Source organism: Chionomys nivalis, chromosome 11 (genome assembly GCF_950005125.1).
Source record: "Chionomys nivalis chromosome 11, mChiNiv1.1, whole genome shotgun sequence".
In the NCBI taxonomy this organism is placed as follows: Eukaryota; Metazoa; Chordata; class Mammalia; order Rodentia; family Cricetidae; genus Chionomys; species Chionomys nivalis.
Genome location: NC_080096.1, coordinates 76,923,274 through 76,995,362, shown reverse-complemented (window position 1 = coordinate 76,995,362; position 72,089 = coordinate 76,923,274).

The window sequence follows — 72,089 nt, the reverse complement described above, 5'->3', positions numbered from 1 at the left end:
AAGGTAAATATGGATCTTTATATTTTGCTGTGTGTTCTGACAATTCAGAGGAAAATCTTTAGCATAAAATTGAAAAGAATAATTTACTCTAAACTATTTTCCTAAAACTCATTTATATTAAGGTTAAACTTCTTCTATTTAAAGGTGTAGTAAAATTAATTTCCTTATAATGTATTGAGCTATCTCATTCTGATTCATTGGTACATTCAAATTTTGGTGCAGCACCCTAAGGTACTTACAAATTAAACCTATGAATTTTCTTGTATGGTCTCTTTTACCCAAGAACAAGAAAGTAAAAGCATTGTTTAATATCTTTTAGTTTTTGAGAAATGAATTTGAGTTTTTTACCTATGTTGTTTCACATAAAATCTAAAATGACATTATTGTGCAGGTGTAAATGTCCCCTTTTTGTTTTGCAAATTAGAAAACTGAGTCTCACAAATGTTAATTGATACCTTGAAGGTCACACATGCTGTAAGTGACAAAGCTAAACAAAGCTAAAATTCTAAACCTAGTTTTGCGTTATTCCATTTAGTCATGATTCATGTGGCAAACTAAATGAACAAATGAGAAGGGACTGTGAATTCAGAATGTTAGAGAACAATGGTATGCAATAAACAGGTAATGATGAATGTCACACTGGGGCATAGTTTGTAGAACTAATTCCACACTGCCACAAACAATTGGGTCTGAAAAGTGTTCACACTAAAACTTAAAAGACAGGGAGCTATGCATCACTTTGTCTTGAATAAAGAATGGGAGTCGTCAGAGATATTTAAAGGAAGTTGCAATGCTAGGGAGTAATGATGGTTATATAATTAAGTTTGACATCTTTAAAGATCATATCAGGTACTGCTAACTAGATGAACTTTAAAGGGGGGGAATTAAGTTAGAAACCACCTAAAAGGAAAGATAGAAAATTAAAATCCATAGATTCCAAAGGAAATTTGCTTAAGAATAATTTATGAGTATTACCCAAGTATGGTAAGACTGATAAAAGAAGCAAATTTGATAGATTCAGGTAGAGAAGTGAATTTGGGTCGAGGATGACCCCTTGAAACTATAAGATCATGCAGCTCCATTTGTGAATGAACCGTTTGTTTAGGGAACTGTGAAACCATAAACAGTAAAAGGATAATAAAACAAGGTTGTTTTATAGTTATGTCTGTCTTATCAAATACAGTGTAATATGCTTATACAGTGTAATATGCTTGTGACCTACAGTCACATACTACTGAAAATAGTTATAGACACCAAAAATGTTCTCCCATTATGACCAAAATACTTCTGCTTCCTGAACACACACTTCACAATATTCTTTATATAATTTCAGACCATGTCATCCAGCAGAAGATAGAGAAAAAAACAACAGAAATTATACCAGCTATTCCTGGTTGAGCCTATAAAATCCTTCTAAGGATGAACCATCATAACCTTTCATTTGCCTGTAAATAAGTAAGACATCTTTGCAAACTATGAGTGACTAGACATGGAAATTCAATGGAAGTTCAGGGATCACTAAGCTGACCCTCTTCTTAGGGAGACTGATGTTTTTAACTCATTTCATCATGATGCTCATTTATATAATATTGATTAACCAAATATTTGGATTTTAGTGTTATATTGACCACTATATTCTAAGTAATGTAAGGATAATCTATTCAATCTAATTAATTAATGTAAAATGATGAAGCAATCATTCAAGAAGTTAAGATTATGGTTAAGGATTGAGGTGGTGCTTTTAAATCATTTATGTGTGAAACTTAAAAATTAGAGCTAACAGAAGAATGGAGGCATAGAAGCATTCTGCAATGAGTGAGGAGTAAACATACTACTTATTTAAGTATAAAATTTCAGATTTCAATGTAGAACACAGGTGTGTGGCAATGAAGTTTCTGGTTTCCAGGATTAGAAGAATTCAATAAAAATCACAAGTTACTGCATATGTGGGTCTCTGTCTCTGTCTCCTTTCATCGCCTGAGAAGGTTAATATCCAGGAGGATGCCTATATGTTTTTCTTTGGGTTCACCTTCTTATTTAGCTTCTCTAGGATCACGAATTATCGGCTCAATGTCCTTTATTTATGGCTAGATACCAAATATGAGTGAGTACATCCCATGTTCCTCTTTTTGGGTCTGGCTTACCTCACACAGGATAGTGTTTTCTATTTCCATCCATTTGCATGCAAAATTCAAGAAGTCATCGTTTTTTACTGCAGAATAGTACACTAATATGTATATATTCCATACTTTCTTTATCCTTTCTTCCACTGAAGGACATCTAGGTTGTTTTCAGGTTCTAGCCATTACAAACAATGCTGCTATGAACATAGTTGAGCATATACTTTTGTTGTATGATAGGGCATCTCTTGGGTATATTCCCAAGAGTGGTATTGCTGGGTCCAGGGGTCACACACTGAGACAATGGGGATGTTCTCTCAGGCACACACCAAGGCCAGCTGGCCTGGGTTTGAAAAAACATGGGATAAAACCAGACTCGCTGAACATAGCGGACAATGAGGACTACTGAGAACTCAAGAACAATGGCAATGGGTTTTGATCCTACTGCAGTACTGGCTTTGTGGGAGCCTAGGCAGTTTGGATGCTCACCTTACTAGACCTGGATGGAGGTGGGTGGTCCTTGGACTTCCCACAGGGCAGGGAACCCTGATTGCTCTTAGGGCTGACGAGGGAGGGGGACTTGATTTGGGGAGGGGAAGGGAAATGGGAGGCGGTGGTGGGGAGGAGGCAGAAATGTTTAATAAATAAATAAATTTAAATTAAAAAAACAAGTTACTGCATAATAATTATATAAATATATTAAAGCATAAATATAAATAAGGGTGTTTTTATTCCTACAAATCTGTTCAATGTTTAGAAGTTTCTAATGAAATTTTTTGTTACTCATTATTTATTTATATATTCATCATGTAAAGAAAAGGTTATCAGTATGTTTTTAAATTGGCAGGAGCAGAAATAACAAAACAATAAAAAAATTGAAATAGCAGAAAATACATACAAAATTAAGGTATATGTTGTCTAGGTCTTGTTTCTAAGTCTTTGATTAATTTACTTGATATTATCTAACTCATTTAAATATCTGTGCTTCAATTCTTTTATTTGCAAAATGGGAATTATGAGTGTTGTTCTCTAGTCGGTATTGAAAGTAAAACACATGAGCTACTTCAAAACACTATAAGCAAACATCATGCCTTTTCATTATTGAATACATATTTATCAGAGATGGTAGGCTGCTTCTGTCTTGAAAGAGCCAAGCACTGGTAAGACTCTGTCAAAAACTTAGATTACTTAGATTACTTGAAAGACTTTGATATGGAAATTTGAGTAACAACAACATGACAGATACATTTCCTGCAAATGTGACTTAAAACATACTGAGCTGTTTCTTACTTTGCACAGACATCAGAGTATTGGTTTATTTTTCTCATTCTTGTGACCAAACACCTAACAAGACACAGTTTAAGAGAGCAAGGAATTATCCTGGCTCAGGAACTAAGGGCATATACTCTGTCTTAATGGTAAATGTATGCCATGGCTAGAAAACCTTGTGACTGTGTTTTCAGGGGAGGGAGGTTGATTCTTCACAGCTAAACATCACAAGAAGCAGAGAAAACTGGCTGCTAGTGCCTCATTATCATTTTAAATCATGACATGATGTTGCCCACATTTGGAGCAGGTCTTCTCTATTCAGTTTTCTGATGTGTCCTGATGGATACATTTTGAGTTATGCCTTTTTACTGACACAGATGTATCTGAATCAAATATGATGACAATTAAAAATAATCATCATTCCTTATAAGCAAGCATGGGATTTTTTTCTAAATATGTGGTGGTATTTCACTAAACCCTTATCAATTAATTTGTGGTATACATCACAAAGAGGTATTGCCCTACTGTGACAAACTCTCTGAAATCTTTTCAAGAGGGTAAAAGACATTGTGAGATGTGTTATTCACCATTCCAAGAGCAGAGATTCTGCATTAAAAGCAATAACAAACTCTGAATTTTTCAGTTCAGAAAGGACACTAACAGACATGCTTAAGAAACAAATGGCAGCATCTCCAAACTGAATGCTTTAACTATAAAACTCATCAAAGTTTATATTTTTTCTCTTCCATGGATGTACTCCAATATTTTTGGACACAGCTGAAATTAAGACTAAGGTAAAGCAAAAATACACATAGAAACTATAAATTAATGTTACTTTTTTATGTGGGAAAAGCTGTAGTAGCAAATGACAAAACCATGGTGTGAGAAGTCTATTCAGAAAACTTACAACTCCTACAAACAAGTCTAATTGCTAAAGTCATTATTAACAAAGAGGCATTAAAACAGACAACACATTGATATTATACATAGTTCATGGTCAAGGTCAATTGTGCCATCATTCTACTTATTCTGCATGCAATTACTTATGACAAACCTAACAGTAACATGAACTTGCCTTCACAAGAGAAGAGGAGAATACAGATGGATGAGAACAGAGCAGTGGTTAAAATAATAAATTTAATCACTCTTTACCTATTGATGAGTGTTTAATTGGTTTTCATGAATGAGATGCATAAATATGGCAGGAAGTTGACTGCTGTGGGAAAATGGTTTGTACCCTGTCAATTATATTTTAATAAAATGTGGATTGACTGAGGCTTCCCACTCAGAGAGGAGAGTGTCTGCCCGCCAGCTGGAAGGTCCCCGGAAGGGAGTGCACAGGACTTCCTGCTACTGCTGCAGGGGCTTTTTTGTTCCACATGACCCTGACCTCCCCCCAATTTTGGCCTTTTGTCTACAAGGTCCTTGGACTACCAGGATTCCCTATAACCATGCTGAGGATATTAATCCAGACTGTCTGCCCTATTGTCTGCAAGCTCCTTGGCCCAGGAACAGTTCCTGCTCCTGCACTGAGGTGATCCACCCAGAATCCGTCACAGCATAGATAGGACCAAGATGCCAAGACTCTCCTGGCTGCATTTGAAGGAAGAATGGGCAGGCGCCAATGCAAGAATTCCTCCAACAACCTGAAAAGCAACATGACAATACCAGATTCCAGAGATCATGCAACAAGAAGGCTTGAACACCCTGTTCCAGAAGAAGTAGAAGAAATCGACTTTAAACATAACATTATGAAAATAATAGAGGACCTTAAACAGGATGTGAAAAACTGCTTTAAAGAAATAGAGAAGTCAAACAAAAAGGTAGAAGAAATGAGTAAATCTCTCAAACATACCCAAGAAAACCAAGATAAAGCAATAAAACAGGTAATGAAAACAGTTCAAGACTTGAAAAATGAAATGGAAGCCGGGCGATGGTGGCGCACGCCTTTAATCCCAGCACTTGGGAGGCAGAGGCAGGTGGATCTCTCTAAATTCAAGACCAGCCTGGTCTATAGAGCTAGTTCCAGGACAGGCTCCAAAGCCACAGAAAAACCCTGTCTTGAAAAACCAAAAAAAAAAAAAAAATGAAATGTAGCTAATAAAGAAAACACAAACCAAGAGAAGGCTGGATATGGAAAATCTAGGTGAATGAACAGGAACTACAGAGACAAGTATAACCAACAGAATACATGAGATAGAAGAAAGAATCTCAGACACTGAATATACTATATAGGAAATAAACTCATTGATTAAAAAAATAACAAATCCAACAAATTCTTAACACAAAATATCCAGGAAATTGGGGACTCCATGTAAAGAACAAAACTAAGAATAATATGGGGTAGAAAAAGGAGAATTACAGCTCAAATGGCTCAGAAAATATACTAAACAAAATTAAAGAAGAAAACTTTCCCAACCTAAGGAAGGATATTCCTATGAAGGTACAAGAAGCATAAAGAACATCAAATAGATTAGATAAAAAAAAAGCATCCCCTCATCATATAATAATTAAAACACAAAACATACAGAATAAAGAATGAATATTAAGAGCTGCAAGGGAAAGAGGTCAAGTAAGATATAAAGGGAAACTGATCAGAATCATACCTGGAAACCATTAAAAGCCAGAAGGTCTTGGATAGATGTGCTGCAAACACTAAGAGACCATGGATGCAAGCCCAGACTAATATACCCAGCAAAGCTTGCATTCACCATCAATGGAGAAAGCAAGATATTCCAGGACAAAAACAGATTTAAACAATACATAGCCACAAAACCAGCCTTACAGAAAATACTAGAAGGAATACCACAAACCAAGGAAGCCAACAACACCCATAATAACACAAGTATCTAACAATCCTCCACCAGCACAACTCAAAAAATGGAAACACACAAACACTACCACCAGAAAAAATAACAGGAATTAGCAACCACTGGTCATTAATATCACTTAATATCAATGGACTCAATTCACCTATGAAAAGGCAAAGTTAAGAGAATGGATATAAAAACAGGATCCAACATTCTGTTGTTTGCAAGAAACACACCTCAACCTCAAAGACAGACATCTACTCAGAGTAAAGTGTTGGGAAAAGGTTTTCCAATCAAATGGATCAAAGAAACAAGCAGGTGTGGCTATACTAATATCTAACAAAGTTGATTTCAAACTAAAATCAATCAGAAGATATGGAGAAGGACTCTATACTCATAACAGGAACAATTCATCAGGAGGAAGTCTCAATCCTGAATATCTATGACCCTAATATAAAAGCACCCGCATATTTAAAAGGAACGTTACTAGAACTCAAAACATACTTCAAACTCCATACTCTAATAGTAGGAGATTTCAACACTCCTCTCTCACCAATGGACAAGTCAACCAGACAGAAACTTAACGGAGAAATAAGAGAACTAGCAGATGTAATGAACCAAATGGACTTAACAGACATCTATAGAACATTCCACCGAAATAGGAAAGAATATACCTTCTTCTCTATAGCTGATGGAGCCTTCTCGAAAATTGACCACATACTCGGTAACAAAACAAACTTCCACAGTTACAAAAAAATATTAGTAACCACCTGTGTTTTACTGGATCACCATGGATTAAAGTTAGAATTCAACAACAATGCTACTCCCAGAAAGCCTACAAACTCATGGAAACTGGACAGTCAACTACTGAACCACACCTGGATCAAGGAAGAAATAAAGAAAGAAATTAAAGTCTTTCTTGAATTCAATGAAAACAAAGACTCAACATACTCAAACCTATGGGACACTATGAAAGCAGTGCTAAGAGGAAAGTTCATAGCACTAAGTGCCCACTTAAAAAAAATGGAGAAAGCACACATTGGAGACTTAACAGCCCACCTGAAAGCTCTAGAAAAAAAAAAGAAGCATACTCACCTAGGAGGAGTAAAAGACTGGAAATAATCAAACTGAGGGCTGATATCAACAAAATAGAAACACAGAAAACAAACCAAAGAATCAATGAAACAAAAAGCTGGTTCTTGGAGAACATCAACAAGACTGACAAACCCCTATCTAAACCAATCAAATGGAAGAGAGAGAACACGCAAATTAATAAGATCCGAAATGAAAAGGGGACATAACTACAGACACTGAGGACATTCAGAGAATCATTAGATCTTACTACAAAAGCCTGTTTACCACGAATTTGGAAAATGCAAAAGAAATGAACACTTTTTTAGATAAGTACCATATACCAACATTAAAGAAAGACCAGGTGAAAATTTAAATAGACCTGTAAGTTGTGAGGAAATAGAAGCTGTCATCAAAAACATCTCTACCAAAAAAAGAAGCCCAGGACCAGATGGTTTCAATGCAGAATTCTACCAGAATTTCCAGGAAGATCTAATACCTATATTCCTTAATGTATTTCACAAAATAGAAGCAGAAGAGTTATAGCCAAACTCCTTTTACAAAGCTACAGTTACCCTGATACCAAAACCACACAAAGACCCAGCCATGAAAGAGAATTACAGACCAATCTCACTCATGAACATTGACACGAAAATTCTCAAATACTGGCAAACCGAATCCAAGAACACATACAAAAAAATTATACATTATGATCAAGTAGGCTTCACACCAGAGATGCAGGGCTCTTTCAATATATGAAAATCTTTCAATGTAATCCATCATATAAATAAACTGAAAGAAAAAAAAAACTTATGATCATTTCATTAGATGCTGAAAGAGCATTTGACAAAATTCAACACCCCTTTATGATAAAGGTCTTGGAGAGATTAGGGACAGAAGGTACATACCTAAATATAATAAAAGCAATATACAGCTAGCCAACAGCTAACAACGCATTAAATGGAGAGAAAATCAAATCCATTCCACTAAAATCAGGAATAAGACAAGGCTGTACACTCTCTCCATACCTATTCAATATAGTACTTGAAGTTCTAGCAATAGGAATAAGACAGCATAAGGAGATCAAGGGGATTCAAATTGGAAAGGAAGAAGTCAAACTTTCATTATTTGGAGATGATATGATAGTATACATAAGTGACCCCAAACCAAAAAACTCCTACAGCTAATAAACACCTTTAGTAATGTCGCAGGATACAAGTTCAACTCCAAAAAATCAGTTGCCCTCTTTTACACAAAGAACAAAGAAGCAGAGAGGGAAATCAGAGAAACATCACCTTTCACAATAGCCACAAATAGCATAAAGTATCTTTGGGTAACTAACCAAGGAAGTGAAAGATATATTTGATAAGAACTTTAAGTCTTTGAAGAAAAAAATTGAAGAGGTTAACAGAAAATGGAAGGATCTCCCATGCTCTTGGATTGTGAGGATCAACATAGTAAAAATGCAATTCTACCAAAAGCAATCCATAGATTCAATGCAATCACCATCAAAATCCCAACAAAATTCTTCACAGACCTTGAGAGGACAATAATCAACTTTATATGGAAAAACAAAAATCCCAGGATATCCAAAACAATGCTGTACAATAAAAGTCCTTCCAGAGGCATTACCATTCAAACTCTATTACAGAACTACAGTAATGAAAACAGCTTGGTATTGGTATAAAAACAGAGATGTTGACCAATGGAATTGAATCGAAGAACCGGATACTAACCTATAAACCTATGAACACCTAATTTTTGACAAAAGAGTTAAAATTATACAGTGGAAGAAAGAAAACCTCTTTAACAAATGGTGCAGGCGTAACTGGATGTCAACCTGTAGAAGAATGAAAATAGATCCGTATCTATTACCATGCACAAAACTCAAGTCCAAATGGGTTAAAGAGCTCAATATAAATCTGACCATACTGAACCTGATAGAAGAGAAAGTAGGACGTAGTCTGCAAAACATGGGCGCAGGAGACTACTTCCTACGTAGAGCACCAGATGCAGACACAATAAGAGCAACAATGAATGAATAGGACTTCCTAAAACTGAGAAGCTCTGTAATGTAAAAGATGCTGTCATTAAGACAAAAAGGCAACCTACTGAATGGGAGAAGGCCTTCACTAACCCCACATCAGACAAAGGACTGATCTCTAAAATATATAAAGAACACAAGAAACTAGACATTAAAACTCTAATTAACCCAATTTAAAAATGGGGTACTGAACTGAACAGAGAATTCTCAACAGAAGAAGTGAAAATGGCCAAAAGACCCTTGAGATCATGATCAACCTCCTTAGTAATTAGGGAAATGCCAATCAAAACAACTTTGAGATACCATCTTCTACCTGTCAGAATGGCTAAAATCAAAAACACCAATGATAGCCTATGCTGGAGAAGATATGGAGTAAGGGTAACACTCAGCCATTGTTTGTAGGAATGCAAACTTGTGCAACCACTTTGGAAATCATTGTGGCAGTTTCTCAGGAAACTGGGAGTCAAGCTACCTCAGTATGTATGTTCTAGGGCAAGGCCAGTTGTGGAACCCTCTCCACTATTGTTTAAGGTTTTATCTGGGGTCATCCTTGTGGTTTCCTTGGAATTTCTCTAGTGTTAGGTTTTTTGATATTTCTATAATGGCTCTCTCAATTGAGATATCTTTTTACTTGTTCTCCATCTCTGTCCTTCCCCCATCTTGACCATCCTTTTCTTTCTGGTTCTTCTACCCTCTGCCCCCTTCTCTTCTCCTCTCTTCTTCCCATTCAGGCTTATCTTCTCCTCCCATCTCTATTTATGATAGTCAGATTAATGACTACCTTAAATATCATCATAGAACCTAGATCCAGCAACTGATGGAAGCAGATGCAGAGAAGCACAACAAAGCAATGGGCTGAGCTCCCAAAGTCCAGTTGAAGAGAGGGAGGAGTGAGAACATGAGCAAAGAAGTCAAGACCATGATGGGGATACTTACTGGAACAGCTTAACTGAGCTCATGGAAGCCTTTCAACAACAGTCTGACAGCAAGGGAACCCACATAGGATCAAACTAGGCCCTCTGAATGTGTGTGACAATTGTATGGCTGGAGCAGACTGTGGGACAGCTGACAGTGAGACCAGGATTTATCTTTACTGTTACAGCTGGCTTTTTGGAACCCATTCTCTCTGGAGGGATACCTTGATCAGCCTAGATATTGTGGGGAGGGCTTTGGTCCTGCCTCAAAGCAATGTGCTAGACTTTGTTGACTTCCCATGGGAAGTCTTACCTTCTCTGAGAAGTTGATGGGGAGTTGAATGTGGGGCTGGGAGGGAGTAAGGTAGAGAAAGCAGGAGGAGAAGAGGGAGTGGAAAATTCATTGGCATGTAAAAGGAGAAAAGATAGTTTCATTTTTTTCAGAAAAATTAAAGTAAAAAAGTATCAGAAAACAAGTATGTGTGCTGGAGAGTTTTACATTACCTTGACTGACAAGCTAAAGTATTCTGAAAGGAGGGAACATCTATTAAGAAAATGCCTCCATAAGTTTGTGTTTTAGGGAAGTCTATAGGGCATTTTCTTAATTAATGACTGATGAGGGAGGGCCCAGTGCATTGTGGGCAGTGCCATCTTTGGGTTGGTCATGCTGGGTTATATAAACAGAAAGCTGAGTAAGCCATGGGGAGCAAGCCATTAAAGAGTACCTCTCCATGGCCTCTGTATCAGCTCCTGTCTTCAGGTTCCTGCACCATTTGAGTTCCTGTCTTTGTTTCCTTCTATGAGGCCTACAGTGTAGAAGTGTAAGACAAACTCTTTACTCTCAAACTTGCTTTGGGTCATGGTGTTCCATTGCAATAATAGAAACCCTAACTAAGAGAGTATATCTATTTATTTAGGAAGCTTCTACAATGCCAGGTTTTCATGTGGCTTTTCAAATGGCCTTTGGTGTTTGTGATGTCTTTCTACTCTTTTCTTCCTTCTCTCTAATCTATGATCCCACTTAAGTCTGCTTGTTCGATTATTTCCAATTTCTTTTTCACATAACCTGTGTTTTTGCCTTAAGTTCACATTTGGAAAAATAGTAGAAGACATGTTAACACTTAAAAAAATGAATAGCCTACTGATATACAAGAACACACAGAAGAAGGAATTCAGGAAATCTATCTCATTTGCAAGGGTCCCCTAAATCATCATCAAACAAATCTAGCAGGTTTAGATTTTAAGAATTTAGTTGAGAATCATATGAATGATAAACCGGTTAGATGTTCAGTCTTTCAGAACTCTAATTCTTTCTATATAGAAAATATTTCATTATTTAACCATTGGGCCCTGTGGCATTTCCTCTTCCATGTGAGCATATAAGCATATATACATACAAAGCAAGTATATGTGCATATATGTTTATCAATAATAATCAAAGAAATGTTATGTATTTGAGATGAAAGAATGTGGAACACTTGGTAAAGATTGGCAGGAGGAAAGGAAAATAGGGGATGACATAACTATATTTCAATACAAAAATAATTTTAAAAATATGGTATTGTCATAGCATGTTAATTTGCAATGCTATCAGTAGACAACTTTCTCAGAAAGATATGTTTCCTTTGTTAAAGTAATAGAATTTATATTGTTCATCAATTTTTTAAAGATATCTTTGTTTAAAATCATGCTATCTTAGTTTACCTTACTATTTACTATTCCCTCCTTCATTTCTGGCACATGGGATTCATCTTTGGTTGTTGTTCTACACTTGAATTACAGTCTGTACCCTACTTAATATTTATAAAAATAGTTTAGCCTTGATTATTCTTTAAAAATCATCTGTGGATCTCTATGATTTATTCTATCATTCTCCTACTGATATATAGGCAGAGTATCATTGATTCACTGTGTTGATAAGCAAAGCATCTTTGGTACAGGAACAGACATTGTAAAGTATTCAAAAATAAACATCAAACTAGCCACAAACATTCTATCTACAAGGGTTCACTGACTGCAAGATATACTATGGCAATCATTGCACAAAGCTTATGGTAATAATCAGCTAAGAACTGATTATACTTAAGACCCATTCCAAGAGATGGAACTGAGTCAACACTGGCTGGGTGATAAAGAACCTGAGGATTGAGAGCAAGGGATCTAGGATTAAACCAAGTAATAGTGGTCTAAAATGTAAAAAAAAAAATTAGCAATGTAATGGTACTAATAATATTCCTCTGTTCTAATAGGCCAGTGCCTTTTCAGCTATCATCACAGAAACTTTCTTCTACAGAAGATGGAAAGAAATATAGAGGCCCAGAGCAATGCATTATATAGAGAGTGAGAGACCATAGAACTTTATGCCTAAATGCAGTGTTTTATAAAGTCTTTGTCTTCAAGTTCTGGAAACCCTGTGGAAGAGGAGGCAGAAAGAGTGTAAAAGCTAGAGGAGACAGATGACTCCAAGAAAAGAAAGCCCTCTAAATTAGCATGAGGAAAGGTCCTATGAACTTACAGAGTCGAAAGCAACCTGCACTAGCCTTGCACCAGGTCTTTGGATATACATGTTAGCCTCTAGTTTAGTATTTTTATGGGACTCCAGAGTGTGTGAAAGAGTAGGTTTTTGAATCTTGTGCCATCTCTTGGGCCCTTTTCTTTCTGTTGGTTTTTTCTTGTCTAACTTCAATGTAATAGTTTTTGTTTCAACTTAATTTTTAATTTGTTGTATTTTTAAAAATGAATAGGTGAATGGATAAATGAAAACCTAGCCACATGGGTAAATGTTAACAACTGAACTTTTGTTCATATCTGCTTGAAGACAGAAAATCAGTTTTCTGCAATGGAGTGACTCTGAATATATCATTGACTCCAGGACACAACTATTGTTCATGAGTAGTTGACTACACATATAATGGACTCCACAGTCCTTTTGTGTGTGCTTTTATTGGGGTACACTATTTTGTTTTTGTTTTTTCTTTTTTGGGGTGGTGATTGTTTTCTTGGTTTTGAGGAATTTTATTCTTATACTTAGTTTTTGTTTGCTTTTTGAGAAAGAACTGAAATTTGGGTAAACACAGAGGGATACAGGATGGATAAGGACTTGAGGTAAAGAAAGAATATGAACAAAATATATTTACATTTAAAAGTTCTTTTTAATACTAAAATATAATTTTAAAAGCATTTACATTTATTTCTGAAAATAACAGTTATCACCATTTTAACCTCCTTTTAATTGGGTTTCCTTAAACAGAACAAGTTATTTATGCCTGAAAAAATTCCAGAAAATCCTGAAATTAACCAAAAAGTATATTGAATGTGAATTTAGGAATGTCTTTTTTTTTTTTTTTTTTTTTTTTGGTTTTTCGAGACAGGGTTTCTCTGTGGTTTTGGACCCTGTCCTGGACCTAGCTCTTGTAGACCAGGCTGGTCTCGAACTCACAGAGATCCGCCTGCCTCTGCCTCCCGAGTGCTGGGATTAAAGGCATGCACCACCACTGCCCGGCCTTAGGAATGTCTTAATGGATGAGCTAGAATATTGCTGAGGTATCATCTACCATCCTGTTTTGTCTATGTTAGCAATTCAGGGTTCATAATTTAGTCAACATCCTAATGAACTCTCAGTGAAGGATGGAGAAAGTCACTTAGCTGTTCATTTTCCACACTATAAAAATGAATGGAATGCTCTTTCAGGAGGATACTACACAGATTAATTAACTGATATATGCACAGTGATAAAGATTGTAAAATACAAGGTCCACATAATAATAAAGACAGAGAAAGGGCCTATAGAAATTTACCCAGAACTTTGTACTGGTAAAAAGGGTGAAATTGCCAAAAAGAATAAACAGAAATAAGTAAGTAAAAGGAATACAGAGTGTGTATATGCAAATGCTTTAGACACACACATGCATATGCACACATCAACTTAAGTAATCTGTAGAGACCTCTGTCACTCAGTGGTCCCGAAGCTAGTTGATTAGACTGGATACCTTGAGGGGATTATAAGTCCTAATGAAGAAACAGTTGTACAGCTATTGAACATGTCTTAGTTTAGGGTATTTTCAAGAACTCTATGATATTGTGTTCTTTAAAATCAACTTTTAAGATTTACAGAAAAACAGCAAAATTAATTCACAGAATTTTCATATGCCTGCCCCTTTTCTTCAATATTGGCATTTTACACTGGTATTTACACTTGTTATAATTAATGAAACAATGTTTGTACTTTGCTAATTAATATTCATATGTTATTTAGATTCATATGTTTTTGCTTAATGTTGTTTTTGTCCAATGGTACTTTTTCATATATTTTATTATTTGGTCACCATAATTCTTTAGTTTAATTTTGACAGAAACACTTCAGAAAATTTTTCTTCTATTTGATGATCAACTGAATTTTTTCTCTATAAAATTCATATTCAAAAGGCCTACTGTTCCACATAATAGTATGGGACCTTTCTGGGGAGGTGGTAACAGTTTTGATAAAGCCTTGGAGGTGAAACTTTAGTGGTAGGATTGATACCCTTAGGAGAAGCTATACCTAATCTCTCTATTTTTCTATCTCCCTTCTTTCCTCCCTCTCCCTCTTTTCTCCTTCCTGTACAGAGAAGAAGACAGAGCTGATCATCTGTAAGTCTTAGAGGGCCCTCACTAGACCTTAAGCATGTGGATGCTATGGTGCTGGACTCCTAGACTACACCATGAGAAAATAACGCAGACATAGAGTTTAAGCTCTTTTGGTATTATACCCAAATTGATAAGATAATATTCTTGATAGTTTACACAGCATTTATTTAGTATTTTCTAGAATTTTCTCAGTGAGAGTTCTTCCTCATGATTTTGGTATTGGGGGACCTTCTGTCTATGTGTTGATTTTATTAGTTAATTAATAAAGAAAACTGGCTTGGCCAGTTGGGAATAGGAAGGCCGAGTCAGGGAGATGCCACGGAGCCACCACTGGAGATGGATGTGATGAGAATTTGCTGGTAGGCCACCACCTCATGGTGATACACAGATTAATAGAAATGGGTTAAATTAAGATGTAAGAGTTAGCCAATAAGATGCTAGAGCTAATAGGCCAAGCAGTGATTTAATTAATACAGTTTCATTGTGATTATTTCAAGGCTAAGCCATGAAGAACAGGTGGGCCCTCCTTCCAACAAATTGGCACCCATGTGGACAACTAAATCCATGTAAAACATGAGAGGTCTTGAAAGGTAACTTTAGACAAAAAAATACAGAATTTAACACAGCTTCTTGTGGTTTGCTGGTGGCATGCTGCAAGTCCTGTAAGAGAGATTTTCCTGACTCAGCAGCAAAAAAAGCCATGCTGTTTTGAAATGTAGGCTTTTTGGGCCATTCTGCCAGTGTGATCTCTGGGAGACCAAATATTTGGATTGGTTTTGTGAGCAGACTGCTGCATCTTGCTTAATGACAACTTGGACCAGCTGTGTGCCTGGAAGTGAGGCAGTGTGGGTGGCTCTCAGAATCGGCAAGCAGCTCCACCATGTTTGAATGGGCATGGCAAACAGAAAGTACCATATATACCCTAATAATTCCATAGCTTAGATTCTTAAGTGCTTAGCATTTTAAGAAGCACTTCTGGTCAGAATATAATTGCAGATATACAATAAAGACAAATCCAGCTTATAATAAAACTATATATGAGTCACAATGTTGGATAAATTTACATAGGCTTGGAAGAGAAAAAGAGTATAGAGAGTCATAAAATAAAGTTAATGTTTAAAAAAAGGGAAAAGTCTTTAAAGAGACAGTACAGATAGTCATAGATTAAAAGGAGTAAAAATATATTCCACATAAAAATGAAAAATTAAAAAAGAGTCTGTATTATGTATACTATTGAATTATCTTTGAATTTTTTGATTGTGAATGAGCTAAGTACAGAGAGACATCTCTTTGTATGTGCTGCTACACTACACCAGGATGTATGTTATAAAGATATCATAACTTCCAAATTTGGGTCTAAGGATATTTTGCTTTGAAAAAGTGGTTCTTCTCTTGTTTCCACAGATGATGAGAACCTGTGAATTGCTTGCAGACTGGTGTGGTTTGATGGAAGAAAACCCCCTGAAAGGTTGCCTTGAACACCCCTCAAAAAAATCTCTTCACCCAACTGCTGACTGAGATGAAATTACCACACAGGATACACCATAAAATACCTGACTAACAGTGCCCTTAATCAGCATGAAGTAGTATAGACAAAACTACACCCATATTTGCAAGTATTGTTTGTAAATATTTGTTTACATTTAAAGGGGGATAGGAAATAGATATGAATAATTTGCATTGGTATGGATTTTAGTTTATTGATACACATTTTAGTAAAATTTTGTTATATGTATATTTCTGCTCTTGATTAAAGTATTGTGATTGCATAGCTCATTTAAAATGTAATGTATAATTAAGAAATATAGGTCAATAGATAATTATCTTTAATAGTCAAGTTTGTAATAATTTTAATTAGATTTTTTAGATGTACAGAGATGTATTTTAGTTAGATAGGTATCTTTCAAATCTCTCAGAAACCTTTAGAATATGGAATTTAAAATGTTTTAAGAACTTAGAACTTTTCATGAAAATGAGACACATATGCTCCTGGCACCATTAGTCTACTTCAAGAGGAAGATAGGCATCAAAGAAGCTCCTTATGGAGTTGGATAGACATTAGGGCAAAAAACTGCTCCTTCCTGGACTGCTGAACTGAACATGTATGCCCCAAAGAGAAATGACTGTTGATCTTCCTTAAAAGTGAGACAGTCCTTTGGGGTTCCTGCTTCATGAAAGAGTCTGTCAGTAATTCCTCAGGATACAAAAGCAAATGACTTGCAAACTGCCTATATAGATAGAACTGTTTGAAATTTCCTGCCTCATTGAAAATCATCTGAGTACTATGGGCCAATAAGCTGAAGATGGATGCCCCAATGGTAAAAAAGAACTTTGGGTAACTGTCCAGGAACTGAGATGTCTCTGTCAATTCTAGAGTTTTTGAAGTTGCTTATGATATACTTCCTGTTTACTTAGTTAATATTATATTCTTCTGGAGTCTTTGATGGCTTTGAAAAATTTATGTACTGTTTCTTACTTATAATAAAAGAAAAAGTAAATATATCGTAACTGTAATTCTTGTTTGATACCTGTTTTGTTATATGTAATTTTACTATATTAAAGTTAAACCTTCAGTTTTGTTTAAACAGAAAAGGGGAAATGGTGTGGGTGGTCCTTCTATCTATGTCTTGGTTTTATTGGTTAATGAATAAAGAAAAGTGGCTTTGCCTATAGCATGGAAGGAGGAAAGTAGAGTCAGGGAGATGCCATGGAGCCACAGCTGGAGATAAATGTGCTGAAACTTTGCTGGTAGGCCACGACCTCGTGGTGATAAACAGATTAGAAATGAGTTAAATTAAGTTGTAAGAGTTAGCCAGTAAGAAGGTAGAGCTAATGGACCAAGTAGTGATTTAATTAATAAAGTCTCTGTGTGACTATTTTGGGATAAGTCAGCCAGGCAGTCTGGATGACCAAGCTGGCCCTCCTCTCAACATGATCTAGTTGGGGTTATGTTTTTATGTGGGAAAGGTAAACATTAGAATGCAGCTTTTGCTGCAGAAAACCAATATATGCAGCATTAACATGGTGTAAGCTTTCAAAATTGTATTTTTATTTTAATTTTTATATATGTATGTGTGTGCATGATCTGTATAGGCATGTGTCACATGTGTGTTGGTATTCACTGACACTAGGAGAATTCATTTAGTCTCCAGTGACTGGAGTTATTGGCCTATATGAGCTACCTCATATGCGTGCTAGAACCAAATTAAGGCCTTCTGGAAGAGAAGGAAGCTCTTTTAACCATTGATACCCTGCTCCAGTGTGGATTAATGTCTTTAGTATTTACTTTGATCAGTTGCCTTGTGTGGTATCCTTTGTTGCTGTCTTTCACCATAAATTTTAATTTCCCAATTAGAAGTACTTACTATGTGTAGTTCATATTTAAGGATTTAAGGTTTAGCATGGGAAGTTTTCTCCAAATCACATGCAAATCTTCATGAGCAATAGGTCCAATTTCATCATTAATTTATCCAATTACTAGTTTTGTTATTATTGTCCCAAGAATATTTATTTTACAATTTTAGTTAAATATGATATTTAGTTTATAAAAATAATTTTCAGCTTTAACCCCTGGGACCTTAAATAGTTTGATCTTCTGTCTCTTTTAAATGTGCTTCAAACTTTCCTAATTAGCTATTTTTCTTTTAGCATCTTAAATACTTCTTTAAATTTTTCAAGAATATGATCTATGAGTAGTCATCTTGCACATATACTTCTTCAGTTTTAGCTTTAAATGTTTCCTTGTAAGTCTGAGAATTTTTTTCTTTTTATAATTGGTGAATGGCAGAATCCTACTCTACTCACTATGTTTAATATGGATTTATGTATACTATAGGCCTGTGGGCTGAAGATGGATACCCTAATGGTTCAGAAGAACTTTGGGTGATTGTCCAGGCAGTGAGATGGCTCTGTCAATTTTAGAATTTTGGAAGTTGCTTCTAATGCACTTCCAGTTTATTTAGGTAATTACATCCATTTGAGGTCTTTGATGGAGTTGAAGAATTTGTAGTTATAGTTTTCCTTAGTTATGATGAAAAGATAAAGTAGATATAAATATTGTAACTGTAATTCATTCTTGATAATTGTTTTGTTATATGCAATTTTACTATGCTAAAGCCTTCATTTTTGTTTAAACAAAAAAGGGGAAATGGTGTAGAAGGTATTTCTGTTGATGTGTTGCTTTCATTGGTTAATGAATTAAGAAACTGCCTTGGCCTTTTGATAGGGCAGAACTTAGGTAGGCAGAAAAAACAGAATTGAATGTTGGGAGAAAGAAAGCAGAGAGCGAGAGACACCATGAAGCCACCAGAGTCAGACATGCCCAGTCTTTCCTGGTAAGCCACTGCCATGTGGTGATATATAGATTAATAGAAATGGGCTAAATCAAGGTGTAACAGTTAGCTAATAAGATGTTAGAGATAATAGGCCAGGCAATAATTTAACTAATACAGTTTCTATGTGTTTATTTCAAGGCTAAGCAAGCCAGGCAGCCAGGGCAAACAAGTGGCCCTCTCCCCTAAAACACACAGGAAATTTGAAAAACTGTTTTGCCTATATTGGCAGTTTGTCAGTCACTTTTTTCTGTGTCTTGCACAATGTCTGGCAGACGTTTTCATGAAGCAATAAGTCTGATGGACTGTCTCACCTTCCTTTAGCAGTCAATTTTCTGTGGGTCCTGAATGTTCAATTTATACACTATACCATCAAGAAATTTAGAAAAGAAGAGTTTTTTTTTTTTTTTTTTTTGCCAGATTGGAGGTCTTGTCACATTGAAGGCATATTCCATAATGAGCTTTTTCTATGTTTATCAACCTCTCTCAAGTATTTGGTTCTGTAAGAAAAAAAAAACACATCTCACTGTTGAGAAAAGCCTAAGTTCTTAAAACATTTTAAATGCCATATTCTGTAGGTCTTTAAAGTGTTGAAGATTATCAGTCAAACTGAAGTATATCTCTATATGTTATAAAACCTATGTAACATGACTACAATTTTGACTTTTATAAATGACCATCTATTAATCTGTAATTTTAAATTATACCTTATGTTTTGAAATGAGCTATATAAACATAATATTTTAAGAAAGAGTAGAAACATACCTAAACACAGTGTAATGAATCAACCTTAAATTTGTATCAATAGAGCAAAATTTATACTAGTGCCAAGTATTCATCTCTGTATCATACCCCCAACCTTTCAGAAAGAGATTTAGTATGGCCATTAACCACTTATAATAAAATCCCTTTAAGTGAAAACAGACATTTATAAACAATCATCTTGGGTATTTGGGCATTGTTTTCTCTAAACTACTCCTTCTGTTTGTTGGGTAAAGTATTATCAGTGTTCATGGAGACTTTTCAGGGGGTATTGTTCTATCAAACTGCATTAACATGGAAGGAATCCACAGGTTCCCATACTTGTAGAAACAAAAGCAAAATCTCTTATCCAAAGTCTTTATCCTTAGACTAAAATTTTGAAGTCACGATACCTTTATATATATGTTGGCTTAGCTTAGAAGCTCATAGAAACAAATGTTTCTAGCAGTCAAAAATTTTAAAGAAAATACAATAATACACATAATCTAGACTCTCTGTATATATTTCATCTTTATGTGGCTTGTTTTTTTACTTTATTTCTTTTTAATATTTACTTACTATCTTTACTTCTGTAATCTATGACTGTCTGTCCTTTTATCTATACTCATTTTCCTCTCTTTCCCAAGCCCATGTACATCTTTTTAAATATGCTTTGACCCATTCAGAGGCTTATTTTTTTCTGAATCTGTCTTTATTGCATATTTGTAATTATTTTCTAATGAGGAGTAAGTTTTGTTTATTAAATGCTAAGTAGGTATGGCTAGGACCAACTCGATGGCCCTGCCTGTTGGCTCTGCCCCATCCAACATGGCAGAGGTTGTTCACCCCTTCTGTGAGCCATGCTTACTGCTCAGGCTCCAAGGACACAGTGGGTCTATGTCATCTTTAAGTGACTAGTGGCACACTGCTCACAAACCCCATTTAAGTGCAGGACCTCCCAAAATAGTCAGAGCCATTTGGGTTTCCAGCATGAAACAGGAAGCTGTCTCTTGAAGAAGCCATGTAGCTTTGGTGCTAATGCTGAATTATGAAGTCTTCTTTTAAAGAAGCTGCACTTCTATTCACCACAAGCAAACAGGGCTTATCTGAAAGAAAAAAAAAAGTAGAACTACCAATACGTTCCAATTGACTCCCATTTTTGTAAGTTAGAAGCACTTTTTTAAAGCTATCTTAGGCTTTATACTGCTAAATTTTGGGCATCATTATGTAAATGGCGACAGCTTTTCTGTTTCCTGGCCACCCAGATCCGAATAATTACACTGACACTATATTAATCTCAACAGTGTTTGGCCAATGGCTTAGGAATATTCCTACATATATATATATATATATATATATATATATGTGATAGAACATCAGAACACACATGCATAAAGCATAAATCACATACACACAAATGACACACACAGAAAATACAGCTTTTTTTTTTACATAAATGTATACACATAGAGATGCCTGTGAATAACTAGGCTTTTAGTTTTACCACATAGGGATTTTTCAATTGATTAAAAAAAGACAAGTTGCAGAGTACTCACCTTTAAATGAAACATCTATATTACCCTGTCTAAGACCCAAAGAATGTCAGAGAAGAGGGTTAGAATACTCTGCTAAACTCATAGAATGCTGTGTAGCCCAATAATCACCAGAGAGGCTTCAGTTGGCAGCTTGTAGAAACAGATGTAGACACCCACAGTCAAACATTAGGCCAACCTTGTGGAATTCTGCTGAAGAGAGGGAGAAAGACTGTAGGAGCCAGAGGAGTCAAAGACATCATAAGAAAACCAACAGAATCACCTAACTTGGCCGCATAGGACTTCACAGATAAAGAACTGACAACCAGGGAGCCTGCTTGGGATTTATCTAGGCACTCTGCTTACGTTAAATTTGTACAGATTGGTCTCCTTGTTTGACTGCTAACCATGGGGGCAGGAACTATCTGTGACTCCTTTACTGGCTTTTGGGACCCTATTCCTCATACTGAGTTGCCTTGCCCAGCCTTAATACAAGGCAATGTGCTTAGTCTTACTACAACTTGGTGTGCCATGTTTTGTTTATATCTATGGAAGGCCTGCCCTTTATGCATAGGAATGGAGGAGGAGTGCATGGGGTGGGGGAAGAAAGAGGGTAGTTCTGGGGTAGAGGACTTGGAAGAGAGTAGGAAGGGCAAACTTTAGTTGGGATATAAAACAACCAAAAGAAAAATACAAAAAAAATAATTAATGGTAAAGGTTATAGGAACATGACCTCTGTAGAAGACGAAGCTTTACTTATCTCCACAAGATCTGCACAAGACTGGACCCATCAACACTTAGTGATATATGTATAAATGCTTTGGGAGGACACATTATTCCCCAAGGATTTCATAATTCATGGGTACTAAGACAGGTTATGTTCTCTAGTTGCATAGCCATTAATAACTTGCCCTTGTGCTAGTAAACAAACATCCAACCCATATTAGTGCAAGGAAACCTAATTAGACCCAGTGGCTCACTCACATAAAGAAAACATTAATGTATGAGGACGTTATTTTGGGAGAATAAGACGGGTTTTAATAAGATGGGGAGGCAGATGACAGAAAATAATGAACTATGAAAATGATTAACTTCATTAAACAGATGTATGAAACAAAAAGATCATAAAAATGAAAAGCACAACAAAGTGAAGAAATCTGTGTTACTACCTCAGGATGGTGATTCTGATTTTCTCTGTGTTCCTAAATCATTGTTTATTTACCAAATACAGAAATCTCCATGATTATCTTAAGCTGGGTTTTATGGCATTTATGTGTTTTCACATTATTTCCTTCATTAAAAGTGTCTTAACATCATTAGTTATGATAATTTGATTTTTTACAGTATAAACACATAATTGGTTCTAAAATACTTCAACAGCAAATGAAAGTAAGTGAGCAAGGGGCCAAAGCTCTCATGCAAAATGGAAATGAAAGATTGCCTGTAAGGGCAAAATTAGATATTATAGACACTAAGTATTTAATGGTGAAAATTTTCAGATTCATAAATGAAACTGACTGAAATTTTACTTATGAGAAAAACTGAAACATTGATTTTTCAAGCAGGATGTGCATACAGCTCTCTTCTGAGCAAAATCAGAAGCAAGCAGGTCATCTTCTCCTGACAGTAGTGCTTTTTACTTGTTTAAGCCTGGGTAATTCATGGAAATTTCCTCTTAAAATTATGGCCCAGGAAGGACTATTTCTGTTGTCTCTATCCATGTAGTGCCACACAACCCTCACGATTCTGCTAAGTAGAGTCAGGAAATCCATTGGCTTGATGTGGTTCCCTAGTCCCTTGCCTTCTTCCCTGTCTTTCTCTCCATCCTCTCTTCTCCTATTTCCTCCTTATCTCATGCATAAGCCACACTCACCTACTGCTGAAACACCTTCTTAAGTAAGCTGAGTTCCTCATCTTCTTACGTCTTGGAAAAACATTCTTTCTTCTGTATGGAGTTTCTTTCTTTCCTTTTTGATTTGCAATACTGTATGGTCAATATCTTCAATGTATTTCTAGTTAGCTCTCACATCTTGAATTAACACATTTTTATTATTTTATATTTTACCACGAGGCTTGTGGCCTACTGTCAAGGTTCCTGCTGACAACTCATGTCTTTCTACTCTGGCAGCTACAGGGTGTCTCACTGACTCTACCTACTTTTTCCCAGCATTCAGTTTAGTTTTCCAGCCTAGCTCTATTCTGCCCTATACAGGTTAATGAAGCTTCTTTATTCATTAATCAATAAAAGCAACACATATACAGAAGGACTTCCCACACCATTTCCCCTTTGCTGTTAAAATAAAAAAGGAAGATTTTAACTTTAACATAGTAAAATTACACATATCAAAACAGGTATCAACAAGAATTACAGTTATAATATTTATATTTACTTTATCTTTTATCATAAGTAAGGAAAACTGTATAATAACTATCTTTTCTTCAAGTCCATCAAAGACCCCAGAAGGATATAGAATTACTAAAGTTAACAGGAAGTACATTATAATCAACTTTCAAAACTGTAGAAATTTGAGAAACATCTTGTTGCTTGGACAGTCACCACAGTTCTTTTTTAACATTGAAGCACCCATCTTCAGCTTATAGGCTCATAGTATCTGGCAGACTTTTCTATGAAGCAGGAAATTTCAAAGACAGTCCCACCTATATTGGCAGTTTGTCAATCACTTTCATCTGTGTACTGCAGAATGTCTGGCAGACTCTTTCATGAAACAGAAACCCAGAGGAACTGTTTCATCTTCTTTAGGTAAGTTTAGCAGTCATTTTTCTGTGGGTCCTACATGTCCAGTTCATACAGCATAACATCAAGCAGTCCATGCAGACAAGAGCATTTTCTTGCCCAAATGGCTAGCAAACTCCACAAGGAGCCTCACTGATGTCCACCTGTAATTGGTGCTGCCAGGAGCAGATGTGCCTCATTGTCATGAAGAGTCCTACTGTCCAATGTTCTTTTTGTTTTTAAAGTCTCGCTTTGAATGCTCCTAAACAACTTTTAATAGTACTGTGTATTTTAAAAAATTATATCCCATTATTATCTAAAATAGTGTTTAGTTTTAAAATGTTTTGAAAAAGATATGAACTAGTCTTTTTATATAATGAAATTGCTATTGCCAATAAAGTTTTAGCAACATAATATAATCATGGAAACTCATACAAGCACACACACATACACACATACATGAACACACAAGTGTATGCATTTATTTGAATAATAATATTTTTCAAAGGTTTCTGAAGATTGGTCATATTATTACTGTAGCTCTCATCTTATATCTTTGATTTTTAGCTTGTGCCTTAGACAGATATTTTAGAAATAACTTTGGATAACTTCACTTTGTAGAGCAACTATGGAATGACTGATATTAACAAAGGATAATACACTGTAATTTTATTCTTCCAGGCCAATTCAACCAAAATAAAACCACAAATTTGTTTCAATTTTTTTACCTCAAATATGCATGAATTACTACCCTACACATCACCTCAATCTACAGAAGGAAGCTATATGTATGATTGGATGAACTCATAACAATGACCCTTTGAGAAACATCATATCAAGCTTTGCTGTCTTACTTCTACAGAGCTGGCAACTCAATTATTGGTCATCTTATGTTAAGTCAACTTTTTCGCCTCCAGTAGGAAATTTTGAAGATTGAATTGTTCTGTTTTCCATATGAAGCTCCATTTCATTAGGTAATACTAATGATTACCTAAAATTTCTGCTCATTTTCCTTCTGTTTTTAATGCTTGCAGATGTAGGTTGATGATGTCATGAGTGATGTATTCAGTTCAATTTTTGCCTGTAATGCAGAACTGAATAAAAACCTGTTAATTCCTTACCAATGATGTCCATACACAAGGCCATATTGTGTCTTTATTCAGCAAGCATTCAAGGATGGTGTTCCAAGATAATTTCAAAGTTATGACATAAGGATATGAGTGTGCTTCACAAAATGAATCCCATTATCCCTTCAACTGATTTGTAAATTTTTAAATTATGGAAGCAGAATTGCTAGGAGATATAAAATAATGCTTCAGTAGCAATTTTGGACCTTGGTTTCATTCCCAACATGGCCATTTGGTCTCTAAACAAGCTATTCTCTTTCCTGGTACAATAATGCTGAGTTCTGTGCCCAGTTAACTAGGACATTGTGCAGCTTATTACATATAGGTATTGTGTTTTGGAAATGTCTTTAAAATGAACAAGGTTGAGGCACAACAAGATTAAGCTCTATTGTGTGACTATTCTGAACCTGATCAAATGCTGAGCACATTGCATCCAAAATGTAATAGGAAATTTTACAATATATGCTCATGCTAATAAAGTTCCTCTTGCTTTTATGATCCTTGTTCAGTCCTGGTGTATTTCAGTTGTGTTGTCTAATGTGTGTAAAAGCTGTATATGATTGGGCAAAAGATGGATGGAAAAGAAATTTATTTTCCCATCAGAGGAAATTAATCCCATTAGATTGAATGATGGAGGCTGTGGTTGTGGGTTGAGAGAAAGAGAGGTGCAGCCTTAACTGAATAAAGATATTGGAAGTTAATATTCCAGACATTTACCAAGTTCTATAAAAGTACTCATAATTATAACTGATATTATTAAACATTATATATACTATGTAACTTCCTATAGCTGATAAAATGCTAAAAGCACCAAAATAATCCCAAAAAGTACTTTTTACTCATTTAAACACATTCATTTGTTCATTTGTGTATTCACCTTTTCTGCATTAAATAAATATTTATATATAAAATGAATATGAATATGTCAAAATGGTTATGGTCGGGCACTGTACCAGTAATTGCAATTAGAGTAATTAATGCAAAGCATAAAGATCCTCTCCCCATTGAGCCTCCATTACAGTATCAGTTTCTCATACTGTTCATGTTTGTGTTAAAGCAGTGTCAGCTGATATGAGCTGAGTCTGGGGAAAATGATATGAGGGATAGACAGCAAGAGTAGGAAACATTTAGCTTTTAGTTTGGAAAAGGGAACATTTGATAGAGGACAATTGTAGCAGAGACCTGAGCAAAGAATGAATTGAACAGTAAAGAGTCTCAGAACAAAAATATTATGGAAGTGAGGGAAGCTTAGAGAAAGTCTGGGGAGTGAATTGGGTAGCAGGAATGGAGTGGAAGGAAAGTGCGAGCTAAGAGGGCTGTGAATTCTGTTCTTGTCTTTCTTCTTTGTGCACGTGGTGTATACTCGCTAGTTTGTATGTTCATGTGTGCATTGGTATGTGCATGGCCAAAGGTGCTAGATATATATGCATGTGAAGGTGCATGATTGGGAGTCATTCCTTGATTGCTCTTCACTGGTTTATTGGGACGCAGTATCTCGGTGAATCTTAAGCTCATGGGCTAGACAGATATTCAGTGTTTCACCTGTCTTTCTAGATTGTGGGAACACACAGAAAAGCCAAGCATTTTACACGGGTGCTGTTGATACAACTTCAGGTCTTTACTTATTTACTGACCTATACATTTTTCTTTGCTCCCCTCCCCTTCAACCCTCTCCCATGATCCCCACCTTCCCAATTTACTCAAAAGATCTTACTTTTTCTACTTTCTATGTAAATGAGATCTATATATGTCTCTCTTAGGGTCCTCCTTCTTTCCTAGCTTCTCTGGGATTGTAAATTGTAAGCTGGTTTTCTTTACTATATGTCTAAAAGTCATTTGTCAGTGAGCTATATATTTATCTTTATTGGTCTGGGGTATCTCACACAATATGATGCTTTCTAGATCCATCCATTTGCTTGAAAATTTTAAGATGTCATTATTTTTTCTGCTGTGTAGTATTCTTTTGTCTAAATGTACCACATTTTCCTTAGCCATTCTTTGGTAAAGGGACATTTAGGTTGTTTCCAAGTTCTGGCTATGAGAAACAATGCTGCTACGAACATAGTTGAGCACACGTCCTTGTATGATTGCGAATCCTTTGGGTAAATACTCAAAAGTGGTATTGATGGATCTTGTGGAAGATTCTTCTCTAATTTTCTGAGAAATCATCATACTGATATCCAAAGGGGCTGTACCAGTTTTCACACCCACCAGCAATACAGGAGTTTTCCCTTTACCCCACAACCTCTCCAGCATAAGTTGTCATCAGTGCTTTTAATCTTGGTCATTCTTACAGGTATAAGATGGAATCTCAGGATTGTTTTGATTTGCATTTCTCTTTTGGCATTTCCTTAGGGGTCTTTCAGCTATTTTAGATTCCTCTGTTGAAAGTTCTCTGTTTAGGTCTGCACCCATTTTTTTATTGGAACATTTATTTTCTTCATGACTAATTTCTTGATTTGTTTATATATTTTGGAGATTAGCCTTCTGTGTGATGTGGGGTTACTGCAGATTTTTCCCATTCATTAGGCTGCAGTTTTGTTTTATTGACAGTGTCCTTTGTTTTACAAAAACATTTCAGTTTCAAGAGGTCCCATTTCTTAACTGTTTTTCTCAGTGTCTGTGCTACCTGGGTTATATTTAGGAAGTGGTCTCCTGTGCCAATGAGTTCAAGTGTACTTCCAACATTTTTTTCTATAAGGTTCAGTGTATTTGGCTTAATGTTGAGGTCTTTGATCTGTTTGGACTTGAGTTTTGTGCATGGTGATAGATATGGATCTATTTTCATTCATCTACATGTGAATATCCAGTTAGGCCAATGCCAGTACCATTTGCTGAATGTGCTTTTTTTCCTATTTTATATATTTTTTGGCTTCTTTGTCAAAAATCAGGTGTTAGTAGGTGTGTGGGTTTTCGACTCAATTCCATTCATTCTCTTGTTGGTTTTTATGCCAATATCAGGCAGTTTTCTGTATTGTAACTCTGTAGCAAAGTTTGAATTAAGGGATAGTGATGCCTCAAGAAGTTCCTTTATTGTACAGTATTATATTTGCTATCCTGTTTTTTTTCTTTTGCTTTTTCATATGAAGTTGAATATTGTACTTTTGAGGTCTATGAAGAATTTTGCTGGGCATTTCATTGAATCTGTAGATTACTTATGGTAAGATTGCCATTTTTACTATGATAATTTTACCTACCCAGTCAGGAGCATGGGAGATCTTTCCATCTTCTGGTGTCCTCTTCAATTTCTTTCTTCAAAGATTTAAAGTTCTTGTCATACGTGTCTTCCACTTGTTTGGTTAGAGTTACTCCAAGATATTATATGCTATTTGTAGCTATTGTGAAGGATTCTGCTTCTCTGATTTCTTTCCCAGCCCCTTTATCATCTGTGTACAGTAGGGCTACTGATTTATTTTGAGTTAATATTGTATCCTGCTATATTATTGAAAGTGTTCATGAATTGTAGAAGTTTCTTGGTAGAATTTTTGGGGTTGCTTATGTAAACTATCATATCATCAGCAAATAGTGAGAGTTTGACTTCTTTTCCCATTTGTAGCCCCTTGATTTACTTTTATTGTCTTATTGCCCTAGCTAAATCTCAAGAATTATATTGAACAGATATGGAGAGAGTGAACAGCCTTGTCTTGTTCCTGATTTCAGTGGGATTACTGTGGGTTTCTTTCTATTTAATTTGATATTGGCTTGTTGTATATTGCCTTTATTATGTTTAGGTATGTTCCTTGTCTCCCTGTTCTCTCCAAGAAGTTTATCATGGATGGATGCTGTATTTTGTCAAAGAACCACGTACTAGGTAACAAAACAAACCTGAACAGATACAAAAATTGGGTCTTTTGCTAATTTGGCAAGCACTTTATGGATGGATTCACCTCAACAATGTTGTGTTATGATTCTCTATTGTTTCTGACATAAATGACCAGAGTCTGAAACATAGAGGTTATTTTTAAAAAATAGATAATTTTAAAAAGAAAAGTACCTTTTTTTATTTAGTGACCATGTCATTATTATTTGTCACCCTTCTCTTTCACAATTGAAAAAGAAAGAAGATCAAGAGATAAAAGGGTTTCCAAGGGACCATCAGGCTTTTGGATCCTCTGTTCAGTGACATTTTTAGTCCTGATAATTGAAGACTAGATTTTTCAGAGGAAATATTTGATATATGTGATGTATCCTGTAATGTATCTGCTGCTCATTTCTTTCCATGAATGTATCTCTTGACTCCAATTTTACCTCCAAAGGCTTAAATGTTACTGGTGACCCTGATGAATTCTCATCTTTCCAGCCATGACCTCACTTGTGCATCAAATGGACAGGATAAACAAACAAAAAATTATCACTTGGAACATTTGATTATCTCAGCAGCAATTGCTATGAGAACAGAACACAGGATAGGGCAGCTGCTTGCTTTGTTGCTTTCATTCCAAGCTCTGATTGTTGTGGAATGAGGTGGCCTTTCCACCTGGCACTGGATAATAATGACAGGTGGTGCCAGGTGGCATGGACAGTGGGGAAGAAGACAAAACATCTGTGACCCACCCTGTCCAGCTCTGTTGACTCATTGCATGGCTTCCAGGTGTCCTATTGTGGAAACAATAAAAATAGAAGAAAGAAGGTTTCCGGGGATCCTGTTTGGGATTTGGCTGCAGAACTTAGATGTTGGAGATATTAAGCAGGATATTTTGCCTCTCTTTGATCCAGACCCATCAGTGGTGAAATACTTAGTGCTTGGCTCTAGTGAGACTTAATGAAAGTGAATGCAGAAATAAATTGGATTCAAGAGATAACACTGTTTGATGGTAATTTAATTGAATGGAAAACAGTAGTTTTAATTCCCACTTTATTAGATTTCTCTGTTATTTTAAGAATGAATACATTTTCGACTAACAATGTATTAGGTTCACTGCATGAGAAGCATACAAATAAACAATTCCAAATATCAGGTCATATTTTTGGTGTTAAGCATTGAACAACTTTTGGATTAATATTAGAAGAAGGGAATAGACATTTTTGACAAAGACCCTAGATTAGTCTAATTTTTATTTATTTATTTATTTATTTATTTATTTATTTATTTATTTTTATTGAAAAAAAAAGATTTCCGCCTCCTCTCGGCCTCCCATTTCCCTCCCCCTCCTACCACCCCTCTCCCCCTCCCCCACTCCTCTTCTCCTCCCTCTCCAGTCACAGGAGCAGTCAGGGTTCCCTGCCCTGTGGAAAGTCCAAGGTCCTCCCCCCTCCATCCAGATCTAGGAAGTTGAACATCCAAACTGTCTCGGCTCCCACAAAGCCAGAACCTGAAGTAGGATCAAAACCCCGTGCCATTGTCCTTGGCCTCTCGTCAGCTCTCATTGTCTGCCATGTTCAGAGTCCGGTTTTATCCCATGCTTTTTCAGTCACAGTCCAGCTGGCCTTGGTGAGCTCCCAATAGATCGGCCCCACTGTCTCAGTGGGTGGGTGCACCCCTCGTGGACCTGACTTCGTTGTACATGTTCTCCCTCCTTCTGCTCCTCATTAGGACCTTGGGAGCTCAGTCCGGTGCTCCAGTGTGGGTCTCGGTCTCTATCTCCATCCATCGCTAGATGAAGGTTCTATGGTGATATGCAAGATATTCATCAGTATGGCTATAGGATAGGTTCATTTCAGGTTCCCTATCCTCAGGTGCCCAAGGAACTAACTCGGGACATTACCCTGGGCATCTGGTAGCCACTCCAAGTTCAAGTCTCTTGCCAACCCTTAGGTGGTTCCCTTAACTAAGATATGAGTTTCCCTGCTCCCCTATCCAACCTTCCTATATCCCCAATAATCCCTTTTCCCCAAGTTCCCCTCATCCTCTCCTTCACACTTTTCTCTCTCCATCTCCCCTTACCCCCATCCCACCCTACCCCCAAGATTTCAATTTTTTTGCCCGGCAATCTTGTTTATTTCCCATAGCCAGGAGGATAACTATATGTTTTTCCTTGGGTTTGTCCTCTTGTTTAGCTTCTTTAGGACCACAAATTATAGACTCAGTAGCCCCCTATCCATGGCTAGAAACCAATTATAAGTGAGTACATCCCATGATCTCCTTTTTGGGTCTGGGATACCTCACTCAGGATAGTATTTTCTATTTCCATCCATTTGCATGCAAAATTCGAGAAGTCACTGTTTTTTACTGCAGAGTAGTACTCTAATGTGTATATATTCCACACTTTCTTCATCCATTCTTCCATTGAAGGACACCTAGGATGCTTCCAGGTTCTGGCTATTACAAATAATGCTGCTATGAACATAGGTGAACAAATGCTTTTGTCATATGATAAGGGATCTCTTGGGTATATTCCCAAGAGTGGTATTGCTGGGTCCAGGGGTAGGTTGATCCCAATCTTTCTGAGAAACTGCCACACTGATTTCCAAAGTGGTTGCACAAGTTTGCAGTCCCACCATCAATGGATGATAGTACCCCTTTCTCCACAACCTCTCCAGCAAAGGCTATCCTTGGTGTTTTTGATTTTAGCCATTCTGAAAGGTGTAAGATGATATCTCAAAGTTGTTTTGATTTGCATTTCTCTGATCTCTAAGGAGGTTGAGCATGATCTTAAGTATCTTTTGGCCATTTGAATTTCTTCTGTTGAGAATTCTCTGTTTAGTTCAGTGCCCCATTTTTTAATTGGGTTAATTATCATTTTAACGTCTAGTTTCTTGAGTTCTTTATATATTTTGGAGATCAGACCTTTGTCTGTTGCGGGGTTGGTGAAGATCTTCTCCCAGTCAGTAGGCTGCCTTTTTGTCTTAGTGACAGTGTCCTTTGCTTTACAGAAGCTTCTCAGTTTCAGGAGGTCCCATTTATTCAATGTTGCCCTTAATGTCTGTGCAATTGGGGTTATACATAGGAAGCGATCTCCTGTGCCCATATGTTGTAGGGTACTTCCCATTTTCTCTTCTATCAGGTTGAGTGTGTTCAGATTGATATTGAGGTCTTTGATCCATTTGGACTTGAGTTTTGTGCATGGTGATAGATATGGGTCTATTCTCATTCTTCTACAGGTTGACATCCAGTTGTGCCAGCACCATTTGTTGAAGAAGCTTTCTTTCTTCCATTGTACACTTTTAGCTCCTTTATCAAAAATGAGGTGTTCATAGGTTTGTGGGTTAAAATCCGGGTCTTCTATATGATTCCATTGGTCGACTTCTCTGTTTTTATGCCAGTACCACGCTGTTTTCATTCCTGTAGCTCTGTAATAGAGTTTGAAGTCAGGGATGGTAATGCCTCCAGAAGTTACTTTATTGTATAAGATTGCTTTGGCTAACCTGGGTTTTTTGTTTTTCCATATAAAGTTGATTATTGTCCTCTCAAGATCTGTGAAGAATTTTGATGGGACCTTGATGGGGATTGCATTGAATCTGTAGATTGCCTTTGGTAGAATTGCCATTTTTACTATGTTGATCCTCCCAATCCAAGAGCAAAGGAGATCCTTGCATTTTCTGGTATCCTCTTCAATTTCTTTCTTCAAAGACTTAAAGTTCTTGTCAAATAGATCTTTCACTTCCTTGGTTAGAGTTACCCCAAGATATTTTATGCTGTTTGTGGCTATCGTGAAAGGTGATGATTCTCTTATTTTCCTCTCTGCTTCCATATCCTTTGTGTATAAGAGGTCGACTGATTTTTTTGGAGTTGATCTTGTATCCTGCCACATTACTAAAGGTATTTATCAGCTGTAGAAGTTCTTTGGTGGAGTTTTTGGGGTCGCTTAAGTACACTATCATATCATCTGCAAATAACGCAAGTTTAACTTCTTCCTTTCCAATTCGAATCCCCTTGATCCCCTTATGTTGTCTTATTGCTATTGCTAAGACTTCAAGAACTATATTGAAGAGGTATGGGGAGAGTGGACAGCCTTGGCGTGTTCCTGATTTTAGTGGGATGGCTTTAAGTTTCTCTCTGTTTAATTTGATGTTAGCTGTCGGCTTGCTGTAAATAGCTTTAATTATATTTAGGTGTGACCCTTGTATCCCTAATCTCTCCAAGACTTTTATCATAAAGGGATGTTGAATTTTGTCAAATGCTTTTTCAGCATCTAATGAAACTATCATATGGTTTTTTCTTTCAGTTTATTTATATGATGGATTACATTGATAGATTTGCGTATGTTAAACCAGCCCTGCATCTCTGGGATGAAGCCTACTTGATCATAATGGATAATTTTTCTAATGTGTTCTTGGATTCGGTTTGCCAGTATTTTGTTGAGGATTTTTGCGTCGATGTTCATGAGTGAGATTGGCCTGTAATTCTCTTTCGTGATTGAGTCTTTGTGTGGTTTTGGTATCAGAGTTACTGTAGCTTCATAGAAGGAATTTGGCAATGACTCTTCTGTTTCTATATTGTGAAATACATTTAGGAGTATAGGTATTAGGTCTTCTTGGAAGTTCTGGTAGAATTCCGCATTGAAACAATCTGGTCCTGGACTTTTTTTTGAGGGGAGGTTTTTGATAACAGCTTCTAATTCTTCGCGACTCACAGGTCTATTTAGGTTGTTTACCTGGTCCTGGTTTAACTTTGGTATATGGTATTTATCTAAAAAAGTGTCCATTTCTTTAACATTTTCCAGTTTTGTGGCATACAGGCTTTTGTAGTAAGATCTAATGATTCTCTGAATTTCCTCTGTGTCTGTGGTTATGTCCCCCTTTTCATTACTGATTTTATTAATTTACAAATTCTCTCTCTGCCTTTTGATTAGTTTGGATAGGGGTTTATCAATCTTGTTGATTTTCTCCAGGAACCAGCTTTTTGTTTCATTGATTTTTTCAATTGTTTTCTGTGTTTCTATTTTGTTGATTTCAGCCCTTAGTTTGATTATTTCCAGTCTTCTACTCCTTCTAGGTGAGTCTGTTTCTTTTTTTTTCTAGAGCTTTCAGGTGGGCTGTTAAGTCTCCAATGTGTGCTTTCTCTGTTTTCTTTAAGTGGGCATTTAGTGCTATGAACTTTCCTCTCAGGACTGCTTTCATAGTTTCCCATAGGTTTGAGTATGTTGTTTCTTTATTTTCATTGAATTCAAGGAAGACTTTAATTTCTATCTTTATTTCTTCCTTAATCTAGGTATGGTTCAGTACTTGACTGTTCAGTTTCCATGAGTTTGTAGGCTTTCTGGGGGTAGCATTGTTGTTGAATTCTAGCTTTAATCCATGGTGATCTGAAAAGATACAGGCGGTTACAGATATTTTTTTGTAACTGTGGATGTTTGCTTTGTTACCGAGTATGTGGTCAATTTTCGAGAAGGTTCCATGAGCTACAGAGAAGAAGGTATATTCTTTCCTATTTTGGTGGAATATTCTATAGATGTCTGTTAAGTCCATTTGATTCATTACCTCCATTAATTCTCTTATTTCTCTGTTAGGTTTCTGTCTAACTAACCTGTCCATTGGTGAGAGAGGAGTGTTAAAGTCTCCTACTATTAATGTGTGCGGTTTGATTGCTACCTTGAGTTTTAGCAATGTTTCTTTTATGTACGTGGGTGCTTTTATATTAGGGGCATAGATATTCAGGATTGAGACTTCATCCTGATGAATTGTTCCTGTTATGAGTAGAAAATGTCCCTCTCCATCTCTTCTGATTGATTTAAGTTTGAAGTCAACTTTGTTAGAAATTAGTATGGCCACACCTGCTTGTTTCTTAGGTCCATTTACTTGATAAGCCTTATCCCAACCCTTTACTCTGAGTAGGTGTCTGTCTTTGTGGTTGAGGTGTGTTTCTTGTAAACAGCAGAATGTTGGATCCTGTTTTCGTATCCAATCTCTTAGTCTGTGCCTTTTTATAGGTGAGTTGAGTCCATTGACATTAAGTAATATTAATGACCAGTGGTTGTTAACTCCGGTCATTTTTTTAGTAGTAAATTTTGTGTGTTTCCCTTTTTCGAGTTGCGCTGGTGAAGGGTCTCTAGTTGTCTGAGATATTGTGGTCATTGTTGGACTCCTTGGTTAGTGATTTTCCTTCTATTAGTTTCTGTAAGGTTGGATTTGTGGCTACGTATTGTTTAAATTTGTTTTTATCCTGGAAAATTTTGTTTTCTCCATTTATAGTGAACGAAAGTTTGGCTGGGTATAGTAGTCTGGGTTTGCATCCACAGTCTCTTAGTTTCTGCAGTACATCTATCCAGGACCTTCTGGCTTTCATGGTTTCCATAGAGAAGTCAGGTGTAAGTCTGATAGGTTTACCTTTATAAGTAACTTGGCCTTTTTCCTTTGCAGCTCTTAATATTCTTTCTTTGTTCTGTATGCTTTGTGTTTTGATTATTATATGATGAGGGGATGTTTTTTTTTGATCCAGCCTATTCGGTGTTCTGTATGCTTCTTGAACCTTCGTAGGTATATCTTTCTTTAGGTTGGGAAAGTTTTCTTCTATAATTTTATTAAATATATTTTCTGGACCGTTGAGCTGCACTTCTTCCCCTTCTTCTACTCCTATTATTCTTAGGTTTGGTCTTTTTATTGTGTCCCATATTTCCTGAATGTTTTGTGATGAGAGTTTGTTGGCCTTGCTGTTTTCTTTGATCAGCGTGTTTATTTTCTCTATGGTATCTTCAGAATCTGAGATTCTTTCTTCTATCTCTTGTATTCTGTTGGTTATGCTTGTTTCTGTAAACTCTATTCGTTTACCTAGATTTTCCATGTCCATCCAGCCTTCTGTTTGTGTTTTCTTCTTTGCCTCCATTTCAGTTTTCAAGACTTGAACTGTTTCCATTATCTGTTTGATTGTTTTTCCTTGGTTTCCTAGGGTATCATTCACTGATTTACTCAATTCTTCAAACTTTCTGTTATATTTCTCATCCATTTCTATAAGGGCATTTTTTACACACTGTTTAAGGGCGTCAATCACTTTCATAAAGTCAATTTTTTCTACTTCTTCATGATTAAGGTGTTCATGTCCTCCTGTTGTGAGGTGGCTGGGTTCTGGTGGTTTCATATTATTTTTCAGATTTTTGGGTGAATTCTTGCATTGGTGCCTGCCCATCTCTTCCTCCGAATGCTCTCCTATGGATCTTCTTTTACAGGATCAGGTCTCCTTGCCTACTGTTGTACCTTCCCAGTGATGGTACTCCCCAGTGATGTCTCTCATGGTGACAATATCAGATCTCCGTGCCCAATGATGGCTCTCCTGGTGCCAAGATTAGCTCTCCGTGCCCAATGATGGCTCTCCTTGTGCCAAGATCAGCTCTCTGTGCTGATTGGGTAGTTCGTAAACAAAGCGCCTACCTTGCTTGGTGCAGACAGGCCAGTGAAACAAGGGAACTCCCCCCAGCCTGTTTGCCCTGAGGATTCACCCCCAGTGCCCAGACAGGCCAGTGAAACAAAGGAACCCCCGCCCGCCTCTTTGCCCTGAGGATTCGCCCCCAGCGCCCAGACAGGCTGAGCTAGGTGGTGTTATGTGCCCAAAAAAAGAAGGGGGCAGAAGGAAGAAGGGTTCTGGATGCAAGCTGGGTGGGATAGGAACAGAGAGGCAGTCTGCAGGGAGTAGAGTCTCTGCTGGGAGCCCAGGATGGATGGGGGGGTGTGAGGAACTTCTGAGTTCCTTGTCTGGGGCTGCTGCCGCGGGTCACAAACTCACCCCAATGATGGCTCTCCTGGTAGTGCACTCAGATCTCCGTGCTGGTTGGGTAGTTCATAAACAAAGCGCCTACCTTGGTTGGTGCAGGCAGGCCAGTGAAACAAAGGAACTCCCGCCCGCCTGTTTGCCCTGAGGATTCGGCCCCAGCACCCAGACAGGCTGAGCTAGGTGGTGTTATGTGCCCAAAGAAGGAAGGGGGCAGAAGGAAGAAGGGTTCTGGATGCAAGCTGGGTGGGACAAGAAGAGAGAGGCAGTATGCAGGGAGTAGAGTCTCTGCAGGGAGCCCAGGAGGGATATTAGTCTAAATTTTTAAGTGAGAATCTTAAATATTGTTAACGGTAGCAGTCTCTGCAAAATATGTAAGAGAAAATGAGAAGTGAGCATGGTGAAGGAGAAAAATTAGATTTTTCTTCAGTTTTTGAAGAACCCATGTTGAAAATTTGTCACATAAAGGGTCATGGTAACAGTGCCCTGTGCTCTTAACAACAGACAAAACATGAGGAGATGAAAAAGTGCCTTTATAAAGCTGCATGGGTCACCTGGGGTGACATTTCACAGACTGTCAAAGGTAACAAACTGATGCTAGTCGAAAAGGAACTTCATGAAAAACAGGATACTCATGGTGTCTTCACATGCAGGTGCTTTATGTATGCACAGTTTAGACTATGAAGAGATGGGATTTCATGTGCAATGTGAATACTGGATTTTAAAGAGAAACATTGTTCGATGGGCATAACCACATGTTATAGCACTTCAAAAATTGAAACTTCATTATATTTGATGAATAAATACTTTAAAGGGATTTCCTACAATTGTTGTATTCCTTTGAATTTTCACTATCTATTAAATTTTGTTTTCCCTTAGAAATTTATTCATTAGTTATAGCTGGAAATCAAATAATGGCAGGATAAGAGGACACTCTATTACAAAAATATATTGGGTGCCCAACAATATCTGAAATTGTTGTATATTAAAAATCACCAAAACACAAAGGTTGTTTATATTATAGAGGACAAAACTGAGATTTTAGAGATGCACTATCCTATAGAAGATTGATATTTATAATTGGACTTGTCTGATTGATGGTGCCAAAATTGTGCTAATGAAAATAATCTATGATATGGTAAACAGACAAACTAATCTAGCTCTTCCAGCAAAATGCAATTTGATCTTGTATGTTATTATCTTCTCCAGTTTTTTCACATCCTCAAATACATAAATACATTTGGTAAAAATGTGATTCATGCCTAAAACATAATTGATGGCCTTTTTGAATTTTCTAAAAAAGAATAGACCCTTCTAGATCACAAGGTAAGAATATTAATTTTTAACTTTTTTTTTCAAGACAAGGTTTCTCTGTAGCTTTGGTGCCCATCCTGGAACTAGCTCTTGTAGACCAGGCCAGCCTTGAATTCACAGAGATCCGCCTGCCTCTGCCTCCCAAGAGCTGGGATTAAAGGCGTGTGTCACTAATTTTTAACATCTTTAGGGAGTTTGTTCCTACATTAGATTTGAATAATCCTGATCTAATATGGGCTTCAGGGTTTCTAATATTAAGCCTCAGTGAGTGTTTGGCCACAGCTCTTTTTTTTTTTCAGACAGTGTGCTTTCATTCATTGTGTGCAAGATCAGCATTTAAGATGTGGGGCAGATATGGAAGGAGTTTGGGAAGGTAATCACAATCAGAGTGTATTGTATTATAAAATCTATTTTGTATTTAAAAAAGGGGTGGAGGAGAAACAGTTCAGATCTGTTCTGCTTCATGTGACCTAGGCCAGCCTCCTTGGGTGGTTCCTTTTCTTTTTCTTTTTCTTTTCTGTGTCAAGAGTCAATTCCTTATGTCCTAAAGATAAGCATTTCTACCCTGCTTTCCTGACTCCTAGGTTATAATGTAGAGTTTGAAGTGAGCTATTCTCATATTTCAGAAAGATGCAAACCTTCTGAGTCACGGGCCTCACTAAGAGTTATAGAAGCCATCCTGTCCTCCCTCCTAACCCTGAACTCAATTACTGTGTGGCACCAAAACATTTGCTTTAATGTCCCTGCTCTCTGGCCATCACTCAGGGATGCTCTGATTAGCTGCATCCTACGGGATGACAAATGTTATGAATGGGCCATTTCTATTTTTGTGCTGCTGCTGCTGTGTGATTAGATTTCAGAAGGAGGGAGAGATTGTGGTGAAGGCTGAGTAACCTAACCAAAATTCTTTTGGCAAATAAAATAAAATTTTTAAATTGTCCATGCTTGAGGACATCTGTTCTGGGTCTGGACCACTCCTGCTTTTCAAATTTTGTTTTAAACATCTGTCTGCAGCTAGCAAGCTGTGACAAATATATTATTTCCTTGTCATTGCTCAGTCTTCTATAAGTGCACCTGTCCTCCTTGTCATCTCTGAACATTGGAAGGTAGAGGAAACTTGGGATGAATTCTTTCTCACAGAAGTCTCTACGATTTCTCAGATTAAGCCAGACTCTATTATCTGTGATGAGTGTGGAGGCACTAGAACCAAAACTGGACAGCAATCACAAGGAAGGACACTATTGAGGAAGAGAGACAGTAATGAAAACAGAGATAGGGGCTAGAGAAGCAAGAGAAGAGATTAAGAGGACATAAAGGACAGCAAATAAGGACAGTTACTTAATATGCAAAAGTCTAGGAAAGGTGTGAAGGAATAATGAAGGAAGAAAAGGAGTTGAAGTTTGTATGAAAATGCTTAAAATTTAGTAAAATAGTCAGAACTGAAAGAGATTAAAAGGCCTGGATATGGAATTGATACAGTAAGAAGTTGAAGAGGCAGAGAAAAAAACAAAGAAAAGAGAGGAGGTGAGAGAGACAAAGATACCTACACACACACACACACACAGAGAGAGAGAGAGAGAGAGAGAGAGAGAGAGAGAGAGAGAGAGAGAGAGAGAAAGAGAAACTTAGTTTACTTTGATTTTCAAAGAGTACAATGGTCATATAGTTTGTATGTAATTCAGCATGGAAACCTTTAAATGTGAAAAGGGAAAATTAATAAGAACAAAGCAATGACCAAATAGGAATTGAGTAGCAAAATAGATAAATGTGCTTCCTGATAAATACAGCCTTTAAATTTGTAATAAGGTTAATGTATACTTCCCACTTCCTTCTTGCTTTCTTTCAGTTGCCACTCAATGTGGATGTGGTGCAAGATGAAGGGACTGCAGGGCTGGGGAAATGCAAGGTGTAAGATGTATGTGGGAGCAAGGAAGGGTGAGCTTGAGGCTGAGGAAATAAAACCTATATGTCTACTGAAGTTATTTGACAGAAAACCTTTTTAAACTCTCTACTATAGCTAGTTATTTCCCCAAACATTTCATTATGTCTTAGCACAACATTGTGCAATAAGTATTATTATAAGAATTGTGCCTGGATGGAAAACCAAATATATGAATGCCTGAAAATGCACTTTCAGAATAAGCTAATGTGGCAGGAAGAATCCAGTCTCTCAGTTAGTTCTTTTTATTATCATCTCTTTGATTTTTTTAGATTGTATTATAATTGCCTCATTTACACCTCCAACCCACCCTTTTAAAAGTTTCATTGCCACATCTGTATGCAAGAGAATTTTGTGTTAAGTAATGAACAATTATTTTTTGGTCAAAAGCTTGAAAAAAAGAGACAAACCATTTACTTCTTTCTCCCTGTAGTCTGTCTCTTTAACAAATCATGCATTGCAGCATTCATGGTGATTGAATTTAGCAGATATATATGAGTTCTATTGATTCATTCAACAACTTGTCATTGTGCATGATTCCTTGTCCTGAGATTTGAATGATAGGGCACAGCTATGTTCTTTTATGTGTAGATTAAAAAGAAAAAAGAGATAAAACTCTTCCTGAGATGAAGGATACAACCAGAAACCTGATCAATAGATGTTCTGAAATTCTTAACATAGTTCATTGAGCTATATGTGCAAGCAATTGTAAGAGAGCAAAATAAGAGAGCTTAACTTAGTCTCAGTGTGTAGACTAAGTTAAGAATGGTGGAACTTAAATTCACCAATCTTGTTGTCAACTTGGACTGTGATTTATATGTATGGTCAAGCTAAATTTTCATCTTTTATTCTGCTTTTCTGGTGATATTTATAAATATATCTATAGCATCTATATCTGTATAATCCATACCTATCTATCTATTCATCTATCTGTCTTTCTTCTCTTATGTGCTGTCACTGATAAACTTTAATGACTCTATTCTGGTATTTCCTTAGAAAATAGAAATGTCATTCTACTGATCATTGTCTAATATAATAGTTTCTTGATTAGTTCCTGCTTATGAATTTATCAATGTGATTCAGAAATTTCCTCAAATATTCTGTCTATATCATTTCTAAGCTGCTAACAATGCATACTAGTCTTTTAAAATACCAAGAATACCTCCAAAGTCATAGACTACCTAAACAAAAATCTCAGTAGTAGACAAGAGATCATCCTCAAAGCTGTTAGTCAGGATCTAATTAACACTCAAAAAAATTTAGACTCTTGCTGTTGCCCTAACTTGACTCCCAGAATTTGAAAGTAAGTCCCTATTGCTGGTCACAGCATACACTTTGGACACACCACTCAGGAACCAAGCTGGGTCTTACATGGTAGTCTCTTCTATGTCTATTATCACTCATATTAATAAGAGGTGCTATAAAAGCATTTAAGGCGGAAAAGAAGTCAATAGTACTACCTATTTGTAACCTACAAAACACAACAGTGACCAGCATGAAGATGAAACAGTGGCATTTATATTTTGGAAGTAGCCAAACCATTCTAACTGGATTTAAGAGTTGTTAAATAAGAAGGAATTCATGCATGGTGGTAAGATCATGGACAAATACCTTTAGCAAGTGAGGTTATGGGTAAAAAAGAAACACATATTTTTGCCATTTTTCTAAAGTAGTGTAATTCCTATCTGTATTATAAATACACATATGATCATGCGATCAAACTGGATTCTGTGAATGTGGCTAACAATGGGGGCTGACTGAGAAGCTATTGATAAAGGTACTGGGACTTGTTTCTACTGCATGTACTGGCTTTTTGGGACTTTAGTCTATTTGATGTAAAACTTCTTAGGCCTGGATGTAGTGGGGAGGGTCTTGGACTTCCCACAGGGAAGGGTTCCCTGCCCTCTCTTAAGGAGGGAAGGGGGAGGAGGAGGGGGAGGAGGGGAGCAGGAGGGGAATGGGAGGAGGGGAGGAAGTGTAAATTTTTGAATAGAAGAAAATAAAAAATAAATAAATACACATATAAAAACAAGTATTTATAATAGTCCTTATCCTTCATCAAAGAAGCTTCATTTTACAGCAAACAGAGACTATTACAGGAACCCACAACTGGTAAAAATGCAAATAACTTTTGACCATGGGATAACCTCCCCGACAGACACATCAAAAGTAATATCCCAATGTCTAAGACTCAGGAAAAATCATATAAGAGGTGAAATAAATGGAAGAATCAGAAGGGTAGGATATATACTTTGAGAATGTGTTTTTGATATATGACAGAAAAACTGCACACGTGAATTCTCTGTCTTATGCCTGCCTAAACATTAAAGAAATAATGAGAATAGTTGACAGGAGAACTTGGGCAGGGAGGCTCTTATAGATGTCTATCCTTAGAAAAAGAGTTATAGGTAAGTACTGCTGGCAAAAAAAGACTGGGTGTTCCATCATGATGACTTTGTAATTGGTTATCCGATATTAAGTAGTTAGTCCCCTAAACACATACATTTGAGCAATACTAGATGGCTCATCAGGTTCTCTCTCTCTCTCTCTCTCTCTCTCTCTCTCTCTCTCTCTGTGTGTGTGTGTGTATGAATTACATTTGTAAATATGCATCTCCCAGAAGATGAAATGTAAAAAACTTGAGAAAGAGAGCAGAGGTACACATGAATAAGTTTGGAGAGATAGGAGGGAGTTGAAAAATGATGCAAATAAAATAAATGTAATTAAAAGTAAATGTAGTAAAAAATTTTAAACTGCTGAGAAAATTTAAGAAAGAAAGCAATAAATATACTGAGATGACCAAGTCTAGTCTTTGTCCTAATGAGCCCCTGAGATTTATAACTTTACTTCTCAATTCAGTAGATATCAGCTATTCACAGTTATTAAGCACTAATAACACATGTCATATGACACAGAGACTCCAATCTTTAATGCTCTTTAATTTTAACTTTTTTATATTGGAAATGAAATAAATAAGACCAGTTGCTAGCTTACTGGACAATGTAATTTGAGACACTTAAAGAAACTTAGAAATTATGAAGAAGAATACTACTTCAGTACATATAATCAGTCCCACAGAATATTACAGAGAAAAAAGTCACTTCTCTTGTTAAATCATCTTGGCAGTGGATAAAATGGTCTAGAACTAACAGGCTAATTAAAATATTAGTTGATAATTATGTCTCCAATTATGGTCTATATGAAAAATTAGCCCTATCCTTGATAACATCTATGAAAATAATATTTATGAAAATAATAATAAACGAATATAACAATGCAATATATTTTTAATGAGATTGTGGGTCATCTAGGCATTTCTGTTGGTTTGGGTGAAGAAAAACTCACTTTCTGAGTGATTCTCATGTTTGCACCAATAATCATCTGCTAGGGAAAGGCTTCAAACAAATGGCTGACACAACGCTGCCATCCACATTCCATACTCCTGCATGCTAAGGATGGAAATTTTCATAAAGATTAACAAAAAAGGATGTAAAAAAGAATTAGGTAGATTGGGATGTTTTCCAACATTGTAACAAGTCCTATAGACCAGAGCAAGGAACAAAGGAACATGACCAGATTTAATATATGTTTATCCATTTATTTATTTTTTTCAGTGTGTGTGCATATATGTTTGTGTATGTGTGTGTAACAATTGTGCATGAAGGTTAGTGGAAGGAGCTGGAATTACAGGTAGTGGGGAACACCAAGTCTGTGGTTACTGTCACCTGAACTTTAAGCCGTATAACTTTACAGCAAGAGCTTTCACCTTTGAGTGATTTATCCATATCCCAAGAAATAGTGGCCCACCACCATATAGTTTAACTTGAGGTCCACACCATGAGAGGCAACCCATGCTATACATGCTATACATTCACTGCCTGGATATCGAGGAACTAGTTACTGTATAGCCCAGAGACCTAGGGTGGATGCCAACCATGATTGAAAAAATATATAAATGAAGTAATTACTAATGATATTCTACTATTCTCATAGATGAGTGCCTTGTCCAGTATACTGTCATCAGAGAGGCTTCCTCTTGCATCTGATGGGAGCAGGGACAGAGATTCTCAGTCAGAAATTATGAGGAGAGACTATAAATTGGAAGTCTACATTGGGACCTTCCCCTCAGAGGTCATCAAGAAAACCTTGGGAGGAAGGAGAAGAAAGAATGTAGGAGTCATAAATTCTAGAGGACACCAGGAGAACACTGGCCATTAAATCAACTAAGCAGGGTTTATGTGGGAACACAGAGACAGAAATGGTCAGTACAGGGCTTGCATGATCTACATCAGGTCCTTTGCACATATGTATGACAGGTAGGTTGCTGTTTTTGTGGGGCTTCTAACAGTGCAAGCAGGTGTATCTCTGACATTTTTGTCTGCTCTTGGGATTACTTTCCCCCTATTCGGTTGTTTTATTCTGCTTGGATATGAGAGTTTTTGCATTGTTTTACTGTATCTTGTTTTGTCCTGATTGGCTGTCATCTCTAGAAGGCCTATTCTTTTCTGAGGAGGAAATGAAGGAGGAGTAGATATGGGGGAAGAGGGAAGGTGGGGGAATGTCTGGGAGAAATGGAGAAAGGGGAAAACTGTGGTTTTATCTTTCATATTAAAGAAGAGTCTATTTTCAATAAAAAATAAAAGAAGTGGAACCACAATCTTAAATAGCAATGGATAAAACTATGACCTTATTGAATCCAGTATGAAATAATACCTCATAACATTTAATTCTTATTCATATAAAAATAACATGTAGGTCAGGTGATTATTTGAAGGCAAAGGCATAAGTCACAAACACCAGTTTGGAATTATGATTAATAAAATGGTTATTTATTTAAAAGGGAAAAAAACTTACAGATCACCGTCACAGACAACAGCCTTCTGCACAATCAGGAAGGGAGTCTATTCGCTGCCAGAAGCAGAGCAGGAAGTAAGAGAGCCCAAGGAGGGAAGTTGCTGCTTTTTTAAAGGGAGAGAGACCACGACCCAATGGACAGGTATCTCAGCGGCTATTGGCTGGAGGAGAGGAAGGACCTCCCGCAACACCTCCCCCTTTTGTTTAAGTAAGAGAGTTCTAAACCTACTATGTAATTATATGCAATAAGTACAAATATCCTATTCTAATTAGCTTAGGTCTTGTATAATAAATAGCTTGGCCAAGTCATGAGTGGAAAGTAACTACATTTATATAGTCTTCAACCCCATCGAAGATCTGAGAAGGGAAATAATGTTACCTAAGTAATTAGGAAGTGCAATCAAACAACTTCCAAAACATGCAACAAATCACAGAGACAACTAGCTACCAGGGCAATCACCCAAGGTCACGTTTGCAGCATTGAAGCAACCAATTTTGGCTAAGGCCTAACATAACTGACATACCATTTTCAAAGGCAAGAAACTTGTCAAAACTATCTTACTCTGTCTTGGCAGGATATGACAGTCCTTTTTTTTCCATTCACGGATACTCTGTATTTCTGTCAGAGGTTGAGGTATGGGCATTTCTTTGCCCAAAGGCCAGTTCAGCCAAGAAGAAATGCTCCAGGTGGAGTGTCTTTGGTGCTCAACATTCTCTCGGGAATAGAATGGTGTTGCCAGGAGAAATTGTGTCTCACTACCACAAAACTCTGAGTTAGATTAAAGGCCATTTTCTACAGTTCTTTGAAGAGGTTGAAGACTATCTATCTATACTGAATATAATCTCTATGTATCTAAAGAACCTGATTAGTCTAATTATAAATGACAAACTTAGAATACTATTGATCTATATAATTCTCAATACCTATCTAACTTAAAGACTAAGACAATAAACGACTGTGAAACAAATGAGGACAATGACCTCCAAATATAAACAATGTACAAATATACATTGCAGTATGGTAAATATATACCAATACACAAAAAATATATAAGTATCTTAATCAGAGGTAGAAATGTACACTGCAATATATATATCAATCAATATTTGTCAATGCATAAAAATTTTTTTTTTTTTTGGTTTTTCGAGACAGGGTTTCTCTGTGGCTTTGGAGCCTGTCCTGGAACTATCTCTGTAGACCAGGCTGGTCTCGAACTCACAGAGATCCGCCTGCCTCTGCCTCTCGAGTGCTGTGATTAAAGGCATGCGCCACCATCGCCCAGCTCATAAAAATGTTTTAAACAGAGGTAGAAACATGCATGCATATAATAGTCAATATAATTTCACTTTGTATCAATATATAAGAATCAATACCAATATATTTGTCTCAAAACCATAACTCACAAGTACCAACAAGTACCAATCTATTATCCAATCATCCCATTATCCCTCTTTTTTTTCCCAAAAGATCCCTGAGATTATAAAATTCCTTCCCCAACCCTCAACTGTATACCAATTATAATCAACCCCTAAATGATGTCCCTAAACCCAAGGGCAAACTTTACTGGGAGAGGGGACATCGTCCTCTAGAGTTACTTCCAGCTGTCATGGGGGCGACGTTCTTTCTGGGGGATCCTGTGAAAGTAAAATGATGGTTAAATTCCAAGATCAATGTCTTTTAAAATTGCAAATATTCTCTGAGTATTTTGTGCAGGTCTGGCCAGAATGTTATATAAGATGTGCACCATTTCAGCTAACCAAGTTGGAACTGTCTTGTGAAGCTGGTACCCAAAACAGGTCTTGTAGTAGCGCTATCAGTATCATGACGTCATATCAACCAGGTGGAGTTGTTGTTGTGGGGCCCCATCTTCTTCCTGGAAACTTCAAATGTCACTTCAGGAAAAACTCATTGTTCATTGTGAAAAACTTAAACATTAATCATATAGACATATATATATATATATATATTGAATGAAAGGCATGATAGATATATTTAATGAAAAGTATGACAGATATGAAGAAAAGCAAAGATGTTTTCTAAACTCATATTTCTTTCTGTCCCATATCATGGCTCTTGACATGAGACAGAAACTCCAGAACTCTGGGTTTTTCTCTTACCAACAGGCTTGGAATTGGAGAGGGACTGAGCCAGAGTCCAACTTCAAAACCAGATCTATAAATTTAGAAATATGGTTTAATATATTTTACTAACACAACCTATTCAGTTTTCTTGATAGTTCCTATTGGGCAGGGATTTTTCCATCTGTCAGTATCCAAACATCCAGGGTCCCTTGAATTTTTGAAAGATGAGTGTTTTCCTGTGGAGATAAGAACAGAACCCTGCCCCCATTCTATATGTTTTTCTTACCACCTATATAAATATCATCATTGTGGATGAATTGTCATTTCTCCTTTCCAAGAGGTTTTTCCTCTTCAAATCGAACCTTTATTAATTTTGATGGAATCCACAATTTTTCTTCTCCTGTGGAAGCAAGAGCAAAACCCCTTCCCCAACATAGCACATCTCCTGGCTTCCATTGAGAGGTCAGCACATCTTTGAAATAAATTGGTTGATTTAGTTCAGCAGACTTTTCCATTATCCAATGTCTTTCTGCTGCTGTCATTCCTTTCTCATTAGCGTTAAGAAAATTCAAGGTTAATAAAGCATTATGTAATCTATTTCTGGGAGTATTTTCAGTCCCTTTCTGTTTGTTCAGCATGTCTTTTATAGTACGATTTGATCTTTCTATAACTGCCTGACCTGTAGGATTATTTGCTATACCTGTAATATGTTTTATATTATAATAATCAAAAAAGCATTTCATTTTCTTAGATACATATGCTGGACTGTTACCTGTCTTTATTTGTGCAGGTATACCAATGATGGCTATAACTTCCAATAAATGTGTGATTACTGAATCAGCCTTTTCTGAGCTCAGGGCAATAGCCCATTGAAAACCTGAATACGTGTCTATGGTGTCGTGTACATATTTTAATTTACCAAATTCCATAAAGTGGAACACGTCCATCTGCCAGAATTCATTTCTTTTAGTTCCCTTTGGGTAACTCCCTGCAGGCAACGGTGTTTGATTATAGAAAGAACAAGTAGAACATCTCTTTATAATGTCCTTAGCTTGTTGCCATGTAATGGAAAATTCTTTCTTTAGGCTTTTACTATTGATATTATGCTTCTTATGAAATTCTGAGGCCTGCAACATGCTTCCAATCAATAATTGGTCAATCTCAGCGTTGCCTTTTGCTAGAGGACCAGGCAGACCTGTATGGGACCGGATGTGTGTTACGTACATTGAACAAAGCCTGTTCCTGATTATGTCTTGTACCTGGATAAACAATGAAGTCAACTCTGTGTCATCTTGTATAAATTCAGCAGTTTCAATATGCAAGATAAATCTTTCTGCATATTGTGAATCTGTAACTATATTAAGAGGTTCTTTAAAATCCTTTAGCACCATAAGAATGGCATATAATTCTGCCTTCTGGACCGAATTATAAGGGCTTTGTTCCACCTTATTCAATTCATCTGACTTATAACCTGCTTTCCCTGATTTATTTGCATCAGTATAAAACATACGGGCTCCAGTTATTGGAGCATCACATACAATTCTAGAAAGAATCCAAGAAGTTCTCTTTATGAGGCTAAGTCTACCACTCTGGGATAATTGCTATTAATTTCTCCCAAAAAATTAGCACAAGCTCTTTGCCACAGTTCATTGTCTTCCCATAACTTTTTTATTTCTTCAGTAGTAAAAGGCACTATAATTTCTGGTGGGTCTATTCCTGCTAGTTGAAAGTCTCAGCTTACCTTTTATAATTAATTCAGAAACTTTTTCCATATAAGTTTTTAATTTTTTACTTGGTTTATTAGGTATAAATATCCACTCTAAAATAATATCTTCCCTCTGCATTAGAATCTCTGTAGGAGAAATTCTGGAAGGCAATATGACTAGGATGCAGCAAAGATTTGGGTTCACCCTATCCACATGTGCCTCCTGTAAGTTTTCCTCAATCATTGTCAGTTCCTTTTCTGCTTCAGCTGTCAGTTTTCTTGGACTATTCAAATCTTTATCACCATCTAAGGTTTTGTTTAAATGAACTCTTAGATCAGGTGTTATCCCAACAGCTGGTCGTAGACTGGAAATATCTCCGAACAATCTTTGGAAGTCATTAAGAGTCTTTAACCGGTCTCTCCTAATTTGTGCCTTTTGCATTTTAATTTTCTCTAACCCTATTCTGTAACCTAGGTAATTAATAGAATTTCCTCTTTGACTCTTTTCAGGGGCAATTTGTAATCCCCACCTAGTCAAAACTTTCTTTACTTCTTCAAACATCCTTTCTAAAGTATCTTTATTTGAATAAGATAACAAGATGTCATCTATATAATGATAAATTATGGACTTGGGGAATTGTTTACGAATTATTTCCAATGGCTTACTTACAAAATATTGGCACATTGTAGGATTATTGAGAATATCCTGTGGGAGGACAGTCCATTGATATCTTCTATTAGGCTGAGAATTATTATAAGTAGGCACTGTGAAGGCAAATTTTTCTCTATCCTTTTCTTTTAACGGTATAGTGAAAAAACAATCTTTCAAATCAATAACTATAAGAGGCCATCCTTTTGGTAATAGAGAAGGCAAAGGAATTCCAGATTGTAGTGGGCCCATAGGTTGAATTACTTTATTGACAGCTCTTAAATCTGTCACCATTCTCCATTTACCGGATTTCTTTTTACAACAAACACAGGAGAATTCCAAGGGCTGGTTGATTCTTCAATATGGTGAGCATCTAGTTGCTCTTGTACCAGCTGTTCCAATGCCTGTAATTTATCTTCAGCTAGAGGCCACTGTTTGATCCATATTGGCTTCTCAGTTAGCCAATTTAAAGGTAGGGCTATTGGTACCTCTAAAGGTTTGTTATTTGTTGTATGTTCTTGTACAGCCTGAATGGCTGGTGACCTTTTTCCATAATACCTCATCATATCCTTCCCAGAATTATGAGTTTCTGGAACTACAGGAATGTTAATCTGGGTATTCCATTGCTGTAGCAGGTCACGGCCCCATAAATTTATTGCAACATTGGCTATATATGGCCTTAGTCTTCATATTTGAACTTCGGGCCCTATGCATTCAACCCATCTTGTGCTTTGTTTTACACGAGATAGGGTTCCAATTCCCAGGAACTGAACATTTACCTCTTGAAGAGGCCAATTTGAATGCCAAGATTCTGGAGTAATGATACATCCGCACCTGTGTCTAATAAGCCTTCAATAAAAGTGCCATTTATACAGACTCTCAGCTTTGGTCTTTGATCATTAATAGAAGTCTGCCAAAATATACGTTTACTCTGTCCTACTTTTTTTGACTCATCCTCCACGTGTAATTCATCATTTAGACAAGTATTACTTTTTACAGCAGAAATTGGAGCTTTTAATTTTCTTGGTGAGGCACGTTCTCTGCTGTGACTGGGAATGACTGGGCCACTGTTGGCTTGGGGGCCTGCGAAAGGCCCCTCAAGGAGTTTCCTGATGATATCGTGTTGCCCTGTCTGTCTGTTTTTGAATTGCATTTGTTGAACCAATGCTGGCTTTACTGCATCTCCTACATATACCTGAAGGCTGAGGTCTCCAATTTTTGTTATTCCCAGAAGAGATATTATTCCTAGAAATTCTTTGTCTGCAATCCCTTTTCAGATGTCCTGATTTACCACAATTAAAACACCTGGCAGTTTGAAGTCTCCTCATTGCTTTGGAAATCGCTTCTCCCACCCAAGATTCATCATTACAGCTAAACGTCTCAACATTCATTGTATGCTGAATCCATTCATCCATAGGTGCTGATCTAAACTTTAAAGGCCCAATTATCTTTTTGCATTCTATGTTTGTATTCTCAAAAGCTAGAGATTCAAGAAGTATTCGTCTAGCTTCTGGGTCTGTTACCCCTATGTCCAGAGCCTTAATTAATCTTTGCAAAAAGTCAGTAAAGGGTTCTCTCTGTCCCTGGCTAATTCTGGTATATGATTCAACCCTTTTTGCTGGATCTTTTAGCCTATTCCAAGCATTTAAAGCTGCTTGGTGACATAGACACAGTACTTCATCATCATAAAGAGCTTGGACCTGTGGATCAGCATATTCTCCTGCACCAAGAATTTGATCTTGGGAAACCTCCACAACTTTTGCTCTTCCTTGCTGTTCCATATGTTTGGATTCTTTTCTGAAATAGATTCCAAACATCAAGGAAGGTCCATTATCTAAAACTGCAGACACTAACTGATGGAATTCATGGGGGGTAGCTCTAGCATTAGAAGCCCAAGTCAGTATCATTTCCTTTACATATGCAGTGTGCAAGCCAAAATTAACAACAGCTTGCTTAATTTCTTTCAGATCATTCATTGCTATTGGCATCCATCTAGCTTCTTTGACTCCCTTTGAGCCTTTAGAAGTTGATGCTTTGTCAGAATTAAGTATAGGGTATGTCACTAAAACCCTGGGTAAGCCAGTTCTAATAGCTGGTAGTGGCATTGTGTACTGTCCTTGTGCCTTCTTACTCTGTTCACCAGCTCCAATAATTTCTTTAATCATTTCAAGTCTTTTTATTATTGTCTCTCTTAAATCCTGAATCTCCTGACCTGCATGTGTTTCTAGTGATTTCACTGAGGTATCAATTTTTTGGTCCCCATTCTGCACCTGTGATTCCAAAGCTTTTGAATCCTGAATCTCCTGACCTGCATGAGTTTCTAGTAAAGATTGTATGGTTGTTAGGAGTGCCATATTCTTCCTAAATGATAGAATATGCAAAAGAATACTGAAACCTAGTAACCAGTAAATTAAGTTATCCCCATAGTCATATAAACCTTGCATGATATAACCCATTGTATTGGTAACCAAAACAGTAAAATTCGTGTTGGAAATGAAAACTGCCATATTACCTATTATCCAGCAGGTGGCGCTGTTGCCAAGTTGCGATGAAAATGGGGTCCCGTTTCAGTGTCCGCCTAGTATTTGTTAAAAACTGGGAAATGCAAGTTGCTCAACAAAGTAAATGTAATTAAATCAATTCCATACACGGAACCATAAACCCAGAATCCAGGGGTAGAGAAGAAGCTGTGTATGCCTCCACGTGACAGAGTCGCCCCGAGGGGTTGCAGCTTTCTGCAACCAGCAACCGCATGCTCTGGTTCCCGCCACTCAACCACTGCACTTGCAAGGGAGATTTAAAAACGACTCAGAAAAGAACAAACCATGCGGGCAGAGACTATGTGGGCCTGTGGAGTTTAAATCCATGTGGGGAGGCAAACAATAGGCTGCGTGGGGACTTGAAGTCAATCTGAGGTGTCTAAAGGGAAAATATAAAGAACTACAGCAAGAAAAGCCACCGCGTGATGATTTATGTTAAACTGCTGGCTCCACGCACAAGGCACAGGCTGCAAGGCACAGGCCTTGGCTGAGGAAGTGAGGGCTCGCGCCAAGCCGAACTCGCAGCAGGCAGCCGAGCGGGGGAAGGAGGGATCCTAAAACCAAACGTTGGGCGCCAGATGAAGGCGAAGGCGTAAGTCACAAACACCAGTTTGGAATTATGATTAATAAAATGGTTATTTATTTAAAAGGGAAAAAACTTACAGATCACCGTCACAGACAACAACCCTCTGCGCAATCAGGAAGGGAGTCTAGTCACCGGAAGTGGAGCAGGAAGTAAGAGAGTGAGAGGAAGGAAGTGGCCGCTTTTTTAAAGGGAGAGAGACCACACCCCAATGGGCTGGTATCTCAGCAGCTATTGGCTGGAGGAGCAGAAGGACCTCCCGCAACAATTATTTTAGGTACAAATTTTCAACTCTTGTGTGATAGACTTCTTATATTTATTTCAGACAATGTGTGCTACATTTCCTTGATAATTTCAAGCTGATATTGGATCACATGACTTATATGATATAGACTTTTTGATGGGAAATTAGGCAAGGATGCATGTGGGCAGTGTGTATGTGACAGTGAGTATGATTCAGCAATGTAAATAAAACACAGGGAGACTACAAAACTGGCAACAGAGGAGCACAGCAGCCTTCAGTATTATAGGAACTGCAAAATCTTCTAAGTGCCAAACAGTTCTGATTTCTCTGATCTCGTTCAATTAGCCCTGATCCAAATTTTGGGGTAGGAAGAATGTCTTTGGGGGAACCTGTGTTTTCTCTCCTTCCTGTGCCAATACCAGTCATCACTAATTGTCAAGAAATTCTCTCTGTGGCAGCTTCACAGCACTCAGGCAGTCCACACTAGCATCACAGTGACAGCTTAATTATCATGTGAGACTTAGAATATCATGCTCATTGCTGTTTTCTATATCTTTGTTTTAATTTACAAAGTCAATTATTTCTGAATACCTTTCACACATGACTTACCATCATGGGTCCATCATCAAAGTAAACATTCTGTCTGAGATGGATTCAGAGAGTTGCATCACTTCACTCATGAACATTTGGGTTAAGATTTTCTTCATATATTTTACCACTTTTATCCCAAAGCCTCCCTACTCTTCTTACAATGAGAAACTGGAACAGCATAGCCCACTTGAAATATACTGTTACTCTTAACCAATTATATCTGAGTCATGAGCCAGTCATTAATTGCTACAAGTGGGGGAAGTATATTTCCTCATTGCCCATAAGTTATTATTAAGCCATAGTTATGTGAGAACCTTGTTATGCTGTCTAATGGCCCCGGTTGTCTCTCTGGCCTCCATTTTTGATCCCTTTCAAGCTGCCATGTGTTCCTTCTTTCAGATCCTGAATTTAGATTCTAACTCCTTTTAGTCTCATCTCAAACACACTCCTCCTACTTACTTCCTCAACTCTTCATCATTTTCCTTGCTTGATTGACTATTTTGTATAATATTTAAATATCATTTTTTTGAAAATTTCTTACATGTAATATATTCAAATCATTTGCACCTCAGTGTCTCTCCCCAATCTGGTAAATTAAATTCACAACTTCTTCTTTAATTATACACACACACATACACAAGCACACCTATACAATCAGCTGAGTCCATTAGGTGTTGCTCGTATATATGTGTGGGTTTAGAAATTGTCTTAGTCGCCGGGCGGTGGTGGCGCACGCCTTTAATCCCAGCACTTGGGAGGCAGAGGCAGGTGAATCTCTGTGAGTTCGAGACCAGCCTGGTCTACAAAAGCTAGTTCCAGGACAGGCTCCAAAGCCACAGAGAAACCCTGTCTCGAAAAAACCAAAAAAAAAAAAAAAAAGAAATTGTCTTAGTCAATGTTCTATTGCTATGAAGAGACAAAATGACCACAGCAACTCTTACAAAGGAAAACATTTAACTGGGGCTGGTTCACAATTTAAGAGATTTAGTCTATTGTCCTCAAGGCAGGAAGCTTGTTGCACATATTCAGATGTGGTGCTGAAGTTACAAAGAGTTCTTTGTAGACAGAAGGAAGGGAGATAGACAGTGAGTGTGGTCTGATTTTCTGAAACCACAAAGCCTATACAGCCACATGTACTCCAAGGCCACATCAACTAGTCACTGTCAAGCAGCACCATGCCATAATGATGAAGAATTCAAATATATGAGCATCTGGGGTCATTCTGTGGTAGTTTGAATAGGTATGGCCCTCATACACTCCCATATTTGAATGCTTGACCCACAGGGAGTTGCAATATTAGGAGATTTTGCCTTGTTGGAGTAAATGTGGCCTTGTTGGAGGAGGTGTGTCACTTCAGGGAAGGACTTTGAGGTCTCATATATGCTCAAGCTATGCCCAGTACAATTTGTCATTCTGTTATCTGCATATCAATATGTAAGGCTGTCAATTCCTTCTCCAGAACCATGTCTGCCATGTCACACCATTATGATAATGACTAAACCTCTGAAACTGTAATCCAGCTCTGAGTATTTTCCTTAAGATTTGCCATGGTCACAGTGTCTCTTCACAGCAATAGAAACCCTCATTAATGCACATTCCTATTTAAACCACCACACAGATGAAATTTGGAGTTTAGTCACCTCTCAGGGACCTTGTTCTTAGTCCTTGAAGAAAATTGATTCTCCTTCTTTTAGCAGCCTGTAGCTATTTATTTAAGGGTGGGGTCTGTGTTACTTCTACTTATATTTCAGATAGGATTCAATGTCACTTCCCTGAAATCCTGTGCCCTTGCAGGCAAGTTTCCCTGTTGTATGTTGTTTTTATATTTCTCTACTATGTCACAATATATATGTCATGTTGAGGAATGAATAATTGACTTTTATATGCTAGCATGTTTTTTTCCAAGAATTTCCATGGGGAAATGCTATCTCTTCCATATTTACTCTTTTGTTCACATCTATGTGCACAAAGGAACCTAGGAAGTTCTCTAACAATGTTTGTAAAGTAACTTAGAAAGCGGTGAAGTAACCATGTAAACATGTACCCCAAATGCTCACTTGTTGCATAGTAGGGATGGATCCACCCCCCTTTTTTGCAATTGTATGTCTGATGTATGTGTTTTGTTGAGTTCATTCGTTTCAGTATACACCTTTTGATAACAGTTTTAGATTTAAATTAAAGAAAGACTTTAAAGGAGGGAAGTAAAGAGGGAAAGAGGGAATGGCGGAAAAAATGTAGAAAGTAAAGAAATAAGAAAGAAAAATGAGGAAAGACTAGGAGAGACATAAAAGGAAATAGAGTCTGGGAGAAGCACAAAGCAAAAAAGTAAGAAATGGATGGAATAAATAAGGAAACAGCTGTCAGATTACATTCTTGTCTAAGAACAGTGGAATTTATTTATTTAGATAGAATATTTGCCTAGTGATTCCCGTGTGGCATTTTGGTACCTAAAACCTGTTAAACTTCTGCTTCTGAGAAAAGAACAGTCTGGGATTTGCTGAGATAAGAAGAACTGATTATCATGAAAATATTTTTGGGTTGGTTTCAAAATGGAACTCTCTTTATCATAGTAACAAAATCTCAACTTAATCGCATAGCAATCTTAGCAGCCAGGAGACTATGAAAGGATGGTTTTGAGTTCAAACCCAGGCTAGGCTACGATAGTCACTTCTAAAACTTTTCGAGGTGTAAAATGAGACCCTCTCTTAAAACTGTAGTAGTTTGAATGTAGTTGGCCCCCATAATCTTATTGGTAGTGTCATTATTAAGAGATGTGACTTTGTTGGAATAGGTATGCTCTTGTTGGAAGAAGTGTGCCATTGTGGCTGCAAGCTTTGAGGTCACTTTTGTTACAGCTTTGCTTAGTGTGATGCCCAGTGAATTTTATGTTGTGAACCAAGATATAGAACTTTTAGCTCTAGCACCATATCTACCTGCAATGCCCCCCACCATGGTAACAATGGACTGAATCTCTGAAACTATATGTGTGCTGGCCTCAATTGAATGCTTTACTTTATAAGAGTTGCTGTGGTCATGGTATCTCTTCACAGCAACAAAAACCCCAAGTAAGACAAAAAGAAAAGAAAACAAGACAAAACCCAAACTGTACAATGATAATAATAATAATAATAAATCTATTTGCCATTATAAGGCTCAAATGTGTCAATGATGAAGTATAATTTTAAATAGTGTCTTATAGTACCATATAACAATACCATAAGTATGCACATTCTCTACTTAACAAATTCAATTTTGGTAGCATCAGGGAGAATCTTGGAATGGTATTTAAAACAAGTAATAACAATAACACCAATAGAATTCCTTAAGCCAGTTTAAATATCTAGAATAGATTATCCATTGTAATCATTTCCTTACAGATTAAAACACCAGAAATCTGTTGTTTCATAGTGTGTGGGTCTAAAATCCAAAATTAATCAAATTGTTTATGGAATATACTCAATAGATTCCAGCAGTTATTTCTTTGATTCTTTCTACTTCTGGTGTTTACTGGCATTCCTTGGCTCATAGACACATATTTTTATAGTGATATCTCTCAGTGGTTATCTGATCTAGGAATCCCTCTGTGTCTTTTTCTTTTATGAGTTATTTTAAGAACATTGGACACTGAATTACAGCACACATCGACATAGCAAAATTTCCTATAAACTAGTCATATTTGTCAAAACTTTATATGTATGCAAAATCATATTTAGACTGTTGGATGGGTATTAATATGGAAAGATACAATTCCAATCATTTTGTCCATGATATTATGATTTATTACACAGATATCAACATTCAATATTAAGAATTCTATCAGCTACATTTCTCTTATTTTTCTTATTCTTATTATGCATTATTTATTTACTTTTTTATTTATTTAAAACAATATTTTCTCATTTTACATACCAACCCCAGTTTCCACTCCCTCCCCTCCTCTTGCTCCCCTGCCATCTTCCCACCTCCACCATCCACTCTTCAGAAAGGACAATGGCAGGACCAAGGAACTCCCTTCTATATATAGGTTAAGCAAGGCATCCTTCCAAAGAGAACTGATTTCATACACTCAGTTCAAGCACTAGGAATAAATCCTGATCCCACTGCCAGTGGCCTAACAAAGTGTCCAAGCCACACAACTATCATCCACATTCAGAGGGTCTACTTAGGTCTTATACAGGTTATCCTGCTTTCAGTTCAGAGTCAGTGAGCTCCCACTAGCTCAGGTCAGTTGCTTCTGTGGATATCCCCATCATGGTCTTGACACCTTTGCTCATATTAACACCCCTCTTTCTCTTTGACTGGACTCTGGGAGCTTTGCCAAGTGCTTAGTTGTGGGTCTCTGCATCTGCTTCCATCAGTTGCTAGAGGAAGGTTCTATGAGGACAATTAAGTTACTCATTAATCTAATTACAGGGGAAGGCGAAGTAAAGCATCCTCTGCAGTACTGCTTAGGGTCTTAGCTGGGGTCATCCTTGTGGATTTCTGGGAATTTTTCTAGTGCCAGGCTTATCACTACCCCATGATTGTTCCTTCAATTATGATATTTCTTTCCTTGGTCTGTCTGTATTTCTTTCTTTCTTTCTTTCTTTCTTTCTTTCTTTCTTTCTTTCGTTTTTCCCCCATCTCAACCATCCTGTTCCCTGATGTTCTCCTACCCCCTCCCCTTCCTCTCTTCTTCCACTCTCCCTTCTCTCCCCGCCATGTTCCCAATTTTCACTGGAGATCTTGTTTATTTCCCCTCCCCAGTGGGATCAATGTATATTTCTTTTAGGGTTCTACTTGTTACCTAGCTTTTCTCGGGCTGTGGACTATAGGCTGATTATCCTTTGTTTTATATCTACTATCCACTTATGAGTGAGGACATACTATATTTGTTTTTTCAGGTCTCTGTTACCTCACTCAGAATGTGTTTTTCTAGTTTTATCCATTTTCCTACAAATTTCAAGATGACATTGTTTTTCAATGCTGAGTAGGATTTCATTGTATAAATGTGACACATTTTCCTTTTTAATTTTTCAGTTGAGGGTATCTAGGTTGTTTCCAGGTTCTATCTATTATGAATAATGTTGCTATGGACACAGGTGAGCAAATGTACTTGTGATATGATTGAGCATAGTTTGGGTATAAGCCCAATAGTGGTTTTGTGGGATCTTGAAGCAAATTCCCACAGTGGCTGTACAAGTTTGCACTTCCACCATCAGTGGAGGAGTACTCCCCTTTCTCTGCTTCCTCTCCAACCTAAGATATAATTGGTGTTTTTGAAGTTAGCCATTCTGGTTGGTATAAAATGGTATGTCTTATATGTTTTTCTTTGGGTTCACCTTCTTATTTAGCTTCTCTAGAATCACGAATTATAGTCTCAATGTCCTTTATTTATGGCTAGAAACCAAATATGAGTGAGTACATCCCATGTTCCTCTTTTTGGGTCTGGCTTACCTCACTCAGGATAGTGTTTTCTATTTCCGTCCATTTGTATGCAAAATTCAAGAAGTCATTGTTTTTTACTGCTGAGTAGTACTCTAATATGTATATATTCCATACTTTCGTCATCCATTCTTCCATTGAAGGACATCTAGGTTGTTTCCAGGTTCTGGCTATAAGCATCCTCCTGAATATTAACCTTCATCAGGCGATGAAAGAAGACAGAGACAGAGACCAACATTGGAGCACTGGACTGAAGTCTCACGATCCAAAGGAGGAGCAGAAGGAGAGTGAGCACGAGCAAGGAACTCAGGACCGCGAGGGGTGCACCCACACACTGAGACAATGGGGATGTTCTATCAGGAACTCACCAAGCCCAGCTGGCCGGGGTCTGAAAAAGCATGGGACAAAACCGGTCTTACTGAACATAACGGACAATGAGGACTACTGAGAACTGAAGAACAATGGCAATGGGTTCTTGATCCTATTGCACGTAATGGCTTTGTGGGAGCCCAGGTAGTTTGGATGCTCACCTTAATAGACCTGGATGGAGGTGGGTGGTCCTTGGACCTCCCACAGGGCAGAGAAACCTGCTTGCTCTTTGGGCTGAGGAGGGAGGAAGACTTGATTGGGGGAGGGGGAGGGAATGGGAGGTGGTGGCGGGGAAGAGGCAGAAATCTTTAATAATTAAATAAATTAATAAAAAAATATAAAAAAAATAAAATGGTATGTCACAGTCATTTTGATTTGCATTTCCCTGATGGCTAAGGATGTTGAGCAATTCATTAAATGCCTTTTGGCATTTAAGATTCTGCTGCTGAGAATCATTTATTTGGATCTGTACCCCAATTTTTAAATTAGACTATTTGACATTTTGATGTCTAGATTCGTGACTTTTCTATATATTTTGGAGATCAGTCTTCTGTCTGATGTGGGGTTTATGAATATTTTTTCCAATTCTGTAGACTGCCCTCTTGTTTTATTGACTGTGTCCTTTGCTTTACAGAAGCATCTCAGTTTCAGGAGGTCCCATTATTAATTGTTGCTTTCAGTGTCTGTGTTACTGGTGTTATATTTAGGAAGTGGTCTCCTATGCCAGTGCATTCAAGTGTACTTCCCACTTTCTCATTTATGAGGTTCAGTGTGGCTGGCTTTATGTTGAGGTCTTTGATTCATTTGTACTTGAGTTATGTGATGGGCAGAGATATGGATCCATTTGCATTCTTCTACATTTTGACATCCAGTTATGACAGCACCATTTGTTGAAAATGCTTTCATTTTTATTGTATAAATTTAGCTAGTTTGTCAACATTTAGGTGTCTATACATATGAGGTTGAATATTAGGGGCTTTGTTTTGATTTCATTGGTACACCTGTCTATTTTTAGGTCAATACCAAGCTGTTTTCATTACTATAGCTCTATAGTGGAGCTTGAATTAGGAAGGGTGATGTTTCCAGAACTTCTTTTCTTACACACAATTGTTTTGGTTATACTGTTTTTTTTTAATCCATATGAAGTTAAGTATTATACTTTCCATGACTGTGAATAATTGTGTGGGATTTTAAATGGGATTACATTGAATCTGTAGATTTCTTTTCGTGAGACTGCCATTTTATTATGTTGACCCTGCCTCTCTAAGAACATGGGAGATTTTTCCATTTTCTGATAGCTTCTTCAGTTTTTTTCTTCAAAGAGTTAAAGTTCTTGTTAGACAGGTCTTTTACTTTTTTTGGTTAGTGTTACCTCAAGATATTTCATGATACTTGTGGCTATTATAAAGGGTGATGTTTCTCTGATTTCTTTCCTAGTCAATTTATCATTTGTATATAGGAGGACTACTGATGTTTTTGAGTTGATCTTGTACTCTGCCTCCTTACTGATGATGGTTATCAGCTGTCAGAGTTCCATGGTAGTTATTTTTAGGGATATTTATGTATACTTTCCTAACATTTGGAAATAACAAAAGTTTGACTTCTTCCTTTCCAATTTGTTTTACCTTGGTCTCCTTTTATTGTCTTATTGCTTTAGCTAGAACTTTGAGTAATATATTGACTATAATTGGAGAGAATGAATATGTTTCTTGTTATAGCAAAAGCAATTCAAAAGTAAGGATTTATTTTGGATCACAGTCCATGGTACAGTCCTTCATTGACGTGGACTCCTAGTGGCAGAATTTGAGTCAGTTGATCAAGCTATATCCTCTTTTTGAGGCTCAGAGAGCCAAGAAAGACATTATTACCTCATTGCACTAATGAACTGGTGCTTATGACTAAACTGTGCAAGATGACACAGGCAGAAAAAAGTATAGAAGTGTAGAAACTACATATATTTCATAAAGACTTTATCCTTGTAACTATGAAATAATTTAGCACAAATTGTAGTTATTTTATTAGCTTTAGAAACCAACACTACTTTTGTCATTTTATGATACATACACATACATTTTTATCCAAAGATATGTGAGGCTGTTTATTCCATGCCAGGAGTGTGTCAATCATAGAACATTAAAAGTGGTTACTGATCCATAGACACACAAGACTGCTTAATCCATGACACCAATGTGTTGGTTTTGATGAGTTAAGAGGTGATGATCACTTTAAAGTTTTTAATAATACTGGCTACATATTATTCTTTGTATACCACATATTTTGTACTTTATACACACAGAATGCATGTATATATCTTATCAAACTTAATTATATTTATTTATAAGAGTATTAATGTCTTATGTCAGAAGCTGAAAAAAATTAAAGGTAGTCCATTTTGAACTACAAATTTTGTCCTTCATGACAAAAAATATGAAAATCCTTTCACACAATCTTTAAAGAAAGAGAGTTTTGATTTTTTCATTTATTTACCTGTTTATTCGATGAAAAACAAAATGTTCCTGTTCTGCTTTCCTTAAATGCCTCTTGTATATCTAATATGCTGTGATTATATTTCTATGTATAAGCATGAGAATTGGCTAATAATATATTTAGACAAAATGTGTAATGGATTGGGAAAATTTTATGGTGGTTATAAGAAAATAGAATGTACTTAATTTAATATTTATGGAAATGTGTAGTTGGAAAATAACTAAATGAAGTGTGGAAATCTATCTAATACTCTTCCCTCTGTAGTTGTGGTTTATTTATTCTTTCAGTGTTTAATCCCCTAAATATAATTTTCTTCTTGAAATTTACTCAGTTTTGTAACCCAGGACCCAGCACTTCCCTTGCCATATAGTACATATTCTACATAAACTAGTTAAATTAATTGATTTAGTAAAAGTAAATAAGATAAATGTGAAATATTTTCAAAAACCCACCATTCTATGCCACAGCGTTTGCTCTCAGGTGAACAGAGCTCCGAGCCTGAAACCAACCTCAAGCAATTGGAACAATCTAATGCTTTGTATGTGTTTTCTTTTCCATGGATGTCACTCAGCTCTTGAAGCCGTATTCGTCATAGTAGTTCTCAGTAAGAGGTCTTAATTTTTGCCTAGTTACTTTCAGAATCAAACAGGGCAATAGACACTTTGGATTTCAAGAGTGTTTTATTCTTCTATGATTATTGCATACCATTAATGCTGCTAATAAAAAGACAATCACACATCACAGCTTCAGCTGCATCCCTGTAGCACTATGTTACTATTTACTTATTCTTTATTCATAGAGGTCATAGGTCAATTATGGTTCTGAAATCTTTGAAAAAGAAGTCTATGTTTTCAACATTTTGAACATAATGGGGCTCAGAAAAAATGACAGGTGTATCATAAAATAACTATTTTATATTTATTAATATAATTTTATGATATTATATTTAATTTACAGTAGACACTGATTAACTGCACAGATACATGTTTTCATACTTTCTTTATCACTGTAGAAGAAATAGAAAAATCATTTGTAAGTAAGAATGAACAAAGAAAAGAAGTCTTATGATATCATCATCTAAGAGAACAATTGCTATAATTACATGGTATTATTATACTCTAGTTTGCTTTCTGTTTTTATAATAAACAACATGAGTAAAAGCAAGTTCTGAAGGAAAAGTTTTTTTTCAGTTTAGTTTTCCAGGTTACAGTTCATCACTGAGAGAAGAAAGGGCATTTCCAAAGAGTACATCCAACGGTAACAGTCAGACTTGGGTGAAATTGTTTTCACTGTTCTCTTGTTAGCATCCTGTCTAAAATGAATAGCCCCTTGTTTTACAGGACAGTCATATAATGATGATTAAGAAAATCTGTTTGAATTGAATAGTTCAAACCTTATTTTTTTCACATTCTGAACACATTATGCCTAGCTTTGCTTTTACCAGTGAAGATAATTTTCAATATTGTATTTAATGAGTACATAATACTTCAACAGTTTGACTACATGGAGGTTCAGACCCTGTGGTTGGTTTGCTCCTGTCTGCTTCTCTGAATAGAAGAATTTGCCAGATGGGGTTTTCCTTCAAGTTTTTTTTTTTTTTTTTTTTTTTTTTTTTTTTTGGTTTTTCGAGACAGGGTTTCTCTGTGGTTTTGGAGCCTGTCCTGGAACTAGCTCTTGTAGACCAGGCTGGTCTCGAACTCACAGAGATTCACCTGCCTCTGCCTCCCGAGTGCTGGGATTAAAGGCGTGCGCCACCACCGCCCGGCAGTTTTTTTTTTTTTTTGAAGAACTACTGTATCACAATGCCTGTCTCTAGTATTTCCTTTCACAATTTCATTTCCCTCTGTACCTTCTAATAGACTATCACATACACAAGGTTTGAAACAAGAGTGTCCACTTATCAGTTAACTTTGTCAGAGGTTGCCATCATACTATTGCTGAACTGACAATATACATACCATATGTTGTAACATTTCAAATAAATGTGTTCCATTTAGAAAAGAAGTTGAAAAAGTAGTGTCAACACAATACAATCTTCAGGGATATTTCATTTCTGATAAGTAAGGAAAGTGTCCCTTGTGTGTGGACTGGGAGCTATGATTCTATATATACTTACAAATATTGGTTTATGTCCCAAGAAAATGTTATTCAAAAGAAGTTTGCTGCTTAAGAGGATAACTTTCCATTTTAAATCCCAGAATGAGTTCCAGTTCTTAAAATTAGTTACAAAATCTGGGATTGGTAGTGATGGATGTAAGTCTTGAATTTTGAAATTATTGATAGTGGGATCTTGTGAAATTTTAATAGCTCCTCTCAAAGTCATATTGTTCCAACTAGATTGATTTAAATAAGGATATTCATCCTACTTATAAACTGACCCATTGTCTAGAATAAGGGTAGACTCGTATTTATTATGTAATTCTGCCTTAGGGAATAATTAATTTATTGTTTTTTTTCATAGTTATAATTGGCTTATTTAGCAAAATAAACTGACAAAAAGCTTTATAATAAAAACAAAAGAATCACACCAAAACTTTAGGGTCATGTTCTTTGGTACTGAGATTCAAGATATAAAATAGTTTATTTTGAAATCTTTATCTATTGATTGGGTCTATAAACATTTTGCACAGAAGGAAAGATAATATGAAATTACCTGTCATTATGTTATTTATCAAAAAGCCAATGAAGATTCTCTAGGATCACAAATTATATGCTCAATGTCCTTTATTTATGGCTAGAAACCTAGAAAAGCTAAATAAGAAAGTGAACCCAAAGAAAATCGTATAGTCATCCGCCTGGATAGGGGAAGTAGACAAGATTGCCGGGCAAAAACTGGGAACTTGCGGGTGAGGTGGCTTGGGGCTAAGGGGAAATGGGATGAGAAACGTGAGAAGGGGAGGATGGGAGGAGCCTGAGGGATTGGGATGGTTGGGATATAGGAAGGGTGGATACTGGAGCAGCGAAGTATATATCCTAACTAAAGGAGCCATCTTAGGGTTGGCAAGAGACTTGACTCTAGAGGGGCTTGCAGGTGTCCAGGGAGATGTCCCCATCTGGTACCTTGGGCAACTGAGGAGAGGGAACCTGAAATGATCCTATCCTATACTTATGAATATCTTACATATCACCTTAGAACCTTCATCTGGCGATGGATCGAGATAGAGACAGAGACTCAATTTGTAGCAACGGTCTGAGCTCTTAAGGTCCAAATGAGGAGCAGAAGGAGGGAGAACATGAGCAAGGAAGTCAGGACCACGAGGGGTGCACCCACCCACTGTGACAGTGAACTGATCTATTGGGAGCTCACCAAGGCCAGCTGGACTGGGACTGAATAAGCATGGGTTGAAACTGGACTCTCTGAACATGGCGGACAATGAAGGCTGATGAGAAGCCAAGGACAATGGAACTAGGTTTCGATCCTAATACATGAACTGGCTTTGTGGGAGCTTATCCTGTTTGGATGCTCACCTTCCTGGACCTAGATAGAAGTGGGAGGACCTTGGTCTTCCCGCAGGGCAGGGAATATGTACTGCGCTTCAGTATCAAGAGGGAGGGGGAATGGAGTGGGGGGGAGGAGAAGAGGAGTGGGGATAGGGAATGGGGAGTGGGGGGAGGGAGCAATATTTGGGAGGAGGGGGAGGGAAATGGGAAACGGGGACAGGTGGAAATTTTAATTAAAAAAGAATAAAAATTTTTAAAAAAGCCAATGAAGGTATAAAGTCACAAATCACATCCGTGAATTGACCAACTAAAACAGCTTCCTACTTTGTTCAGTGGCAGCATATTTGTGTTTATTTTATCATAATCTGCCCTCTGCTCACATCAATTAGCACATATATCTTTCATGTGCAATGACTTTCTCTTCATGATCTAGTAAAACTACTATGAAAGGAATATTTTCTTAGGATTATAGAGTGCAAATCTGCCATGAGATTGTCTATTAATATTCCATATACAGTGAAACAAACACAGAAGAAAGTATTAGTAAATAATAGGGTGAAATGATTAGTGTTTCTGGTTCCAGGGGGAAAAAAAAGAAATAAATAATGCAGCGTGATAGTTGCATAAACCAATACTTTTGTTTATCTTTTTTTACTCTATTTTGATTTCTTTTTTTTTCCTGATGAGATTGTGAAAAAGGTGATAAAAAGTGATTTATTGTATGTGAGTTATACTTCATCACAAGTGAGAACAAAACCAGTCCAGAATATAAACCAATACTTTTGTTTATCTTTTTTTTTACTCTATTTTGAATCCTTTTTTTTTCTGCTGAGATTGTGAAAAAGGTGATAAAAGGTGATTTATTGTATGTGAGTTTTACTTCATCACAAGTAAGAACAAAACCAGTCCAGAATGCCAAGTTCCAGGTCAAAGTACCAATGGGGCCTTCTTTGGGTGTAAAGAAGGTCGTCTATCACAGGTGGTCTCAGCAGAGAGATGGTGAATTGCAGACCTACTGATACTTATTACTGACAATAGCATACAGTCCACCTTCTTGTTTCCGTGTCATGGCCTCGAGCATGCCTTATTTCTGTTCCTTCTGCCTTCATGGGTGCACAAGATATTTTACTTGGACCCCTGTCTCATCTTTCGTCTCTTGTACTTCAGCCTGCTAATTCACTTCTTCCAGTTTGATCTCATAGCACTGGAATTCCAAGGAAGATGGCACTAAGGCTGAGAGTTTCTTCTCTCTCTCTCTCTCTCTCTCTCTCTCTCTCTCTCTCTCTCTCTCTTAAAAAACATATAATGAATTTTCTACTAATTGAAAGTAAATGAAACTCAACAAATACACCCACTTTTTTTTAACTTTAAATGAAGACATTTTAAAAAAACAAAATTATTAGCTCAATGCTTTAACCAAGAAGGTGAAACCTCTGTTTAGGATTTCCAGATACAGGATTGGGGGATTCAAGAAAAATTTTGTCACTAGTTACTGGTTCTGTTATTCATTATCTTTAGGACCTTGCACTAGGCTCCCATTCTATGATGTGAATTTGTCTAGAAAGAAGCATTATGACCCTATGTCAAGAACTATACCTCAGAACCAAGGATCATTAAATAAATGTTAGTGTGGTCAGTTGGACCTTGAATCTTTCCTTAAGATTCATGCATTGAAGGATTGTTCAACAGTTATAGTACTTGGAAAAGTAGTAAAACTTCCAGAAGGTGTAACCTGGGAGAAAAATATCAGGCCACTGTGGACTAACATCTGTATGCGATACTGTAATTCTTGCTCCTTTTCCTCTGCAGATGCTGTGTGTTGGGCAAACTTGCTTCACCACATACTCTTATCTTTGATATGCTGCTTTGCCACAGGCAAAGCAAACGTGTTAAATCACTGAAGTCAGGAGCAGAAGTAAACCTCTTGTCCTGCTGCAGACCATATCAGGTGTTTTGTGACAGTGAAGGGAATTTGTCAGCTATTCAAAGACATACGAGGAGGCTGAATATCTCTTTTTCAAATGTTGGAGACCAAGATTTTTTCCCAATTTGAATGCTTTTAAATTTTGGAATATTTTCATATACATAATGGGATAACATAAGGATTGGGCCCAAGACTGACAAGAAACTCATTTCTGCTTCAAATGTATCTTATATAAGGATCCTAAGGGTAATTTTTAGAAAACCTGCATTTTCACTCTCTTCTTTTTATCAGGTCAGGTATAGAACTATCCTCCATGAGCTGAGAGCAGTGGGAATGTCTGTGGATTTTGCAGAGTTACAAAGTTTGTTTTTGGTTTTGTTTGTTTGTTTAAGGGTACTCAGTTGTTTAAGGATGAGTTACTCCAGATTATTACTCGAGATCCAAATACTTGCATTCTACATTTATACTTCTCCCATCACAATCATTTGACCTGGATGGATAATAAAAAAACAGAAAGCTAAGGATCATTGAATTCTAATAGAGGGAGGAATAAACAGACTAGAGCTTGACTGATAGGGCTCACATTGTCCTTTCCACGATAGTGATGCTGGAAATCACAAGTTGATGGCAGCAATAGTGTATTTAAGCAAGAAAGAGACTTTCTAAGCATCTACAGCTTTGCTTGTTTGTTTGCAGACAATAGAAGTAGGGTCATAAATTTCACTGTGCTTCAGCACCACTGGCCTCCCTCCCTTCTCTGAGAGCTCATCCACTCCCCATTTATGTGAATTCCTCTGAGGGTAGATTAGCAGCATGGAGGAGCACAGACACCACCCTAAATCACTAGCTTCCTGCTTCAGTCCAGCTGTTTTACTGTTTCAGAGGCAGCTTGGAGCACTGCATCATTGTCTCTGAGAGGCTTGGGGACAATGGATGACAGGGAGTCACAGAGCTGCTAGGATCCATGTTTGTTTCTCCTCAGTGGATGGTAGGTTTTCCTATTATCTCTCACTGTTAATCAATATAAAAACTACTCTGAGAGTTATAAGATATAATATACTTGATCCTGGGTCTGGAGAGATGTCGTAGTAGGTATGAACAATTGCTGAACAAGCATGAGTAACTGAATTCATATTTCTAATACATAAGTAAAAGTGGACCATAGGTATCCATGCCTCTAGACTCATTGCAAGGGCAAGATTAGTCTAGAGACAGAGGCTCGTTGGTGCTTGCTGGCCAGTCAGCCTTACTAGAAATAAAACAAAAGCAAAAAAACAGGTTCAGTATCAGATCCTATCTTATTTAAGAGGTAAGTCAGAAAATGATATGTTCAGTGTTCCCCTCTGGCCTCTGCATGGGTGCATACAGATTCATAGCTACAAACAAGTAAACATCATACACAGCAAAGACACACACACACACACACACACACACACACACTATTTTCTAAGTTGATAGTAAAATTCAAGGAATGGTTATTCTGATTAGTGATTAGGAACATAGGGTCTGGGCTCAGGTAAAATTAAGTTTAAACTGCATCTCTGCTGCTTTCTAACTCTTTTGATATTAGACAAAAGTCTTAAATCTACTGTGTGTATGGACCCCAGAATTGAGCTGAGAATGTATAGAACTAATCTGCTGTTGTAATTTTGCATAACAGGACAAGTAAAAACTCAGCAACTCAAACAAAACCACTTCCTATAATCATAGTCAGCAATTGTCTGAAGATGCGCTCAGACAAGGGGCTGATCTTCTGACAAATCAGAGCAGTTCAGTACACACTTGTTTGCTGACAGCTCCTTGGCCCTGCGTTACTTTCACCATAGCCTTTGCAGGAGCAGGTTAACCAGAGCTCATTCTCACTGTTAAGACTGCAACACCAAATGAGATCCCCTGAGACCATGAAGTGTCACTGGGCCCAAGTTTGAATTGAGCACACTATTATAACTCCTTTACGCTATGGGCCAAAGCAAAATAAAACATCCGAGGATAGGAGTCAGGGGTAGAGGAGGAGATTGAGTCCAGGATAGGACTATGGCAAGAGTGGGAATTCTGGGGAGAGCTGAAGAATTAGGCCAATGTATTAAATTTGATTTTTGGCATGCTTCTCTAACTCATGGCCTCTTGGCCCCATATATCCGAGCACAGTTTTTAGTGTAGCCAATAAGAAGAAATTGTAAGGTTAACTTAAGTAAAATGAGAATTTTCACCTGGATTTCCTGTTTTCCAATATGAACTCTTTAGGTGACATCACGTGGCAAATCTGTGTTTAGGTATACTCTCTAAAGGAGCCTGTGAAATATGCATGTGAAATTGCCTACCTGAAGAATAGATCCATATAGATGGCAAATGAATAGTTTATTACCTGGTTTATTAGTTGGTTGTCCATACATTGTTAAGACCTCTGTACTGATCATTTAAATTTTTGTCATTACATCCATTCCATTGTTTAAATCACCCAGAAAAACAGTTTTGTATTTTCTAGGAGGCTTTATTTTCTGTCTCTCAAAACATTATTCAATGAGAAGACAAGTAATGAAAAATAAACAGGAAACAACTGTTTGCCTCCCACATTTTGTGCTCTGACATGCATGGCTCACACATTGTCCATATCTCATCTTGGGCTTCTGCTCCCACTGGTCTGTTCCCAATGTTATTGCATTTCTGGACTGTGATAACTTTACCTCTGATTATATATCCTGGTTTAAAGATAATAATGGCTTCTTTATCTTTGAATCCATAAATTGGTTCTGATTCTTCTTTCTGGCTTTTAAGACTTATTTTCTCTCATCAGTTAAATTCCTCCAATTTGTAGGATGAAGCATTGTTCCTGTTGTCCTGACCAGTATTGTCTGCATTGCTGTGTAACAAATTATCACTATATTAGACAGTTAGGAAAGTACCCTTTGTTGTAACTCAATCTCTGATGCTGGAAAATATGTTCAGGCTTCATTCCACACTCTGTCACACTCTGACAAGACAAATCAAAGTGTTTGCTGGACTTGACTCCTATCTAAGACTTTGCTGGAGGAATCTACTTCTGACTCATTTATAGTTCTGAAATAATTCATTTTCTTTATACCTCAGGTCTGAGATTTCCATTTCTAGACCAGTGACTCATTTGATCATATAGAGTACTTCTTTACTATGTAATTCTATAGTACATCTCACACCATCTCCATTTCCATATCCAAAATACTATCCATCCCATGACAGCTTTCTCATTTTTCAAATTCATTCCTAATAGTTACCTAAAACTCTATGCTCTTAAATGGAGGTTGGCTTACACAGGGGATTACCCCAAGAATAAGCACCATCTTGCTACTTCATTCAACTTTACATAAATACATAGCAAATTTATAATGTAATGTGCAAAGCAACATAATCATTAGAAGGATGTGCTGATATCAGAGGTTTCAGGGAATAGAATAGGACAAGGAATTTTGGATGGCTACTACAAAAATTCAGCACATTATAATTACTGACACAATAAGGAATCAATTCTCCATTTTCATACTAATGTTAACAGTATAATATAGTAGTGCCTAGTATTTGTTGAGATCTAAATAGATAACATAAATTTTGAAGTAGGTAAGCATATTTCTAGAGCATTATCTGCATTTTCCCAAGACTCATAGCAACTCATAATATCTATTTTATGTCTATCTATCTATCTATCTATCTATCTATCTATCTATCTATCTATCTGTGTATGTGTATATAACATAAATCTTGTCAGAAGACTTGAATCATACAACTTAATATGACATTTGAAACTCACTCAAAAGAGTTAAATAATTAATTTAAAGGCAGATCTCAAAAGATGTAGAATATGCTTTAACAAAATTAAAAAAGCATGAATCTTAAATCCTGAATTTTGATTTCAAAATGCATCTTTAAATATAAGGAAATAAGACTTATAAGCAGAATATTAAAAAGTATTGTCAAGTTCAGTATGTTATTAGTGTAATACAGATGCTTTCAACATTAAAACAATTGAACGCTAAATTAAATAAGTGTAATGTTATACTCTATAAAATATAAGTTTATTTTATATTTTTGCTTCAAGTGTACAAGATTAGAAGTACTATAATTTTAAAGAGCTTTCCAAAATATGCACACATCAATAGGCATAAAATCATCATATGTGTGGTCTCTAAAAATTGCATATAAGAAAGTTAGACATGAGTTGATTAGGCTAAGTAGAAAATAAGCAATGAAAATATTATCAGAAGATAAACTGTGTTGGTTAACTCAGTGGAGCCACTGTTACAAAGCTGGGACAGGACAATATGTAAAGTAACATAGTAGGGGTCACACATTTCCCTCTGGGGTAGAAAATATCTTCATTAGATAGTGGTGATGATTTTATATCACTATGGATGCATCCAGTTCTACTTACTGAATCAAAGGATTTAAAAATAATTGAAATATTTATGTTATATATTTTATCAGAGTGAAGGATTAAAGTAGATTAGTTAAATAGTGTGTCTATGATACATGTACATTGTCCCCCCAAAATAAATATAACTAGCTTGAAGGGACTGTTCATACTTGGCTCTTCTTCAAAGACCTTCAAAAAGACTTGGAAAAAAATGACATTTTATGCTGGAGATTCCAATTCTGGAAATCTAGAGGGATAGTGAATAATTAATCTCTTCAGCCAGTATTACTGACCAGTTAAGTAGTTCCTTGTAGTTGGTTATCACTGAACTGGAACATTGACAAACATCTGGGAACAGTTAGCCTCAACATTTAAGCCCTTCCTCCACACAGCATCCATCCTTGGCACTGACTGGAAAGTGAGTGAACCCAGAAGCTCTATTATCTCCATCAGTCACAGGTTCATTTTGTATCTTGACTCCTGTAAGAAAATGAAATATTATTCTATTACTTTTTGTGCAATAATACCATGCCCAAATTGATTAGAATTTTCCGAGGAAACACATGCTTATTTCCTAAATTTTTCATTGGTACTGTTTATGTGAGTAATGAGGGGTGCTAAGGAGGCAGTGTAGCTTGGGGATTTAAAGCATGAGTTAG